Consider the following 72,089-nt stretch of genomic DNA (forward strand, 5'->3'; position numbering starts at 1 on the left):
GCAAGTTTACAGATTACTGTACATTGCCAAATAAGTCTGCAATGGAAAGAAAAAACAAAAAAACAAAAATTTAAACAAAACCAAAAAAGCATGCCAAGTCAGCAAACCTTCTACACCCTATAAAAAGCAGTCAGATTGTTTTTGGGGTTTTGTCTTTCATTTAAGGTTCATTGAAAGATGTTAAACAAGGGCCTTCTAAAACATATGTAGGCGCATATATATATATATATATAGGGCCATTTATATAGAGGTGGAATTTGTTAGCCAAGTTCTGCAAAGTACCATAGAGATACTATATGCAGTACTACATACTGAATTAGGGAAAGCAGTGCGTGAGACAACTTTTATTGAATAATTTGTTCTAGGTCTAAGAGAAAGGTTTCCTCACTTAAACTACGTATTCACCTCTATTAAAACAAAAAAAAAAGGCATCAAATCAAGCAATCCTCACCTTTAAAGTCTTACTATACAACAATATAAGTAATGTTTACTTACAAACTAAACAAATTTGGCAAGGTTTAAGGAAAAAACGAAAAGACAAAAACAAAAAGTGAGACCAGGCCAGGGCTGATGAAGTATTACTTAAGTCCACAATGTCTAGAAAGCTCATTGTGCTTGGGGTTCAAGTCATCCTGAATACAGATCTTCAGAATGACCTCTTTATTCCAAAATGTACACACAGTTGCCTATTTAAATTCTTGCTTATGTGCCAATTTTCATTAGTTCACAGAACAATTGCAACAACCCGTTAATAAAAAAAAAATTGCAACACTAGGAAAACAAGCTTAGTACTCATTTACTTCAAGCTTCATAGTGATGCTCTCCCGGGGGTTAGATTCAGATCCAGCACTAAACAGCAAAAGGAATGGGAGGGAGGAACTGAAACTAACGTTCTGTTTTTCTATTTCTGTTCTGCCTGAAAGTTTAGTCCAACAAAAAAGGACCATATTGAAATAATGACCGATGTGCTAGAGAGGCTTAGATTGGATCACCGACCTCCAGAAACTGGAAGAGGATGGAGATGACCAGCATAACTATATAGCATCAAATACCATATTGTATTCTCGCAATAAATGGAAATACATCAGTAATTTACACGTACCCATTTAAAAATTGTCCTTAAAGTATTCATTCTCAAATCGGAAAACCAAAAAAGCAGTTGTAAAATGCTAAACATTTGTTCATAAAAATTATTCTCTGTGAGATTAATCATGGCTATTTATTTTAATTTACCACCAAACTGTAGAGGTTAAACAGAAATCTAAAGGATTTCAAATGCTTAGCCTCATATGTTCCTACCATTAACAATCTATTTAATGGCTTTTGTAAACCATGTACCCTCCCACAACAAATTTGGCAATGCTACAAAAGGTTCACCAATAATAAATTTCACTTGGAGAGCTATTCAGCTGTTTAACCAGATTCTAAAACTGCATTCTTAAGTGTAAAAAACAGGTTTGGTTTTAAGGAAACTATACAAAGCAGTTTATTTTGCAGAACAGTCTGCAAAGAAAAAAAAATAAACACAAAAACAAAGTGAAAGCAATTTACAATAGTCTAATAAAAGTGGAATGGATGTAACTAAGCTATAACTTCTGTTTTAAATAGGACGTTAAAATATTTGGAGTGGCCTCTTCAGTAAAGGCAGCTGCTCTCGAATCCAGAAAAGCAGATGTGGTCTAATATACAGGTCTGACAGTTCTTTATCTAATAGCTAACATATGCTGTACAGAGGACCAAAAAGGGCATCGTTGGATCTGTTTTGGAAAGAAATAGAAAATAAGTTTGTTTAATCTTGGTCCAAGGCGAGTTCAAGTTACCCATCTTCTTTTGGAGGAGTGTACCAGCCTATAGAGAAAAGAGAAGTGATTGTTGTGCCATCCCACATTTGCCCTAAGCAAGTTACCATATACTTTATAAATACTGAAGACAGCCAGCGCAGTTATACAAAGCAGTACCGTTTTTCTCATGGATCTGTACTAGTGATTTGTAGGATTGCTGTGCTCGAGCAAGATTATACTGATTCTGCAAAATAAAAAAAAAAAAATTTAAAGATGAATATACATTATTCATTTGTGTTCACACACAGATGACTACAATTAAGTCTTACCTTGTTGGCTCCAAATTGCACACGTGCTTTCCCTTTAACCAGGGTAGCGTTGATTTGCATGATAACAGACTCTATTGAATAGGCACTGCTCCAGCCCTAAAACACCAAATTAGTATATTCACTTTAAAGAGTTCAAAGCACAAAACTTTCAAACAACTGTACATGCATACTCCGCAAACAAAGGAGGGACAGCCATCATACCACTCAGATATCATGAGAATATACAGCTGGATTTGTAAAGAGTTTGAACTTCAGAGCAAGGTTACCTATGAATGGTATTGTGATACAGGCTGATAAAGTAGTTTAAGCATAGCCCAGTGTGAATTAGAAGATGCTTCGTCACAGATTATGATTATCCTGTGTCTGAGGTATATATGATGCCAGCTGATTAATTGGTGGTTCACGACTGACTTACGTACCCCAAACGTAATTGCATGCTGACATATGACAGCATATTGTGCCCTTGTAATGCTTTGGTTTATTGTATATGTGCTGGAGGTGATTTTTCTGTTGTGAGAGTGATATTCGATGGGACAGAATATCTACATGCACTATATGTTAGTAGTTCTGTATTGGCACTTACCTACTAGTTCTGTATCACATACAGCATTTTTCATGATCATGTTATCTTGCATTTTTTCTATGGTTTATATTGTGAATCACAATTATACACTACTCAATGACCTACTTGTACAGTACATTCTTCAATATTATTGCAAAAGCTGCATATCTACTTTGTATAGTTTTTTTTTTTTTTTTTTTAGTGACAGGTGGGTAATGTCCTTGTTTCATGTGTTTTGTACTTTTGAAATATCAACAAAACAAAATATCTAGAAATTTGAAATAAGAGGCCACGGCTTATTAACTGGTAATGCAAAACCCTTTGTACTTAGTTAGCAGACCCAGTCTGTGCGATGCATATAATAAACTAACCCCTCCTTACAGAGGAAGCTAAAAGATTTGGCATTGCAGCATACAATAACCAATGTCTTCATTCTTCATGACATTTTTGATCAAGTCCAATACTGTAGATCAGAGTTTCTCAAAGTCCGTGCTCATGGAACCCTAACAGTGCGCGTTTTCAAGGCATCCTCAGGAATAATTAGTAACACCTGTATTGTTACTCAATTAGCACACCTGTGCTCCAGCAAGATGATCTGGAAAACATGCACTGTTATGTTTGAGAAACACTGCTGTAGATAAATATATATATTTTTTTATTACAACTTTGTCGATGTCAAAACTATTTTACTTATGCAATATATAGTCATTAAGCTTTATAATATATTCATGCTGGTTACGGAATAGCTACAAGAATACAAAACACTGGGTTTAGACATGTAACAAAATAGAAGGTGAAGAGTATACTTCTATTTTCTACCTGTTTAGTAAGCAGCTCCATGCACAGGGCACCCCCACCAAGCACATACCTGGAAGTAATTAAAAAATAAAAATAAATTTAAAAGTAAACATTGGTCACCCCTTCATGTTTAGCTATTAGAACTCCTAGCACATCCTAGTTTATAAAACAATAGAAACTGTTAAAATGACGTTGGTTTATTTCTTTTTATGTAAGCTATATACGAGACCTGCTTCCTCGCTGTGCAAAATTACATACCATGGATGTAGGCTAGATCCTTCTTCAGACGCAGAATAACCTATAGTGGTTGAAGGATATGCAATTGCTAATGTAGTTCTAGAATGTATGAATAGATTTTTTTTTTTTTTTTTTTTAATTCTACTCTTTTGTATAGGACATCACTAAGTTTGTAGTAAAGGCCCCCATACACGGTGAGATTCAAAGTTGGTAAGATCAGTTGTACGATTTCCCTTGAAATTCTTCATAAGATGTGGTCAAATGGTGTACGATTGATCATTAAGATCATAGGATAAGACGCATAGAAGTGTATCACATCATACACGATCAGTTGACATCTCTCTGCAAAACCATCTGATCTGCGATCCAACTAGACGACGGCGGGGATGCGCATCAGCAGGGGGGGGGGGGGGGGGTCGCAGAAGACTCAAAATACAACCATTTGCAAATTATTGGTCTGTACAACCTGTAGAAACTGCCAAAAATATGAGATATGGTAAGAACTTACCCTTGTTATCTCTATTTCTACGAAGTCCATAGGGTTCCACAGGATACCTTGGGGTATAGGTGTGACGTCAGTCGCAGGGCACCAAAGAGTTAAGCTTTCAGCCTCCCAGGATGCACTAGGTCCCCCTCCTATACCCCGCCCCCGGGCCAAGGCACCTCAGTTAGTTACCAAGCCATAGGCCGGAGGAGGAGAAGGAAGAGAGAGAACAAAGATCTGGACACATACAAGAATCACATTCTCACCAGAGGGAGACGGAAAACCGGTGACCAGAGCAAAGCCCATCTGCAGCACAGGTGCGACAGGGCGGGAGTCCTGTGGAACCCTATGGACTTCGTAGAAATAGAGATAACAAGGGTAAGTTCTTACCATATCTCATATTTTCTACTTCAGGGTCCATAGGGTATCCACAGGATACCTTGGGGATGTCCCAAAGCAGTATCCTTTAAGGGTGGGGACGCTCCTGTGAAGAAAGGAGAATCCGCCGCCCGAAGGAAGCATCCTGAGAGGCGAAGGTGTCAAACCTGTAATACCTCACGAAGGTATGGACAGAAGACCACGTAGCAGCCTTGCAGATCTGAACTGCCGAGGCACCACGTCGAGCTGCCCACGAAGGACCCACAGACCTAGTGGAATGAGCCTTCAGAGAAGGAGGGACCGGTAGGCCTTCATGAAGATAAGCTCCAGAAATAGCCATACGGATCCAGGCTGCCAAAGTTTGCTTTGAAGCAGGCCAACCCTTTTTACGGAAGCCAAAGAGGACAAACAAAGCGTCCGACTTCCTAAACGAAGAAGTGCGGTCAACATAAGTCCTTAAGGCCCGCACAACATCCAAAGAGGCCTCACCCACGGAAAGACCCGGTGAGTTAAAGGCCGGAACAACTATTTCCTCGTTAATATGAAACTGGGAAACAACTTTGGGAAGAAACTCGGGCCGAGTGCGGAGCACTGCCCTGTTCCCATAAAAAACCAAGAAAGGGGGTCTACAAGAAAGAGCCCCTAACTCAGAAACACGTCTGGCCGAAGCAATGGCCAGAAGGAAAACAGTCTTAGCTGTTAGCCATTTAAGATCCACTGAGCCCAGTGGTTCAAACGGCGGTCCTTGGAGAGCCCTCAGGACCACAGCCAAATCCCAAGGCGCCACAGGTGGAACAAAGGGCGGCTGAATGCGGAGAACACCCTGCATAAAGGTGCGCACATCCGGGATTGTAGCAATCCTACGGTGAAACCAGACAGATAGGGCCGAAACCTGTACCTTCAAAGAAGCAAGGCGAAGCCCATGATCTAGTCCCGCTTGCAGGAAGGCGAGAATCCGAGACAGACGAAACTCCCGCGGTGCATAACCTCTCGGTCGACACCACTGGAAGAACGTATGCCACACGCGATGGTATATCCTCGCGGAAGACGGTTTCCGAGCTCGCAACATGGTACGCACCACAGAGCTGGAAAACCCCCGGGACCTCAGCATGGCCGTCTCAACAGCCACGCCGTCAAAGACAGCCGAGTCAGGTCCGGGTGAAGGCAAGGACCCTGAGACAGAAGGTCCGGTCGTAGCGGCAACCGCAGAGGAATGTCCACGGACAGACCCTGAAGGTCTGAGAACCAGTGCCGTCTGGGCCACGCGGGAGCTATCAACAGGAGCGTCCCTCCTTCCTGTTTGAATTTCCGGATTACCCGTGGAAGAAGGGAGACCGGAGGGAACAGGTATGCGAACCGGAACGTCCACCGGACGGACAGAGCATCCACCAGAGACGCCCCTTCGTCTCTTGTGCGAGACCCGTACACCGGCAACTTGTTGTTGTGCCGGGACGCCATGAGGTCGATTTCTGGAAGACCCCACCTGTCCACCAGTAGTTGAAAAACGTCCGGGTGCAGGGACCATTCCCCCGGATGAACGTCCTGGCGACTTAGAAAGTCCGCCTCCCAATTGAGCACTCCCGGGATGAAGACCGCTGATATGGCCGGAAGATTGCGCTCCGCCCAAACCAGGATCCGAGAGACCTCTACGAGAGCCGCCCGACTGCGAGTTCCTCCTTGCCTGTTTATGTAGGCCACGGTGGTAGCGTTGTCCGACTGGACCTGCACCGGGCGACCCTGGAGAAACCGCTGTGCCTGCTGGAGAGCATTGAAGACCGCACGGAGTTCCAAGATATTTATTGGAAGCTCCGCTTCTGTCGGCGTCCACCTGCCCTGGAACAAGTGTGGACCCGAAACTGCTCCCCAGCCCCGAAGACTGGCGTCCGTTGTCAACAGGACCCAATTTGGAACCCAGAACGGACGTCCCTTGTTGAGGTGGTTCGTCTGTAACCACCACGTAAGGGACAGGCGAACCTCCTGGGTGAGCACAATCGTCTGGGACTTCAGAGACTGAGTCAGCCCGTTCCACTTGGACAGGATCAGGTGCTGCAGAGGTCTGGAGTGAAACTGGGCGTATTCCACCATGTCGAACACCGACCCCATGGAGCCCAGTAACCTCATCGCCGAGTGTAAGGACACCCGGCGGCTGTGCAGACAACTGCGCACCCTTGACTGTAAAGCAGAGATCTTGTCCTCCGTCACGAAGATCCTTTGCTGTCCCGAGTCCAATAAGGCTCCAAGATGCAGAATCCTCCGAGACGGGATTAGAGTGGACTTCTGCCAGTTGATTAGCCAGCCGTGCCGTTGCAGCAGTGCAATGGTCAGGTCCAAGTGGCGTAACAGGAGCTCTGGAGATCCTGCCACCAATAACAGGTCGTCCAAATACGGCAACATGCGGACTCCCTGCAGCCGCAGAGAAGCCGCCATGACCGCCATCACCTTGGTGAAAACACGTGGTGCTGTTGCCAGGCCAAAAGGTAACGCCCGAAACTGGAAGTGGTCGCTGCTGATTGCGAACCTGAGGAACTGTTGATGGCGCCAAAGAATAGGGACATGCAGGTAAGCGTCCTGTATGTCCAATGACACCAAGTAGTCCCCAGGTTCCAGCGCCAGAATGATGGACCGTAGGGTCTCCATCCGAAACTTCGGGACCCGCAAAGACTTGTTGAGTGCTTTGAGGTTGAGAATCGGACGATATGACCCATTGGGTTTCTGTACCAAAAATAGATTTGAATAGAAACCCTGGCCCCTCTGGGAGAATGGAACCGCCACTATAACTCCAGCCTGGAGCATAGTGTGCAATACCTTCCGCAGCTCCGTAGCCTTGTTCCGGTCTGATGGGAGACCCGTGGTGAAGAAGCGAGCCGGGGGTCTGTGCCGGAAGGAGAGGGCGTATCCGTGAGAAACCACCTCCAGAACCCAAGTGTCTGTCGTAGTGGTCGACCAACACTGGGCGAACTGTAGCAGGCGGCCTCCCACCCTGGGATCCCCCAAAGGGAGGCCCGGACCGTCAGGCCGCAGGCTTGTCATCTGGCTTGGGGGCCGGACGTCTGGTACTCCATGCCTGCTTCCGGGGCTTGACCGATTTCTTAGGGCCAGCCTGTCGAGGAAACGACTGTGGTTTGGGCCTGCCCTGGGCCCTAGATGACCGAAAGGACGATGGTCCCGAACCAGAAGGAGCAGCGGCCGACGGGAGACAGGCAGATTTGGCTGCCGCCAGCGTGGCCACAATCTTATCCAGATCCGGACCGAAGAGAACTTCTCCGGTAAACGGCAACGCTTCCAGACCTTTCTTGGAATCTGCGTCCGCCTTCCAGGATCGCAGCCACAAGGTGCGACGAGCAGCTACCGCTGCTGAAGAAATTCTAGACACCAGAGTACTAATGTCTAGAGCCGCCTCGTTGATGTAGGTGGCCGAATCACGGAGATTGCCAATCAACTCCGCCTGATCGGCCGGACAGTCGGATTCAAAAGAAGCCTCTAATGAATCCGCCCAGCGCTCCATCGCTCTGGCAACCCAGCAAATGGCCATAGCCGGCCGTGCTGCCCCCCCTGCAAGGGAATAAGCGGACTTCAGGCAGATTTCTACCTTGCGGTCCGTAGCATCCTTAAGGGAGGACATGGATGGCATCGGCAATGTGGCACTACGGACAAGACGGGTCACGTGAGAATCCACCTGTGGAGGGGATTCCCACTTCGCAAAATAATTATCCGCGAACGGATAAGCCACCGCCAGGCGTCTCTGCGGCTGGTATCTTTTGCCAGGTTGTTTCCACGCCTCCTCTAAATGGTCCACCAACTGACCCGAAAGAGGAAAGACTGTGGCATCGCCCTTCACATCTTTGAAAAAGGCATACTTAGATTTAGCCGCTGGGGGAACTTCGTCCTCAATCACCAAGGCTGTGCGGACCGCCCGAATAAGTCCAGGAATATATACTTTGGACTTAGCATCAGCGTCCTTAGTATGGAGAGGTTCCTGATCGTAAGGATCTAGAATCTCCCCATCATCAGACGTCCCTTCGTCATCCTCATAAGGAGCGGACAGAGACGCCACCGGCCGTTTATGAGGCCGCATCACAGACTCCCCTTGCAACACATCCGACAAGTGCTGTACAGAACTCGTCAGGGAGTTAACCCACGCTGGCTCCTGAGAACCCGGAAGCGGGGAAATAGGGAGACTGTGGGGTACCACCAATTGTCGTGGGAACCCCTGCATGGGTGACGACACCACAGACTGCTGGGACAAACCCATCGGAGTAAACGCGGGCTGCGGAGCTAACTGGCCCACTAAAGCTGTTAACGCCTGAGCGAAACAAGCCCAGGGCGGCTCCTGTACCGGTGCTGTAACCGTAATAGGCCGCGCCATGGACAAACACTGCCGGCAAAGGCCCTCCGCGCTACCCTCCCCCTCCGCTAACGGTACTTTGCACGTGGTACACTGTAGCCGGAGGGGAAAATCACTTTCAGACATGATGGCACCACGTATGTGACCTCTCTCACCAATTAAGTATTAAATAGGCGAGAGACCACCCTGCAGCACCGCACCGCAAGGGCTTTAGCAGAAAGAACAGGGACAGTAATAAAGCTGACAGTTTAGATGAAGAAAAGATTACAGGCAGCAGCGCTAGCACAGTCACATACAATGCAGAGAAATAACAATTCCTGCACTATCAGCGCTGATCACTCAACTACACAGACACAGGGCCTGGTAGGACACAGCGCTGCATACACAGACCTGACCACAGCGGAGGAGAGGTATGCGGGGGGACCCAGACCACGATGCTTCCGTCCAGCGCTTCCAGCAGCGTTCACCATGCGTTCTGGAGAAGATGGCCGCCGAGGAGCAGAGAGGAGGCTGGCCTGGGGGAGGAGCGCTGCCACAGGACCAGTCGGCAGCATGCAGAGAGGGCTGTGTGCAGCGGGGGAGGCGCCGGCTGTGAGACAGGGAAGGCGCGCTCCCCTGGCATGCATTTAACCCCTGGGACGCCGCAGTGCTACCGCTCTGCTGCGGTCCGCTGTCCCAGGGGGTAGTGGAAGCGCAGGTTGGTCGCCTGGCTCCACGCTGCAGCCAGTCCCCAGGGAGCCCCCTGCCTGGGGACTTAGGACCATGTGATCAGCGGGGACCCACCGCGGGACCCCGCTGCTTACCTCTGTCCCCCTTGAATCCGGCCATGGTCCGGAGCATCTGGGGTCACCGCTAGCTGTGACCCCAGACGCCCACCAGCATCCCCGGATCAGTACCGGCGTTCTGGTACCGGCGGGGTGTAGGGAAGACAGCATGGACGTCAGGACTGACTGTCCATGCTGTACATCCAGTTGTGCAGCCACAGCTGCATGAAGAATAAGCTTCAGGGGCTCTTCTAGCCCCCACTCCAACAGGTGCACCCGACTCCGGCCGGGCACCAAACTAAACTGAGGTGCCTTGGCCCGGGGGCGGGGTATAGGAGGGGGACCTAGTGCATCCTGGGAGGCTGAAAGCTTAACTCTTTGGTGCCCTGCGACTGACGTCACACCTATACCCCAAGGTATCCTGTGGATACCCTATGGACCCTGAAGTAGAAATAGTGTTAATAGTCATCCCGTGTATGGCCACCTTAACAGCAGCTTGTAGTCAGTCACCACAGATCATAATCCAGAAGCATGACTGAGTAAATAACACTCCGATTTTAGGTTTTTTTGGCAATTCTCACTTGTGCCAGGCTCAAGCCTTACACTGTAAAAGCTCCTGAAGATGCACAATGGGGTAGAATACTGATCTGTATAGTTCTGCCCATATATTTGGCACACTAAAATCCTACGATTTGTCCATATCTTGCTACTCAACATTTCAAATAATGAGTGATGTAAACCAAGTATAAACTAAACAGTATGGGATAGACAGCACCATTTATCTAAATCCTGGCTTATCCAAAACTCACCCTCCAGAAAGTACAGGAGACACCACTCTCACAAATGGAGGGTCAAATGGAAAGTTGTCCTATAGTGGAGAAGTGAAAGAAAAAAACAAAACAAAAATCACAACATTGTATAAGTTACACAAACAGTTCTTGGGCCAGAGCACAGGATTCTCCATTAAAGACCGATTAAGTTATAAAAGTTACACAGTAAAGAGCACAGAGTAAAATAATGTATTATTCATAAAGGTATGACCCTTTCCACAGGTATACAGGTTGTGTGACTAGCAAGATATTTGCTGTAGGTGGCCACTAATCATTAAGGGGAAGTAGCATCTAAAAGCAGACATCCTCTAAGATAAAAAGAGAGAGTCTCACTTACTAGCATCACTGACACCTACAACAGTCCAGTGGTGTCCTGTATACTTCCTAAGCTTGACCAAACCAGACAGACTGCGTTATACTCTCTACCTTTTCTCTGAGGATATTTATAGGTTAATCAGAAAGGACACTTGTCACAGTGTATCGACAACATTGCTGCCAGTTTGACTCATCGAAGCATGGGAATTACACAGAACACTGGAAGGTTGACAATAGTAGACTTTCAAGTAGATAACCCCCAGTGCAGGAGTTTTACATCTGGATAAAGTAGTTATTAAGATTTTACATTAGTTGTCTGATTTTTTTTTTTATTGTGGTAAAAATAAAGTTATCTAATGCCATACCATTGAAAGAACACAACTGGAGTGGTCGCATGGGATGTGACAGCAGCCAGCTGGGATTTAGCTGGCAGTCACATCCTATGTGACTGTTCCCACCCCGCTAAGTTCTTTTAATAAGGAAATCCTTGTGACATGTGCAGAACGAATTCTCTCTGGCTCCTCATCTTTGAGCAGTGATGTAGGGGTCCGGGGCCACTGACATCACAACCCAGAACGCAATGTGAATAGCATTCTATAATGTATACGCCGGGGACAAAAGGTGCAAGGAGGGAAACTGTTATATTACACCAGGGGTGGTGAGAGGATTGCACAACAGGATATCTTTTAGCACTATAAAGGGGTGGGAATAAGGTTAATGGGATCTTTGACCACAGAAGAGGGGGCTATTGCCAGTGGGGAATGGGAGGTAATTTTACAATGGAAACCAAATGACATGAATGGGTGGAGCAGTGTGTGTGTGTGTGTGTGTGTGTGTGTGTGTGTGTGTGTGTGTGTGTGTGTGTGTGTGTAGGAAATTTACAGAATGTTGGGAAAGCAGTCTCTTAAAATACGTACAATCTCGAAGAAGTTATCGCTTTACAGTTCTGTTAGAATATAATGGGCAGCTACATTTTTACAAAACAGTCTAATTTAATAGAAGAACAAATGCAGCTTACGTATGCACTGTATCAATTTCAACAGGTGTAATTAAGATATGTTTTATTGGAGAGGTAAATGCATGAAAAATAAAAAAAATAAAAACCCACAAGAAATTTTTTTTACAAGAACAATACACCCACCTGACATCTACACATGCTTTACCTTAAAGGAAAAATTCAGTAAAATGGAGTCTATGCCCTCCTTTTCTTTTAGGACCAGAAGGTCACTATGTAATGGGCTGTCTGGATCAACCCTAAAAGAAAGATTATATTATGCAAAATTCTTATGTCAGAAACTTTAGATGTATAAGATGGAGCTCAACGTGTCCCCTCTTCAGCGTCCCTTTCAATATTTACTAATCTCTTCTGTCCCACATGTCTGCTTTCTAGGAGTTGTCCTCAACTGTGCACTCTACTTTAAATCCCACATTCAGACCCTTTCAATTCTCATCACTTCCACCTTTGTAATAGCTAAAGGATTAGACCCTTTCATGATTAGACTCTTACCCTAGAGGAAATGAAGACCCTCAATCACTTCCTGGTCATCCCTTGACTGAACTACAACTTCCTCTTATGTCGTTCCCAACCCCCACCACTCTACTGCAATCCAATCAATTCTTAATGCTGTGGGCTCAGCTCATCTTTCTCTTACCACTCTGCTAGACGCTATACTGGCTCCCCCTACAGGGTTCATTTGAAGCTCCTCAATCTTACTATAAAGCCCTCACTTAATCCTCTATGTTCCATATATGTCCTGAACTCCCTGGACACTTCCATTTGTCCAAAGCGCTCTGCCAACAATTACCACCTCTCTTCCCAACAGATAACCTCAAAACACTCACGCTTCCAGGATTTTACCTGTGCTGCTCCCAACCTCTGAAGCTTTATATAGAGGTGGAGAGTATGAAGGAGAAAAGTTCCAAACGGGCTCTCAAAACCCACTTATTTACCAAAGCCTATCAGATCGCAACCTAAGCCACCCTTTATGCACCAGCACATTAACTAAAAGTTATTAAAAATTAAATTGTACACTTCTAGTAGCACCTTATTAGACAGCATAACAGGGGAAAAAAAAAATATACATATAAATTAAGTACTGAGCTTTGTGTGGGAATGTACATGACAATTTTAGATATCTGGGCCAAATTTAATAGGGTGAGTTTAGAAAATGTGAGAGTTGACACTTTTTAAACTCGGCCAATGTAATAGAGTCCGAGAACAAAGCAACAGAGGAAACTCGTATGTTTTTCAGACTCAAAAAAAAACCCCCCCAAAAAACCACTCAGATTTAAAATCTTACCAAGATATTTTCCCATTTTGAAGATAAAACTTGACCAGTGTGAGTTTACTGTTAAACTATCACATTTACTAAACTCTCACCCTATTACATTTGGCCCCTGATGTTTTCCCTAATTATGAGTTATGAATTCCATCAAACTAATATATTTAAATATTTAAAAATTTGGCTTGCTATAACCTTGTATAAAATACCAAAGTTTTTAGCATTCAGTTTATATTTACCATCACGTAATTGAGTGCTTGTACAATTTGTATAAACATGGAAAAAAAAAAAAAAAAAGTATATTACTGGCAGATGTCTGCCTATGAAATAATGATCTTACTTTAGCAGCTTAACATGCCACTCATACAGACTGTCATTTACAAGCTCCACTGAATAAATTCCTACAGAAAATAGAATAGAAGGTTAGATTAGTCAACAATGTTTAGAAAATGTATCACCACCAAAATTGTTAAAGAAATTAATTTTGAACTCTGCCAATTTGTAGGGTATTCCCAGCCTAAGAGGTGCCTACACTGGCAGATTCAGGTACTTAACAACATCTGGTCAATGTACAATTTTCTAAAAACCAGCAGTACTCATGATCAAAGGATTGAGCTATGGTGTTGGAAGACAACAAACATGCACACTTTCAAGTGTAATCAAACTCATTGATAAGGAATAGCAAAAGCTGCAAAGTTTCCAACCATATGTCAATCTGGATTTGTGGTGGTTTTAGACATAAGCACTGAACTATGAATAATTACGTTTGCCTGCATATACAGTGTTGCAGGTGCATCTAAAGTAAAAGTGTTCCTATGGGCCATGAAGGAGCAGTGTTCTATTCTTTACCATGCAGTGACCTTACATAAAAGCTTTTGTAATGACAACATTGATGTAGTTATCACTCCCCAGTGCCTAAAGAGGGGGGGTGGCAGGGGTAGAATCAAGACGAACTGGATTAACAGACCTGTTTTATAACTCTGTGACCTGTATATATCCCTGAGCTCTTTCATAAGACGATCAGAAGCTTGTACAGATCCGGAAACTGCACCCTAACAAAAGAATAGAAAAGACAGTTATGTACTTCTACTGCCAACACATCTACCAGCCCCAGAGATTCTGTTGCAACTTATTTCATGTAGCAAATTGATTTTGGACCTAGAAGAGCCTCAATTCCTATCACAAAGCTAGTGCATTTGTTATAGAAAGGGGCACATTTAGCACCATGGCTCTTTTGCACCAGTTTAATGGAGTCCCACATTAATAATTAATGTAGAGATGCTCCAATAGGCTACATGTAGTCCTACCTCTTCCCACTTCAGACCTTCTTACACAAGGTCACCTGGGAGATGGCAGAGATGAAGTACATTCCTGTAGTTAAGCTAATGTTTAAATTGGCCTGATCAGCAGGAGGTAATAGGAGGAGTACATAGAGTGAACTACCTACAAACTGATTGTTTGGACCAACCTTGTAATGCTCAAATTTTCAGTTATGAATTATAACCTGTAACTCTGGTATTCCATTGCTCCTAATGTTCTGTCTATACAATTATAGTTTATTTATATGGTGCCAAAAGGGTTCAGCAGCGCCTAACAAGGTACATAAACAGTTGAGCAGAACAAAAACAGTGACTTAAGCTGGCCATACACTACAACAACTTGCATCCAACCAGCCAACTAGTTGATTGGTTGGAATGAAAATCTGGTAACGTATGAAAGCAAATGACAATCAGCAAGTTGCTCCCAAATGCCGGAAAATGGACCAAAACTGTTGTTTGAACAAATTGTTTAGATCATACATATAACAAACTTGTCTGAACGACCATTTTTATCTGTTTTCTGGCATTTAGGAGCAAATTGCTAATCATCAGTTACTCCCATACGTTACCAGATTTTCATTCCAACCAATCAACTAGTTGGCTGGTTGGATGCAAGTTGTTCTAGTGTATGTCCAGCTTTACAGTACGAGACATTGCAGGACAAGTACATGGTATATAAACATTGCTGCAACAGAACTCACATCACTCAAATAAGTAGCAAGTTGGCAGAAGTCAAAGTAAAGGAAAGAAAAGCCCATAAGAGATTTAAGTGACATTCTACTTTATAGTAAGAGTTTTTGTAGGCATCTTGTTACTTTGGAATGTCAGAGTTGACATCTCCGCATACTAGCCGGTTTTCCACAGTAGGCTGGTGGTGACAGTATACAGATTTTACTCCCCTTAAAAACACAAGGTTGTCACTTACATTAAGGTGGTCCTGCCTCTGATTTTTACGGATCTTCTCTAAGATGGCAAGGTTTTCTTTTTCAATGCCTTCATCCTCTGATTTCTTGCCATCAACTGGCTCCTCTTCCTTCATATCATAATGGTCCAGATCTTCAATATCCTTAATAATTGTATAGAAATAGGTTAGGCTGATTCAGTGCGCCACTGGTTACCTGAAATTTAACCTACTAGTTCACACTACAGCAGCGTTCCCCTAATGTTAGTCAGATTAAACTGTATTGTATGTGGCTGAAAAGTCAGCTATTAAAACTATCCTTATAGCTTGGTCAGGATGCAGGTGATCAGGTGTAGTAGTGAGCATCAACTCTATCAGGATCGCACCTAAATCAGACTTCATGGACAGTGTTGGTGCATTGCCATACTGTTAATGATCATCTATCTGTACGAAAAAACCCAGAACTTCAGAATTACTCTACATTTTTTAAGAGCATTAAATGACCAAATCAATCTGGTCACATTGCTTAGCTCCCTTTCACCTACAGTGCTACAGGGAATCTGCTGCTCTTTCAAAGAATACCTGTAACCTTTGAGCAAGAGCACTGCATGGAATCCTAATTCTTAAACTACTAACATTGTATTTTCTCTTACCTCACCCATGTCTTCCTCCTCCTCTTCCTCAGATGTAACTTCCTCTGTTGTGCCATTCTGCAAAAAAAAAAAATAAATAAATAAAAAATCAAAATATTGTAAAGGCGAGTTAAAGACAGACAAGAATTTCTATAGGATGCTTAAGTGATAAATTAGGGGTTCACACGGTCAGCTAATTTCTAAACCAATAGGAATATGCAGACAAAGGTTGAGATTCACCCAACACCATTTTCGACCATGGGTGCACAGCCCTTCCCTACTATATTCCTTGCATTTAAAATGATAAACTTTAAATCACTACAGATTGAGAACATCAAAATTTAAATTGTTTGCCATTGTTTCAATATGCTGTTTATCCACTGGATGTCTCACAAGTTAATATTCGTACTGTACATTCATTCAGCCACTACATAATCAACTGGTAGGATTCCAGCCCAACTCCATTGCCTGAAAGCTTTGTTCAAAACCAAGGGTTATCATTTGTAGACAAATACAGACAATATGGTAAGGAGAACATAAACATAATATATAGAATGCAGTTGGCCACAAGTTTTTTAATATAAGCTTTAGAAAAGACTAATTAAACCAGAGAACACAGCAATTTTCCAATCATAAGTTTTCATTGAAATGTTGCATGGCAGCCATAGTCTAGGTTAGACTGAAAAGCTAGGTACAAATGACCCCAGACAGTATATAAATCAGATCCTCTCCCCCTGTGTCCAAGTAACTTCGCAGGATGAAAAAAAAAATAATAATAATTAATTATATATATATATATATATATATATATATATATATATATATATATATATATATATATATATATATATATATATATATAATCGGATCTCAAAACGGCATTTTATTGGCTATCACATATTTTGGATAGCCAATAAAATAAATCCGAACTTGCGGTAAAATGGCGATAAGAACAGAGTAAATCCAAACCCGCACATCTCATTATATATATATATATATATATATATATATATATACATACATACACACAATCTGGGCTGCCATAAAGTAGGTAGTGGATGAAGGAAAGAAAGGAATCTGTAAATATAAATTCGATGCATATACTGGGATGTATCCAAGCAATATAGAAAGGAGGACAGCAAAGATAACCAAAGCCGCATATGCTGCACAATACAGATTTGAAGGGTCTTTGAGGAGGACATTACACCCACAGAGTCAGTACAGGATAATACATCCCTATTATAATGACTAGAGAAAGCATGCATAGAGGTCTTGTCTGAGCCCTTTTTGCCAAGGATGTTGCCATCGCTCATGTTGAGTGGACTTTTAGTGTCTCCGGCACCATACACCTATTCCTAGTGTACCTCTATGAAATGGTTTGCTTTATTTAAAAAAAACAAAAAAAAACCCACGGTAACCTTTCCGCAGTCCTGCTGTAATCATGTTATGCATTCCCAAAGCCCTCCATTCTGGATTCACATAGAACAATTGCTCTCACCAAACCTAGTGAATACAGGTTTCCTCTCCTTTTCACCAACCAGTTCTAGTAACCAGGATGGTTATACAACCTCCTGTTTGAAAATGATAGAACACGTTTGGCAAGAAAGTTAGATTAGCTTTAAGAACCCTTAGTCTCAAATAAATGGTGAGACCATTTGGGGTTCTTAAAATAGGATATTGCAGGTCTTCCCTTTTGTGGAGCAAAGCAATCCCTCCTGGGGATTTTTTTTTAATCATTAAAGTGATACAAGTATTTTAGAATTCAACTGATGTTTTTTTTCACCTGTGCCCATTCCTTATGGATTAAAATGTTTACCACCTTGTGTTTCTGGAAGATTGTTTAACAACTGTATTCCACACAATAATTCTGCACTGTCATGGATGTTGTTGCCTCATTCGTTCCTATGGACTTGTATAGATGTCTGAGCAAGATATCCATATTATCCAGATTAAACATCCTAAAAGTTTATTTAACAAGATCACTACTAGGAGTCTAAAAGCAGAGAATCTCATTCTGACTGGGAACAGGTTTTCCATACACATACTTGTTACTCCTTGCTTAGCACAGAGATCCTTCATCATAACAAAATACTCAAAGCTGTATGCTCTCTAACCACTTAACTGGTGTCGCATCACTCGGTACACACATCGGTAAGTGTGTACCCAGCTTAAGTCCGAAAACGGCACGCTGTACAAAAAACACCCGTTTAAATTAAAGCTGTGTGGACTTTTTACTACAGTCTGGTTCTTCTTCCATTCTACATGCTCATCAAGAGTAGTGAAGAAAGGTGTAGGGTCACAAAACAAAAACATGCATACAAAAGCAGCCCAAATTTGTTCTGAGTGGGTGCTTTTCGGCTGTTTGGGGTTGAACTCAGGCTCAAAGTTCCAGTACTGTAGTCTAGTAACAGGGAATACTATAAGTTGTTCTGAGTGCTCTCTTGGCTGTCTAGTTCCTCGTATCTGGTGCTTTCCTGCGACATGGTGCATGCACACAAAGAACATGATCACTGATCCATGTACATGCCTTTTGAATTGCAATACTCCAAAAGGTGGCAGACTGGTGTTCCCAGGTATCCAGCCCTATACATAGCTTTCCTGCGCAGAAGGCATGTCACAAGGGCCAGCAAGCGGGTAAATCCTACACTAAAGGGGAAAAAAAAAAAAAACCCTTGCAATGCCTGACCTACTTATTTAGAGAAGGAAACCACACAGAAGAGGAAGAGCTGCATTATATATAGTTTAAGGCAGAGGCTCAAACTCCACCATTACAGTCCATGTATTAAAGGTGATCCATGCTTGAGCACAGGTGATTTAATTAGTACCTTAGGCAATTTACTTTACTCATCTGGACTCAAGCATGGATATCCTTAAAACCTGGCCTGTAATGGCAGAGTTTGGGAACCTCCGGTCTAAGATATCCCTGGCCTTAATGACGGTGGTGCCGAGTCATTAAGGCCCGTGACCCTTTGCTCATTCAGCACTTGCCCACCGCAGCACCTTGTTTGGGTGAGAAATTATTGTATGGAACCCTTGTCCCCTCCGTGTCATACCCTATGATATTTTATGATTTTGTATTTCCTTGTATGTTATGTATAAATATGAATAAAGTGACATCATTTTATACCCAGGGATATCCTATTCATGTATCCCGATTTTAATTAGGTTTATTTCCAATCAGCGCTATCAGGGTACTTACATCTTTAGATACCTTCAGATGCTTGAAAAGACAATAGCCATTATAAATGGAGTTTGAATTTAAAAATAAATTAACTGATCAGCTGTGTCTCGTCAAGCAACATTCCTTCAAAGATTCATCAAGCAATTGTAGTAGAGGCAGCAGCTTAGCCCCATGAAACATTGGGCTGCATTTACTAGTTCATGCAAGAATGGATTTTAAAGAAAACATTTTTTTACTTCAGTTACAGTTTAATACAGTTACATTTACGGCACAATTTAAAGCCTATCTGCCGAGTTCAATATGTGCCGAGTTCAATTTACAATTGCGCAGGTATTGGGAGCTGGCATTATAAAAATATCATGAAATGCGCATTAATACAATGCGGAACTTCACATTATAGAACTTGCGGCTAAATAAATTACTGCACTTAAGCAGCTCATAGCCAGTATGTAAGGACATAAGGCCTGATTTAAATGATCAGCGCATGCACAGAATCTGTACTGTTTATTTGCTGATTACTGACTGCGACACCAGTCACAGTCCTCAAGCTGCAGCATGATTGATGTGCTTTGGCCCCGCGTTCCCAGAAAGTGGGGGCATTGGCAGTTTTCTGGAAGTGCCAACAAGGATTTTACTGGCCTCTGAGTAAGCTTAGCCTTACTCCGATGGACGATGTCGCATTGTTGGTCCAATCATGCATGCATTGGATCTGTGATGTTGCCTGAGGTGTCTTTATCCTTCAGCATCATCCTATATGGACAGAGCAGCTGGGTCCAAAGTCATAGCTGCTGTGTGTATAAGGGTACAACTATGAATCAGGCCCATAGTAAGCAAACAGTTTCTGGGAGAAAATACTTTGTTGTAATACAAAGCAGCTAGCTGCAATTCACCTACGTTGCAGGGGGATGCAAATCGGGAAGCCGGCTGACATTATACCGACAGCCGGCTTCCCGACTGGCATATCCCGGCGAGGGTGAAATGACCGGCGTCTAGATGTAGACGCCACTCATGTCACCAACGCCGGGAGATCGGCATCCCGATCAAAGGGTTGCCGGGCGCCGAGAGCAGACAGCCGTGGGGCGGGGGGGTGGGAGGGTTAGGTTTAGGGCTCCGGGGGGGGGGGGGACAGTGTTAGGCACCCCCCCGGGTGGTTAGGGTTAGGCTAGGTAGGGGTTAAGCACCCCCGGGGGGAGGTTAGGGTTAGGCACCCCCCCCGGGAGACTTCGGTTTAGGCAGCGGGGAATGGGATTAGGGTTAAGCAACCCTAAGGGAGGGTTAGGGTAGTTCATACTTACCTGGGGACGATCGGGATTCCCAACGGTGTCGGCCTGACACTGCCGGGAATCAAACTGCCGGCCATGTGCCCGGGGGTATTACATACCGATTCCTCTGCAGGTCCCATTTCTTCTGGTTGCATTACCATTTCCTAAAATTGAGGTGCTGAGGCCTTTTAATACTAGATACCCAATTTCATTGTAGTATATCTTTACATCAAAGTGTGTTCAGGACTGTAAGAGGTCATTAGGAAAGAATATTGAATACCTGTCCTGTAGGCAGAGGCTGATCCAGCATTTCAACGTCAGGATGCTGTGGGAGATTATACAATCTGCACAGGTCACAAATCAAACGCTTCAGCTGCTGCAGGAGCTACAGAGAAAAAAAACAAAAACTACTAATTAAATCGCAGGAAAGAAAAACTAAGCAGAGACATGGGGCCTGATGCACTACAGATCGCTATTGCAATCGCAGCTGTGATTATGCAAGCAGGTCTGCTTCGAAAATATGCTAATGAATGCAATCGCAAAGCCATCGCACAGCCAGCATAGAGACCCCCACTACAGCTATCTCACATCCGTAATACCTTGCATTCCTGAATCGAGTAACATTGGCCCCTGACGCACAATTACAACAGGTCTGCCCTTACTCAGAAATTGCTAACCTCGTCGCACGTAGTATGTACACAAGCTGCGTATACAGACGCAGTGTGTAATTTATGCATACCCATGCAAAGGCGTTCAAATAGACAGGCACGCCAGCGTTTCTCCAACCACTTCCGTCACCATCCCCAAACGCTGACCTCCCCTGAGACGGCTTTGCATCGGCGTAGGTGATCGCAATGCTTACTCACGCACGGGCACTGCGGTGCATACACATGCGAAGCACGCACTATCGGCCTATTTGCGTACACTATTGCGATCAGTGATGAATCAGGCCCATGGTGAGTACAAGCTTTTATACAGAAATCACATATGCTAACTTAAAATAAATGGTAGGCTATTCCGCACAAATAGTCTTTAAATAATGGTCCAAGATGTCACTAGTATTTGATCAAGGCTGAAGCAGCTGCAAATAAAATTAATCTTTACCTTTCCAGTAATTTAAGATTTATAAATTGAAACAAGACACCATTCCCAAACTTTCATTTTTTTACCACACCAGTTTTAATGAGGTGATTACTAATGAAAGTAAGAAATCAAAACAAATTCTTGTGACATATGTATCTTAGCAATGACAAGGTTCCTCAGAACATGAGAATTACTGATACAACTAGTATTTTATAAAAACTGAAAAAAAAAGGACAGCAAGCTATTAAGTGGGTCAAAAGGAAATGTCCGGACAAGAGCTTTCCATGCATTCTCAATCTGCTTGTTGGATTGAACAAGATAAGAAAAGCACTCTGAAAACAAACTGCCAGGAAAAAGCAATCCATGTAATTTCTGGAACCAGGGTCTGACATGAATTATAACAAAGATTCCAGTGACCTAAATATTTTACAATCACTAGTCAAAGGGTGTGCACGTGTGTAAAAAAAAAAAAATTAGCAAACAGTACTTTAATAGTAAAACTTAATCATAACTGGGCCCGATTCTGAGCCACAAGCAAACGAGTCACAAATGTTGACAGACCGCGGGTTTCAGATTTTTTAAATCAAGTGGGCTTTATTGCTTTTACAAAAAGCAAAAATGTAGAATGAGATCACAGCAAAACAGGTTACGATTACATGTAGTAGTGGAAAGTTAAGCAGATGAATACAAAAAGTCTCCCCAAATAAACAGAACAAGGCAGCTAAAGACCACATACAAAGCATGCAGGGGAAGGCATCCCAGAGGGCCAAAGACAAAACATTTAAAGCTGGCCATACACCAGACCAACTTTCCTCCATCAAACTAGTTGGCTAGAATGAAAATCCAGTAATGCATGGGAGCAAATGACAATCAGCCATTTGCTTCCAAACAACGGAAAACGGACAAAAGCTGTCGTTCACATAAGTGGTTTAAATCAAAACAGATTTAACCAACTTGCCTGTACGACCTCTCGTTTTCTGGTGTTTGGAAGCAAATGGCTTCACTATCCACTTTTTCCGTATCTAGCATTGGCACTTACATCATGTTATGTGCAAAAGGTCAGTCAGAAAAAAGGCGTCCCAAGTTGACACCCAGACACGTCCATTTCACAGACGCAGAATCAGCTGCACATGTAGCCACTTTCAAGGTGCTCATGCATTGTGTAGCGCATGTGCAGTTTGCTAAAAGCAGATACGTACACTTTTGGATATGCATGTGATTCAGAATCAGGCCCATTACCTGTAAATAGTCACAGTAGCATTTGGTATCGGACACAGGTGTTACTCCTTGAAGAGAAACAAACATCATAGTAGGGAGGAAAAAAAAACAAAATCGAAGGAAAAAAAAAAATACAAAAAATCATGAGCCTATTACGGTGCCAATTAATTTAGTTTGCTTTATGTTAGGGTAGTACATCTCTTAATGCTCCTGCCACAAAGAAGTTTGGTCAAAAAATAGGATTTTGGTACTTGCCGATAAATCCCTTTCTCAGATTCCATAGGGGACACTGGAGGATATACAACAGGGTAAAGACAAGTGGAGCCTGGCACTTTAAATTTCTTCAGAAGTGTAGTTGGCTCCTCCCTCTCTATACCCCACCCGAACTCTGTTAAGATTAACCAGCCGAGCGGAGACATATAGCACACCAATAGATGAGGATAGACAAGGAGAAATCAACTAAGAAGGTCCAGGACCGAGAAAGCTATATTTGAAAAAAAAAAAAAAAAGGCAACAAACACCTGACATGCTGCAGAAATCAAGATGCAGATGAAAAAAAAAAGAAAAAGAAAAACTCCAAGAACACACAGGGAGAAAAACAAAGGGAGAAGAAGAAGAGCACTGGGAGGAAATCCAGTGCCCTCTATGGAATCGGGGAGAGGGATTTATCTGCAAGTACCAAAATCATATTTTCTTCTTCTTCTTCATCAGCTAGGGGATACTGGAAGATATACAATGGGGACATCCCAAAGCAGACCACCTGGGTGGGAAGGTACTGAGAAACTTGCAGAACCCTGTGTCCAACAGTAAATAGGGGTCATGAGAGAATAAATGATAGAACATAACAGGTATGAACTGTGAACCAAACAGCCATATGGCGAGCAGAAGCACGTTGCCTGACCGTCCTTGAGAACCCGACTGACACAGTGTAGCAGAGAGCACCAACAAGAATCTGCTGTAGCATGCAAGTAATAGGAGAATAAGACTCCAGAAAACCAGAAGGTGCAGCCGCAGCCGACCGATGAGAACCACAAAAATGAGCCACGTGGAAGGCCTATCTAGTTACAAGAGAGGCCGGCTTCATGCCAAGCACATAAAAAATAAAAAGTAGGGAGAATGACTGGATAGAGCAGCAAACTCTGACACTGCCGAGCGGAGCGAAAGCAAGAGCCAACCGCAGAACTGTTTAGTTACACTTGTCTTGTCATTTCTATAAGACTTCAAGCGCAGATCATATAAAGTTTATATTGTCTGGACTTAAGAACTTCCTGCAGAAGGCTTGTAGATTAGGTAGCAGGGCAACTGATGTTGAAAACACAGAAGGCAGAATCTGCACCCTCAGCGAGCCCAGGCGAAGACCAGCATCTACTCCCGCCTTGGGGAAACGACCAAACAGGGACAGCCGACACAAGAGTTGAGATAAACACACCGTATACAGCAAGCTAAAGCAGACTTCCAAATGTGATGGAAGGGTGCTGGAAACGCCGGCTTCCTGGCCCAAGACCAAGCTGGAAAAAACGAATTCCCGGGACATCCTAGCGCCTCAGGACCACGGCTGCAACAGCCATGCCGTTAATGAAGATGTAGCAGGGCGTGGATTATGAACGAAAACTGAAGAATATCTAGCCAACGTGGTACTGGACATGGGACTCTTGCAAGAACTATGAAAATCCAAGTACAATCTCAAGGAGGCCAACCCAGGGTCACCAGGAGGACTGACAAAGAAGTGCTAGATAGGTCAGAGAGCCTGTGCCACCAGACCTCTGGGGGAGGACATGGACCGATTGGAACACACCAACTAGGATCACATTTGCACCAATAAAAGGATTGACACCTGTCAACTAGAAATCAAATATGCACCATTAAAAAGGATTAATAACCCCTGTCCCCAGAGGGAACCAAGAAGTGAATAAAGGAACCTACAAGGCTAAACAACCACCAGGCCAGGAGACAATAAGACATGCCCCAAAGGTGTGTGTATATAACGCAGAGCAGGTCAGATAGCAGGAAACCTCCATCCCATCTGGAAAGCAAACCAGAGGGCAAACAAAACAGGATATATTTCACTAATTTACTAAGTGAGAAACTGTACGGCCAAGAATGTAATACAATATATACCGATCCAGGAGAGGCGAGCCAGGGAAAAAAAAACAAAACACACCCCACCACAAAAGAAAACCAAATCGCAGCAACTTAGAAGTAACACTGCAAGATCACTTCGGTGAGAAGAGAGAACTACTGTCCTGCCACAAGGTGGAGTAATAATGCTTCCAGAAGGAGATGTGGCTATGCAAGGATACAATTACATGAGACTGGAATTGCCAGCATGGCTGACACAGCCTCCATGCACCATAGCAGTGAGCCTTTCACTGATAATTATGGCAGAATTATCTAAAACACACCGTGTACATCAGACAATTTATTCCGCTCCAGGAAGAAGGGATAACAGCCAGAGTAGTACCCTGGACACATATGTACACTAGACAAGGTATATAAGCCAAAAGAAGAGCTAAGAAGGGATATAGTCTACAGGAGATAAGGATAATGAAGTTCTACCTGATAATGGACATAACCCCTCTAGGAGATAGAGTAGATATAGGAGATGAAAATCCCTGGATTGTCTGACCAAGTCTATCAGAAATAGGGGGATAGAAACTAGTGAAATGATCTACCAATAAAACCTGAAGCAGAAATATCTGTACACCAGATAAGGGTGAAGGAACAATGTATAGGAGGTTTCCTACATTCAAAATTCCTTAGAGTGTAGAGCCAAACTGGCGAGAAAGAGGTACCCTATAGAGCCATATCTGCTAGTACAGCTGTTAAGGTGCTATGTCAAGTGTGTGCTTTTGCACTGTGAGCTTGTTTCCCTTGTAAAAGGATCTGTGACGAGTGTTTGCCTAGGAATGTGGTTAAAGCCCCTTACCTGCGAGCGACCAGGAGCCACTTGGACATTTTATGGATTCTTACTGATCCCTATTCAACAAAGCAGACACCAGCACCATCCTGCACTGAATAAGTACCAATACTAATCGTAGGTGACTACGCTCTACAGCTTGGTCTTGGAAACTGGAGCTGCTTCTGTAGAAGATATTCCGTGTGTGAAGACACTAGCACAGTTGTTAGGAAACCCATGATAGACCATACATGTTTCCACTGAGAAACTAACAAGCACAGGGAGAGAATAAGCCACCACATATAAAAGTCAAATGAGAACTGAATACCTATGCTGCGAGGCAGAAATGTAAATTACAACATTTTGTGCGATACATGACATATATAGAGAAAATATTAAAAATAATATATATAATTGTATGCTTCAAGTTATGCCTAGAGCATCTGTAGATATGGAATAGATATGAATTCGAAACATAGTAAGTGAACAGCAGTAGGTTGTCCACAAATGTGTATATAATGCTCGCCTGATTTATTCAAGCCAGACCTGACCCCATTCGACTTCCTAGCTCCTATATTGTAGGCAACTATGTTGCTCCTTTATAGTATTAGACTAAGGGAGCTACATACACATGTGCCAGCTCTCCATGTAAGAGGTCCAAACACCGGCCTTCCTAGTCATATACAGACAGGATGAGTACCCAGAATTGCCCACACAATGTGAGCTACCGAGCAATATGGATGCCAAGTCAGGCTGAGCGCAGTTAGTCAGGGCTGTGGGGCGCGTAGTTAAAAATATGGAACACATCACAAATTTGCATGACATCCTTGTTCTAAATTTAGTATATGTGATGCCGAAGCGAGAACTAAACGCACCACCACTGGAGAAGGTGATTCTAGCAGTCCAAAACCATACATTATAACAATGACCCTAAGCTCTTTAGCGGATAGAGAAGGTTACAACCTGTTCAGCCTCCTGTACCATAGAGACTGTCTGGAGATGCTGCTGGGTGGGCTGTGCTGCAGGGTTTTTATGGCTACCAGATAGGGGGCGCATCAGTTTTATAAAGGTCCATGCAATTGCAGATGAGGCTCAATGTAATTACAGTTCCCGGTGTTCTGAACGGGAATCTGAGGGTGGCGGGCATCTGTGACAGCATCCGGTCGCTCTCCCTACTACTGTGTGGGGGGCTACCCCGGTCCGTGCCTCACAGAAACAGCGCACCCGCTCAGAACAAAGAGGCAGGCACGCTCCGAGCAGAGGTGGGGAGAATCAGACATCTTTGTGTGAGGAGCGCAGAGCATCCGATGCCAGCCACGCCCCCTCCTGGTTGCCTGAAGAGGAAGTCAAGCCTCTTGCTGGGCTAAGGGCTTCTCCCTTGCTTAAAGAAAATCAGGCTGAGCAGGGTTGCCCGAGCTATGGTGAGCTCCAATGCTTCAGCGTGAAGCCCCCACTCCGGTCCATTTGAGCAGGGGTACCAGAAGTTACCACGCTACTGCTAAGCCCTGCCACTGTATAAGCTGCAAGCACTGGTACCAACCCTGAGACTATAGTAGGCTGTATAAAAGATGAGCGGTATCATGGTGCGATACAGAGCCAGAAGGACTCAGCGGGCAGTACACAGTCAAAACTGTGGTGACAGCATATATTAACTATTGTCCTGCACTATGGCCAGGGAGCTGTAATGAAAAGCTTCCTGCTGTGCCGCCACTACCTGAGAGCTGCGCTGGGGGATCCGTGACTTTAGAGCCTCTCCACTACTCAAGGGGGGGGGGGTGTTGGGATATACTTACCACTGCCTAGCCAGCGCGCAGTAGCCATGTGGAGACCGGGACACAAGCCGCAGTAAGCGGTGGCATGTCCCCTTTTCAAGTCTGTTGACCCTATGGCCCGGGACCCTGACACTAACAGCAGTAAGCTGTGGTAAGTCCACATTGCAAGCAGACTATTGCAGCAGGCAATCTGCCTGTTGGAGAAATAACATAATAAATGAAGAAAAAATGAGGACAGCCCAGGAAATGCATACGGCTCCCTCGGCACTGATCTAAAACAGAGTTCGGGTGGGGTATAGAGGGAGGGAAAGAGCCAACTAAACTTAAGAAATTTAAAGTGCCATGCTCCACTCATCACCCGTCTATATCCCGTTGTATATCCTCCACAGTGTCCCCTAGTGGATGAAGGAGAAACAAACAAATGTTTTACCCAAAGTGCTCACAGCCACATGTCGCTGCCACAGGAGATTCAGATTTCTGCAATTTGCCCCCTATGAGAAATTGCGGGTGGTGATCAGAGTATATTTACTATATGTACATACCAGGAAACAGCCACCCGAATGGTCATTGTGACTTTAATATAAAATGACCAGCACTTTGTATCCTTTCAGTATCCAAGACCCTTGGTATTGGAAGATAATGTAATTGTTATTCGGAGCTTACAAATCGTGAACACTCATATGGATTAGTAAATCATGTCTTGACATCTGACAGACTAAATTTAACTCACCAGCGTGTTGCTTTTTTTGATTTCTTCTAAACGTTCCAACACGGATGTCAGATTTGGGTCATCTGAATCCACAAACCATATTGGTGCAGAAGAAGGGTAGGATTCCTAAAAGGAACAGAAATTAAAGTTTTCCATACACATGTAAAAATATACCAAGTAAAATCATTAAGGGGGCGATTCAATTAACACAGAAAATGTAGCTCCTGGGTAGTACTTGGAGCTATTCAATTGACTGCATTATGTCTGGCACTTAACTGTGACCAATGCCCAGGGCTTAGTCGCAGTAAACTTCAACACCCAAGTGCAAGACAGGATGCAGTTACCACACTCAGTAAGCTTGTGACTAGCCCCAAGGTACTAGTTGACGTGGACATCTCTTTACATCCTCAGGAGGGTGTGAGCAGAAACACTAGTCAAATGCTTATAGTTGGAGTAACTGAATAGCTCAGAGCACTTAACCCAGAAACTACATCCCTGTAGTCTAAATTGAATCGCTCCCTCATAGTACAACCAGTGGAAAGGCCTATTTGCAGTTTACTAATACATATACAACTGTATCATGGATTTCCTTAAGTGCGATTTCAAATATTTTTTTTTTTGTGGGCAGACGTTCCGGTGATGCTAAGCAACATTTAAAGCGGATCTACTGAAAGCTACAGCTTGAAGTCATCATAGCACGTTTCTCAGTAGCATAATATGCATGTGCCCGACACTAAGCGGGGTGTTCAACCCTTCACTAATAATGAATAGTCTAATATTTTCCAGCAGCAATCTCCAATTTCAATCCTATAATCCCCTTCACAAAAATAGGTACGTCCAACAATATGGCAGGCTTTTATTTTTAAAGTACAGTATTAGTTTACCTTTTATAAGTATAATTGTTCTAAATCGCTCTCCTCTCGGGTTCATTCAAACCTGACTGATGCAGTGAGGAAACTGGCAGATTACGCCCACCCTGTGAAAAGACACAGGTTGCCCTAGACTGCTACAGGTTTCAGCAGATTTAGGTACCTTTTAGATAGTTTACTAGGGATATTCAGGTTTGCAGGTGTGGCATTTCGGCGAAAAAAAAAAAAGGAACGTTTTGTTGAATATTGAATCAAATATACAACATATGAGCAAAAGCAGCCATTGTCCCAGCACTATTTAATAATTAAAATGTGAATTTAGAAATACTGCAATATGCCAGTAAGCCGTAAACTAAAGTTGATTACCACCAGTACTCAAGAGCTTTGAAATTAATGTTCCACTGCCAAACACCATTTGTTTAGATATTCACCCAACTTTGCTAATCATCGCCAAGGTTCAAAAGCCTAGACACCATCATTATTGTGCTAGGACCATGGCAACTGTAGCCTGAAGCTACACTATCATAACAGTTAAACATGCAGCCTAATTCAAATCCTTTGGGGCCTGATTTCTTCAAGAGCATAAACTATGCAGAGTATGTGGGTCCCATACAGGAGGCGCTCCCACATTAATGAGATAGCATAGCAAGCCTGTGGGGTTGATTTTTTTAAAAGGTTCTTAATGTTAAAAAAAAAAAAAAAAAAAAAAAAGAGATAACCCCCACTAACCTCAAGTTAAAAACAGACTGAGGTTCTCTCTAAAAACAGATGAAGTAGATTGTAGGCAAATAGTGATCATACTTTTAGGTGCTCAATCCAATTAACTAACCCTAGCACACAAGAGGGGAGAGTTGCCGTTGCAACAGCATGCAAATGGCGACATTGGTAATTGTCACCCCATCTCGTCTCAGATTTGTCAGTTTCTATACGCAATCCTATGGGGCTTCGAACGCGAACCTGCAAGTTTGGCAATACCACAAGTGTGGCATATAGCCGCCCTTACTCACTGGGGCGAGATCATCAAGGCAATTAGGAGATAGTTTGGAAAAGTGTTTGTTTCATGAAACACGCATACATCACATAAATGTGCAGACCCGAGAAACGCGAGGTCCAATTAGAAATGTAAAGGTTGCGTTGCTTTTCTACAAAAAAGTGCAGTGGCAGAAGTGCATTAAAAAGTGGAGAAACCATCCTGAACACCAAAAAAGTGACAAGAGAGACAGCAGGACTATATAGAAGACTGTTAGTGGTCATAAGAAAGTATCGGATGTTTTTAAAAAGGTATCAAACGTGTGATGTTTGCACTGTTTATTAATAGTGGAAAAATTATAGCAAAATAGCCTCTTTCTAGCATTTTGGGGTACAGAAACATTTCTGTATAGCACTTTTTCAGTGTTTTTATACAAGTGTGTAAAAAGTTCAAATAAACACTTTCCTCTAATCTGCAAGTTCAAAACCCCCTCGTCCATCAACACAAGTATCCACTTACATGTCCAACATCAGTAAACCCATTAATGAGCTTTTTAGAGAAATTCACCTGAAAACGGGTCAGGTCTTTAGTGGACAAATTATGCTATCTAAACACCTCCAAGTGCATGATTATTCATTGGGAGGGGTGCACCCGACATTCTGAACTGTATCTCAACATTTAACCTTTTCACCTGCTCAGGGGGGTGCCCACAAATAAACAAAAAAAGTTTCCTTTATGAAATAAATGCAAGTTTGGAATTGGATCAAAGTGTAATTCACAGTGCAAGCTTGTTGTGTGAGTTGGGTCCTGCGAGCCCTTCTCACATCATTAGGATGACCCCATATACCCCTTTTATACCAGAGCAAAAACCTGGGTTTTCGCTGGATCTACCAGTGTCACAGCTCAGTGTAAAAGGGTCCCTGAAAAATAACCCGTGTCAAGTGACCCAGCAATCCAACACAGGTAGCTACCATGGTCGGACCCAGGATGGACCTGGGTAATGGTGCAGTGTAAATGGCGGGACCCTGGTCATCCAACCTGGGTTATGCCTAAAATGTGCTGATTGGTGGTTGTGGAGCAGTCACCTCCCACTTTTTATGACCTCACAAGTTTAGCAGGGCAGACCCAGGTTCAGTGTGAATGGGGCTGACCTGAGAATAACCCAGATCAATGGTGCTGTGTAAACGATGTCTGACCTGGGTTGGAACCATGTCTGAAAACCCAGTTCGGACCCGGGTTTTTGGTGGAAAAGAGGTATTACTTTAGGTTTGCTTTTAATGCATCCACCTTTAAAATTTTGGAATTAGGACTTCATTGTGGAAACTTTCAATTCTAAAGTGCCTTTTATAAAAAAAAAAAAAAAAAGCATTAAAAACAAAGCACTTTAATGTTAAAACAAATTTTAACATTCTTATTTGGGTACAAATTCTAAATTGGAACGTTATTTCTTCATTTGACAGGAACTTGTACCTTTTCGAAACAGTTTTGCATGATAGCTTTAAGGTGGGTACACATTAGACATTGGCAAGTTTGTACGCACTATGGCCCTGATTCAGAGCCGGACGCTCTGACCAGAGCCCTCGCTCTGAATCAGGGCCCACCTCCATTAATATGGAGCGTCCTCCTGGACGCTCGTATAGCTGTGGGTCACCACCCACAGCATATACGAGCGTGCAGGATGATGGTCGCGATGGTCTTGACCATCGCCACTGCGAGCAGAAGCCTGCAGTTGAGTTTCTCAACCGCAAGGCCAGGAGTGATTTTGGCTCTATCAGAGCCAAAATCACTCCCACTGACATCACTAGTGATGTCAGTGGGGCCGGCTTCTGACGGTAGGCGTTCCCTTGGGAACGCCTCCGTCTCGCAGGCACGCCCACCAAAGGGGGCGTGCTGTCAATCAACATCGACAGCACGCCCCCTTTGATCAGACACTACGAGCGAAGGAAAGTCCTTCGCTCGTCGCGTCTCACGCATGCGCACGACGGAGCTCCCTCCGTCGTGCGCATGCGCAGTGCAGACCATCGACCCACTTGCGAGTGGACAGCCGCTCACGAGTGGGTCTGAATCAGGCCCTATGTCGGCCCTTACACGCTCCCGCTGAGTTGTTAATCGCATCGACAGATCTGCAGTACATGCTGCTCAATCGGTCAATGTGATGAACAACTCCATGCATTTGGATGCGGCTAGAGAACGACATATCGTGCAGTCATTCACCAGATCGTGCAGTGAGTACGGACCATCGTGGGTGGGCTGGGTACAACGGTAGTCTATTGTGCACCCAGCTTTAGATTTAAGGTCTCAGGAGCTAGGCCCTCTTTTCCTTCTGTTTATCTGCCTGTTCCCACCTCATCAAGATCTATGGCCCTCATTCAGAGCCGTTCGCTATTTGCGGTCATTCGTTTAAAAACAAGGGGTGGCTATTCAAATGATCCGTACGCACATTGTAGTCTGTTCACACCTCTAAGTCTGAACGAGCGAGCAAAACATACGCTCGTTTATTTGTTAAAAACGCCCCCTGGCCGCTCGCATCCTACGTCATGTCCGCTATTTATTAGATTAATCGAGTACATCGACCAGCGTATGAACTGCTCGCTATTCTTGTGGTTGGTGTTTGTTACCACAAATTTGCAAGCAGTTCTGGCTATAAAATAACCCAGTGACGTGAACAATGACGCTGCTGTTTTAAATATACACACCCATAAAACGCCCGTTTTGACCTTTAAGCACGCCTGCGTTCGGATCTCCACTCCCCATTTTCAAGCACCTTCCCCTGTTACCACCCACATACGCCTCATTCTGTCATTCAAAATAGCAGGCACTCGCTATATTGCGTACCAACGATTTTTGGCCGCACTGACTGGTTCGCGCATGCGTACTAAAAACCGTACGCATGCGCAGATGTGCAAACATCGCTCGGAACGAGCGTACTGCCGCTAACGAGCGGCTCTGAATGAGGGCCTATGTCTTTGTATTTGATTATTGCATGTTCCATATTCAATTATGTCAGTATAATTAAACTAGATTGGTTGATTCAAAATTTTTTTTAATGAAAAATAGCTAATTTCCATTGTTATGTAAAAAAACAAAAAACAAAACAGACCACATATATATGTAAGGGCCAAGACAAAACATCTATTTTAGACTTTGTTAATACGGTTTTGGACCACCAGTGCTTCTATTCCTGAGTTGAACGCTAACTGGAATTGTGCTGGAGGAATAGTGCACGACGATTCCTACAAGAGATAAACAGGCTCATGCCGGTGAAAACGCTGTTTTAGCCATTGTTCCAGGCTAGCCCATCAATGCTCGATCTGATTCAACCATGGTGACAGACAAGAATGTAACATATGAATAGCATCAATATCATATAAAACCCATTGGGCAACCACTTGCGCTCAGTTCATCGTTGGGTATTTTCATCCTAAAGACATCAAGAAAAGAAATACTGCAGCATGGGGTGAAGATGATACTAGTGTTCATGCACAATGGTAATCATTGGGGGGAGATTAAATTTAGCGCGATGCTGAATAGCCCTGGCAAGGAGTTCCCGGAGCTATTCAATCAACCACGCCGTTAAGTCAGACTACAGGTATTCTTCTCGCATCGTCCTGAGGTGCAAGTAGAAATCAGCCTTAAGTTCCGACCACAATGCTGTTTTCCAGCTTAGCCCGGCGAAAACCGCCTCGCTGCCGGCACATTAGTCTGAGAATACCAGTTATGTGATAAAACACCCAGCTTTAGGTGTGGTAACTGCCATTCTCCAATTTAAGTGGTTTTAGTCAGGCTTAACAGCGCAGTGAGTTGAATCGCTTCGGGAACTCCTTCCCAGGGCTAATCAGCATTATGCTGAATTGAATCACCCCCATTGTGTAGTAATCTAAGGGAATGACTGCACTCAAACCATACCTGGAAAGTTCACCCCAAAACATATCACAATGAAGAGAACCCTTCACTGCTGGAAATAAGCACTTGGGACCGAAGTTCTTTAAGTTGGAACCAAATATTTATTAACATATTTGTCAAAAACATAGCAAAGGATGACTCATTTGACCAAAATCACCTTACAATTCTCAGAGAGTCCATTGTCTGTTCTCTCTGCACCACTGATGTATTGCCAGGCATGATGAAGAGTATGTATTGCAACCGAACTACGATTTACTGCCAGGGAGCTATTTAAAAGCTTTTGATGAAACTGGCTGAATTGCAGTGTAGAAATGTATTTCATAAGGGACGATTTTTTTTTTTTTTTTTATACCAATGCAAATTTTAACCAAGTAAAAAACATGTACCAATTTAATTTAGTATTCCTTATTTTATTTGCATGCACATTTTATGGGTTCAGCATACAGTACACAAAATTGGCAAGTTTTAGTGAGCAAGTCAATTTGTAGATGTAACTAATGGGAGTTTTATTTTGCTTATTTACTAGAGCCTATTTTACAGTGCAGAATTTGTCAGAGTATATATTCTATGATTAGCAGCTAATAAATATGGAACGATTTTTGTATTAATATGATTGTGCACAACTTCAGCTTTAATGGCAAATCAAGATGGATATACTAGAGGGCCTCACAGTCCATACACATTTGGCCGCCAAAAAAAAAAAAAAAAAAAAGGGATTGTACCGGTGGAGCTAAAGGTGAACCCAAATGCTTTTGTTTCGGTTGTCGAATTTTATTTTTTTATTTTTATTTTTTTTAAAAAAAGACAGCTCTAGGGCCATATATTTAATCAAAACGTGCATTTGGAATTGGTTACTAATTTTTAAGTGCATTTATGGTCTCGTTACTACAGTGGTACAGTGGACAATAAATGGCAGACTGCTGCCTCTACATCTTGGTGCTGAAGCAGGCTGCATTGGCAGATAACAAGTGTAGAACATTAGAACAACAAAGTAGAAGTAATCGTTTGCACAAATAGCAAAATTAGAAACAGGTCACTGAAACTATAATGGGGTTGTGGTACCAGGGATCACCACAGAACAGTTAAGACATCAAAATGATTATACCAAATGAATTCTGAATAAACAACCCATTCTTACAAAAAAAATTAAAAATTAAATATAGACTTTAAGCCCTCATGGCCAGGGCCCTTGCCATCTACTCCGAGCACCATCACTTGTCTCCAATTTCCCCACAGAAGACCCTAACCCTGTTTGTCCACTAGCAGGGTACTGTTTCTCTCCCCACACCCCCAAAATCATTTCTTGCTTCTACAAGCCATAGCGAGTTACTCTATCCTACCCTCTTAAGCTGGGTACACACCTGGCCAACCTAACGATTGATAAGTGCATAAACACTTAAAAATCGTCCGCCCAATTTGTTTGGCCAACATAGCTATTTAAATATGCCCGACCACTTGTGACATCATATTCAATGACTGCTGTGCCTGACATATTGCGTGATCACCCATACAGACAGCCAGTTGAAACAATATATAGTCATCATTAGTGCTTCAGGGCCTATCATATGTCTTAACGACATCGTTCACAGACATATCGGGTATACACACCCGCTGATACCATCAGTCACTCGAAAGAACAATATATATCATTCAGGTGTGTACCCAGCTTATCTCTCCCTAACCCTTCATTGTCTTAATGTGTTTAGTTATCCAATGTTTATGTAATACTCATGTAACTGTATAATCACTGTACAGAACTGTGAACATTTTGTGGTGACTTAATAAATAACTTTAATAATGAAGAAAGCGTGAATGGTTTTTTGTAAACTCCTACCACACTACAGAAAAGATACAGCAAAAGAGATGCATGCATCAAAGTACCCCACTAGCTTCTGTTAAGTGATATTTAAAATAAAAGGACAATTTGAACATGCAAATATAATATTTACAAATAGGGACAGTGTTCTTTTGTCATACTGGCTTTATTAGACTATACCTAGGACAGGAAAGAAAACCTAAGCAGTCATAAGTCTCTCCGTATCAACTAATTCCTTGTATACTACAGGTCTTACTATAATAATAAAAAAAAAGAAAAAAAAAAGAAATGTTGTACTGCTGATTACTTTCACATTAACAGGGAGATTATTTACCCTGCAGCTAATTGTCAGCCCTGAGCGATTCAATTGACTGCCGCATCCCCGCACGTTAAGTCCCTGAAGGTGCGCTAAGCTCCTGAGAGGTAATATCTGCATTAAATTCACCTTCAGGAACTTAACATGCAGGGAACGCCATAGGTTCCAGCACTTAACATAGAATCTATAGGTTAACACTCAGGGATATGGACTAATAGTTTAATAGCTCCAGGCATTAAAGCTAGAGCTAACACCATGGGTAATTGAATCTGCCCCTTAGCCTCAGAGGCATGAAAATAGAGTGAAGGCAATAAGGTGGTCGTGTACGTTCACAAAACTTTTTAATAAATGTGCACTTGGCCTGGCTGAAAACATACCATGTAACTCAGATTACATACAGAATACCCCAGGCCAACTGAGTGCAAATTCTGAGTACCTAGACCACGATAGAGCAGCTCATACACTGTTAGGAGAGTTGGATAAGAGAATAATTGATATGGCTAAAGTTTACAGTGAGAAGGTGATAGCACAGCCTTCAGCTGACAATACACTGGCAGCAAGACATAATAATCCGGGTGTGTATATACTGAGGGCACTGGGATAACGCAGGCCCGAGAGCCAGGGGATACATGTACTGCGCACACATCTATAGTATGGGGTATACGGGGCATCAGAGCCACTCTCCAGCTGGCAGGGGTACGGTGTGAGCACTGTGAGCAGGCAGGACGTGCCCATTGTGTAGATACACACCGTGATATTGCAGTGGATGGTCAGGGCCCCCCCGCTGCTCTGGATGAACACACAGTGCAGCTCGTCCAGTCTCCAGCTGATGATCCGGAACCTCTCGTGCTCTTTCCCGAAGATAGACTCAAGGAGCCGCAGCTCGGCCTTCAGCCCAGACACCGACATCTTGGCCTCATTTCCGCCCGGCGGAGGCCCGAGGAGACAGCGGTGTCATTCCCGGGGCCCGAGCTCTCCGCCCGGCTGTACGGAAGATGGTAGTGGCCTGTCTTTGTATGCGGAGCGACGCCACCGAGAGACACGGAACGGGAGGCTTCCGGCGCAGTGACGTCAGACACGGGGTCTTTACCGATGGAAGACGCGCCTGCGCACTGGTGATAAAGCGGCGCTGCCATTGGCGCATGCGTAGTGCGTGCTGGTCGGTTGCTAGCAGTCTGCTCGGCTGCAGCGGGAGTATGCGGGCTTGCTGGTCTCGTCATGTGGACAGAAAACGCTCATCCTGACGTGCGTAAATTATAGATATGTCATTTGTTAGTTTTCTGTTACATTAACCGTAATTATATGGCACATGTTTTTTTGGTATAATTTTATTGTTGGTAACTGTCCCTACTTTTCACTAGCTGTCGGGTTGGATTGAGAGTTTAAGGTGGCTACACGGAAATCCCGACAGTGGAAGTCCGACAGAAGGAGATCCCGACGCCGGGTGGTAAGTATCCTAACCCTCCCCTGCCTCCCCCCCTAATCCTCCTTGGTGGTGCCTAACCCTAAAACTCCTGGGGTGGTGCCTAACTCTAAATCCCTTAGGGGGGCATCTAAACCTAACCCCCCCCCCTTCCCGCACCCTAAACCTAATCCTCCCAGGGGGGTGCCTATCCCTAACCTCCCCCCAGTGGCTCTCAAAACTCCCCCCCCCCAGCACGGCTTACACTCACCTGGGTCCCGTCTCTTAAGATCGGGATGCCGGCTGTCGGTATTCTGATGCCGGTATCTAGATTGTAAGAGAGTTAGCGGCGTCAGCATTTTGCCCGACGACAGGATGCTGGCGTCGGTATATCGTCCACCGGGATATTGACTACATGCCAGCCACACACAGTACAATATTTTAAACGATATTGCTGTTTTCAATCGATTGGAACGACATCGTTTAAAATCTGCCGTGTGTAGGCACGACAACGATGCCGATGCGCACTCCCGCTAGTCGTTGGTCTTGACCATCGCGACCATCAACCTGACCGCTCGCAATAGCTGTGGGGTGGTCACCTACAGCTATGCGAGCGGCCAGGAGGCCACTCCAAAAAAAAACCCAAAAAACGCCCTGATTCAGAGCGAGCGCTCTTTCAGAGCGTCCATCTCTGAATCAGGGCCAGTGTGTGTTGGATAGGGATGAACGTTGAAAGCCGATGGTGAAAAATCATCAATGTTCTCGATTCAAAAGACGTACCTTTCCAATCGACATGCGGTTATTCGATGGTTGGCAGCCATCGGATGCAACTTTTCGATCGCTAGCTGCTTCTGTGCAGCGCATCTCAGCTAATGTGCAAAGCTTTGAATGCTTTTGCACATCATACTTGCCTACTTTCCCGGAACCTGTGGAAGGCTCCCGATTTATTTTTATTTTTTTTTTTCAAGTAGCCCCCCCCTGTATACCTGGAAGAGTAGGCACTCCTCCCTCATCCCGCCCACTTACCAGAGAAATGAGCAGAATGGTTAGAAACTTACCTGGAATCGGCGAGGAGGGGGTGGGGGCTTAATGTTGCAATTCTATGATAATTGCGTCTTTTGGCCACGTACCCTATTTAAGGGCCTTATTTATCAACGAGCATAATCATTCACAATGAGTGATAAAACTCGTTGCGTATGACAGTGATGCTCCAGCCAATCAGCTCCTAACTGTCATCTGTTTGAAAAATGACAGTTGGGAGCTGTCTGGCTGGAGCACCATTTATCATAATCATACGCAACGAGTTTTATCACTCATTGTGAATGATAAAACTTGTTGATAAATGAGGCCCTAAATATGCATGAATCACAGGGTTATGTTGTGTGGGGGTCGGACCTAATGACACCAGTAGCCCAGCCCCATCCCCACCCCCATCACCTTTCACCTGCTTCTCTCTGGGCTTCTCCCGGAGAGGAAAATATCAAGGTAGGTAAGTATGGTGCACATGCTCCCAGTAAAATCAGTAATGGTTATACAATCCATCACATCGCTAGATTTGATGTCGGAAACCCAGCATTCTTGTGATCGCCATACGATTAATGGTAATGATTGCCGCACAGTCAGGCCGTACCAGGGATGTGGGGGCTAGGTGGGAAATTTCCCCGGGCCTCTGACTGGCAGGGGGCCTCAACATTTTCCGACATGTTGTTTTTGTTTGCCAACTTTTTTTTATTCATTTTTTTAGAATTATCTATTTGCTAATTTGGCAATTTCCAAATAATAAAAGTGCAAACCTAGTGCCTAAACATGTTAATTGGCATAACATGCAGTGGCGCATGTGCTTATTACTGTCTCTGTGCATGATGCATCTATCCACACAGACACATGAGAACGTCACTTGTCCTTGAGATTTGCAGGGGTGAGTGACTCGCAACTTCGCAAGGTAATAGTTTGTTTATAATTAGTGGACTGGACTGTTTGATATTTGTTTACTCAAAGATGTGCAAAATTGGCGTATTAGGTAAGTTAAGGTTAATCATTTTTTTTTATTTTTACAATGCTCATGCTTGTATAGATTCAATAGGTTTTACTTTTATTAATACATATTAAAATATCACTTTTTTTTACGTGAACAACTGAATGCTTTTAAAGGTAAATAGCATAAATAAGGTAAAAGGGCCATAACTAGGGCGGTGCGAGGCAGAATGTAGGCTGCCCTGGGGGCGGAACCAGCGGGCCGCTGCAAAGTTAATTTGCCGGGTGTCCGCTGCAATGTTTTTAGAAGCGTTGCGCCAAGCTCATTCTCTGCAGTCCTCTTTCGCAGAGACGTCTGAGCATGGGGGCTACATGGAATGAGCAGCAGCTGTCAGACTCACAGGGAGGAGGAGTTGCAGCCAGAAAGACTCACTCCTGAAGTCTGATGTTCAGATTGCTTTACCTTCACCTGGGACTTCGCATGATTGGCGGTACACATTACTCAATTTTAATGAACGACGGAATGATCACTCGTTCCGTCCTTCATTAATATGTATGGTGCCACATGCGATATCATGTGCTTGGCCACGCAGTATGGACAATCATACGATAACGCATGCGACCGTGGGAGCACGCAAATTGGTCATACACAGTGCACAATATGCCTGATTTGACATTCCGATTTGGCCAAATTCGGCCAATATCGCTCTTGTGTGTACCCGGCTTTAGTGTGTGTGTGATATTGCTGGGGTAGTGTCGAAGCCGGATAATTGGCTGAGACAGAATCTGTTAAAAACTAAAATCTGCACGACGCCATTTTGCGAATGGCTCAAGACGCCATTTTGCGATTGGCTGCCCAGTGCCATTTTTGCGATTCACACATTAGTACATATGGTGATGCTATTATTTAGCGTCGTGTGATTCCCACGCAATAGAACAATGTTAAAAGTCCCCATTATATAAATGCATACATTGATATAAACATATAATATGATCAACCCTGCAGAACACGTACCACGATGTACTTCACAAACACGTAAACGCACAACACTAATCAGCGTCTTTGCTTAATATTCCAATACCTACACTCTGCACACTTACATAAAAAGGTTCCCTAGCATTAAAGTTAATATTTAAGGTTTTATTCATTATCAGTAATGTTGTGAAATACATGTTTTCTACTTCAGGGTCCATAGGGTATCCACAGGATACCTTGGGGTATAGGTGTGACGTCAGTCGCAGGGCACCAAAGAGTTAAGCTTTCAGCCTCCCAGGATGCACTAGGTCCCCCTCCTATACCCCGCCCCCGGGCCAAGGCACCTCAGTTTAGTTTGGTGCCCGGCCGGCGTCGGGTGCACCTGTTGGAGTGGGGGCTAGAAGAGCCCCTGAAGCTTTCTTCAGTGCAGCTGTGGCTGCACATCTGGATGTACAGCATGGACAGTCAGTCCTGACGTCCATGCTGTCTTCCCTACACCCCCGCCGGTACCAGAACGCCGGTACCGATCCGGGGATGCTGGTGAGCATCTGGGGTCACAGCTAGCGGTGACCCCAGATGTTCCGGACCATGGCCGGATCCAAGGGGGACAAAGGTAAGCAGCGGGGTCCCGCGGTGGGTCCCCGCTGGTCACATGGTCCTAAGTCCCCAGGCAGGGGGCTCCCTGGGGACTGGCTGCAGCGTGGAGCCAGGTACTGAACCTGCGCTTTCCACTACCCCCTGGGACAGCGGACCGCAGCAGAGCGGTAGCGCTGCGGCGTCCCAGGGGTTAAATGCATGCCAGGGGAGCGCGCCTTCCCTGTCTCACAGCCGGCGCCTCCCCCGCTGCACACAGCCCTCTCTGCACTGTGCTGACTGGCCCTGTGTCAGCGCTCCTCCCCCAGGCCAGCTTCTCTCTGCTCCTCGGCGGCCATCTTCTCTGCAACGCATGGTGAACGCTGCTGGAAGTCTGGAAGGAAGCATCGTAGTCTGGGTCCCCCCGCATACCTCTCCTCCGCTGTGGCTCAGGTCTGTGTTTGCAGCGCTGTGTCCTACCAGGCCCTGTGTCTGTGTAGTTGAGTGATCAGCGCTGTTAGTGCAGGAATTGTTATTTCTCTGCATTGTATGTGACTGTGCTAGCGCTGCCTGTAACTTTTCTTCTCTAAACTGTCAGCTTTATTACTGTCCCTGTTCTTTCTGCTAAAGCCCTTGCGGTGCGGTGCTGCAGGGTGGTCTCTCGTCTATTTAATACTTAATTGGTGAGAGAGGTCACATACGTGGTGCCATCATGTCTGAAAGTGATTTTCCCCTCCGGCTACAGTGTACCACGTGCAAAGTACCGTTAGCGGAGGGGGAGGGTAGCGCGGAGGGCCTTTGCCGGCAGTGTTTGTCCATGGCGCGGCCTATTACAGTTACAGCACCGGTACAGGAGCCGCCCTGGGCTTGTTTCGCTCAGGCGTTAACAGCTTTAGTGGGCCAGTTAGCTCCGCAGCCCGCGTTTACTCCGATGGGTTTGTCCCAGCAGTCTGTGGTGTCGTCACCCATGCAGGGGTTCCCACGACAATTGGTGGTACCCCACAGTCTCCCTATTTCCCCGCTCCCGGGTTCTCAGGAGCCAGCGTGGGTTAACTCCCTGACGAGTTCTGTACAGCACTTATCGGATGTGTTGCAAGGGGAGTCTGTGATGCGGCCTCATAAAAGGCCGGTGGCGTCTCTGTCCGCTCCTTATGAGGATGACGAAGGGACGTCTGATGATGGGGAGATTCTGGATCCTTACGATCAGGAACCTCTCCATACTAAGGACGCTGATGCTAAGTCCAAAGTATATATTCCTGGACTTATTCGGGCGGTCCGCACAGCCTTGGTGATTGAGGACGAAGTTCCCCCAGCGGCTAAATCTAAGTATGCCTTTTTCAAAGATGTGAAGGGCGATGCCACAGTCTTTCCTCTTTCGGGTCAGTTGGTGGACCATTTAGAGGAGGCGTGGAAACAACCTGGCAAAAGATACCAGCCGCAGAGACGCCTGGCGGTGGCTTATCCGTTCGCGGATAATTATTTTGCTAAGTGGGAATCCCCTCCACAGGTGGATTCTCACGTGACCCGTCTTGTCCGTAGTGCCACATTGCCGATGCCATCCATGTCCTCCCTTAAGGATGCTACGGACCGCAAGGTAGAAATCTGCCTGAAGTCCGCTTATTCCCTTGCAGGGGGGCAGCACGGCCGGCTATGGCCATTTGCTGGGTTGCCAGAGCGATGGAGCGCTGGGCGGATTCATTAGAGGCTTCTTTTGAATCCGACTGTCCGGCCGAACAGGCGGAGTTGATTGGCAATCTCCGTGATTCGGCCACCTACATCAACGAGGCGGCTCTAGACATTAGTACTCTGGTGTCTAGAATTTCTTCAGCAGCGGTAGCTGCTCGTCGCACCTTGTGGCTGCGATCCTGGAAGGCGGACGCAGATTCCAAGAAAGGTCTGGAAGCGTTGCCGTTTACCGGAGAAGTTCTCTTCGGTCCGGATCTGGATAAGATTGTGGCCACGCTGGCGGCAGCCAAATCTGCTTGTCTTCCGTCGGCCGCTGCTCCTTCTGGTTCTGGACCATCGTCCTTTCGGTCATCTAGGGCCCAGGGCAGGCCCAAACCACAGTCGTTTCCTCGATAGGCTGGCCCTAAGAAAGCCCCGGAAATAGGCATGGAGTACCAGACGTCCGGCCCCCAAGCCAGATGACAAGCCTGCGGCCTGATGGTCCGGGTCTCCCCTTGGGGGATCCCAGGGTGGGAGGCCGCCTGCTGCAGTTCTCCCGGTGTTGGTCGTTCACTACGACAGACACTTGGGTTCTGGAGGTGGTCTCCCACGGGTACGCTCTCTCCTTCCGGCACAGACCCCCGGCTCGATTCTTCACCACGGGTCTACCATCAAACCGGAACAAGGCTACGGAGCTGCGGAAGGTATTGCACACTATGCTCCAGGCTGGAGTTATAGTGTCTGTTCCATTCTCCCAGAGGGGCCAGGGTTTCTATTTAAATCTATTTTTGGTACAGAAACCCAATGGGTCATATCGTCCGATTCTCAACCTCAAAGCACTCAACAAGTCTTTGCGGGTCCCGAAGTTTCGGATGGAGACCCTACGGTCCATCATTCTGGCGCTGGAACCTGGGGACTACATGGTGTCATTGGACATACAGGACGCTTACCTGCATGTCCCTATTCTTTTGCGCCATCAAGAGTTCCTTCGGTTTGCAATCCGCAGCGACCACTTCCAGTTTCGGGCGTTACCTTTTGGCCTGGCGACAGCACCACGTGTTTTCACCAAGGTGATGGCGGTCATGGCGGCTTCTCTGCGGCTGCAAGGAGTCCGCATATTGCCGTACTTGGACGACCTGTTATTGGTGGCAGGATCTCCAGAGCTCCTGTTACACCACTTGGACCTGACCATTGCACGGCTGCAACGGCACGGCTGGCTAATCAACTGGCAGAAGTCCACTCTAATCCCGTCTCGGAGGATTCTGCATCTTGGAGCCTTATTGGACTCGGGACAGCAAAGGATCTTCGTGACGGAGGACAAGATCTCTGCTTTACAGTCAAGGGTGCGCAGTTGTCTGCACAGCCGCCGGGTGTCCTTACACTCGGCGATGAGGTTACTGGGATCCATGGTGTCGGTGTTCGACATGGTGGAATACGCCCAGTTTCACTCCAGACCTCTGCAGCACCTGATCCTGTCCAAGTGGAACGGGCTGCCTCAGTCTCTGAAGTTCCAGACGATTGTGCTCACCCCGGAGGTTCGCCTGTCCCTTGCGTGGTGGTTAAAGACGGCCCACCTCAACAAGGGATGTCCGTTCTGGGTTCCAAATTGGGTCCTGTTGACAACGGACGCCAGTCTTCGGGGCTGGGGAGCAGTTTCGGGTCCACACTTGTTCCAGGGCAGGTGGACGCCGACAGAAGCGGAGTTTCCAATAAATATCTTGGAACTCCGTGCGGTCTTCAATGCTCTCCTGCAGGCACAGCGGTTTCTCCAGGGTCACCCGGTGCAGATCCAGTCGGACAATGCTACCACAGTGGCCTACATAAACAGGCAAGGAGGAACTCGCAGTCGGGCGGCTCTCGTAGAGGTCTCTCGGATCCTGGTTTGGGCGGAGCACAATCTTCCGGCCATATCAGCGGTCTTCATCCCGGGAGTGCTAAATTGGGAGGCGGACTTTCTAAGTCGCCAGGACGTTCATCCAGGGGAATGGTCCCTGCACCCGGACGTTTTTCAACTACTGGTGGACAGGTGGGGTCTTCCAGAAATCGACCTCATGGCGTCCCGGCACAACAACAAGTTGCCGGTGTACGGGTCTCGCACAAGAGACGAAGGGGCGTCTCTGGTGGATGCTCTGTTAGTCCGGTGGACGTTCAGGTTCGCATACCTGTTCCCTCCGGTCTCCCTTCTTCCATGGGTAATCCGGAAATTCAAACAGGAAGGAGGGACGCTCCTGTTGATAGCTCCCGCGTGGCCCAGACGGCACTGGTTCTCAGACCTTCAGGGTCTGTCCGTGGACAGTCCTCTGCGGTTGCCGCTACGACCGGACCTTCTGTCTCAGGGTCCTTGTCTTCACCCGGACCTGACTCGGCTGTCTTTGACGGCGTGGCTGTTGAGACGGCCATGCTGAGGTCCCGGGGGTTTTCCAGCTCTGTGGTGCGTACCATGTTACGAGCTCGGAAACCGTCTTCCGCGAGGATATACCATCGCGTGTGGCATACGTTCTTCCAGTGGTGTCGACCGAGAGGTTATGCACCGCGGGAGTTTCGTCTGTCTCGGATTCTCGCCTTCCTGCAAGCGGGACTAGATCATGGGCTTCGCCTTGCTTCTTTGAAGGTACAGGTTTCGGCCCTATCTGTCTGGTTTCACCGTAGGATTGCTACAATCCCGGATGTGCGCACCTTTATGCAAGGTGTTGTCCGCATTCAGTCGCCCTTTGTTCCACCTGTGGCGCCTTGGGATTTGGCTGTGGTCCTGAGGGCTCTCCAAGGACCGCCGTTTGAACCACTGGGCTCAGTGGATATTAAATGGCTAACAGCTAAAACTGTTTTCCTTCTGGCCATTGCTTCGGCCAGACGTGTTTCTGAGTTAGGGGCTCTTTTTTGTAGTCCCCCTTTCTTGGTTTTTCATGGGAACAGGGCAGTGCTCCGCACTCGGCCCGAGTTTCTTCCCAAAGTTGTTTCCCAGTTTCATGTTAACGAGGAAATAGTTGTTCCGGCCTGTAACTCACCGGGTCTTTCTGTGGGTGAGGCCTCTTTGGATGTTGTGCGGGCCTTAAGGACTTATGTTGACCGCACTTCTTCGTTTAGGAAGTCGGACGCTTTGTTTGTCCTCTATGGCTTCCGTAAAAAGGGTTGGCCTGCTTCAAAGCAAACTTTGGCAGCCTGGATCCGTATGGCTATTTCTGAAGCTTATCTTCATGAAGGCCTACCGGTCCCTCCTTCTCTGAAGGCTCATTCCACTAGGTCTGTGGGTCCTTTGTGGGCAGCTCGACGTGGTGCCTCGGCAGTTCAGATCTGCAAGGCTGCTACGTGGTCTTCTGTCCATACCTTCGTGAGGTATTACAGGTTTGACACCTTCGCCTCTCAGGATGCTTCCTTCGGGCGGCGGATTCTCCTTTCTGCACAGGAGCGTCCCCACCCTTAAAGGATACTGCTTTGGGACATCCCCAAGGTATCCTGTGGATACCCTATGGACCCTGAAGTAGAAAATATGAGATATGGTAAGAACTTACCCTTGTTATCTCTATTTCTACGAAGTCCATAGGGTTCCACAGGACTCCCGCCCTGTCGCACCTGTGCTGCAGATGGGCTTTGCTCTGGTCACCGGTTTTCCGTCTCCCTCTGGTGAGAATGTGATTCTTGTATGTGTCCAGATCTTTGTTCTCTCTCTTCCTTCTCCTCCGGCCTATGGCTTGGTAACTAACTGAGGTGCCTTGGCCCGGGGGCGGGGTATAGGAGGGGGACCTAGTGCATCCTGGGAGGCTGAAAGCTTAACTCTTTGGTGCCCTGCGACTGACGTCACACCTATACCCCAAGGTATCCTGTGGAACCCTATGGACTTCGTAGAAATAGAGATAACAAGGGTAAGTTCTTACCATATCTCATATTATTTGATATCTAAGGTTTAGTGCATGATAAGCAGACCGTGTTTGGTGTCATTCTAAACCACTGTGTCTTCGCAGATTTCCGGTTCCATCGGGGAAGAAATCGCAACATGTGTCTGCAAATTATGGATCATAGAGAATTAGGCAGTAAAATGTACTATGTAATGCAGCCAGTTTAGATTTGTTATGCAGCTGGAAAATTGACACAAAGAGCTGTTGGAGGCTGGACTGTGACCATACGAACTGACCTATGGACTGTACTATAACAGAAGAACCAGGAAGAACAACCAATGGAATCATGCCAACCTGTTCTATTGTATTGCCTTATCTCTGTAAGGGTACATATGCAGACTCTCTAAAACTAGATAGCAGTCACCTTTTCTTTGCTGTTGACGGAAGTCTCATGTTTGATGCAGGGATCTGCATCCAGAGCGAATGCGTATGTAATGACTGTACCTTGTGACTGTATAATTTGTTTGCGCTAATTGCATTTAGATCACAGCGTGTAACCATCTGCTTTTTCTTGAATAATATCTTTTTGTGCTTTGGAACCACAATCAAAGTCTGAAAACAATTATTTCTTGTGCGACTCCTAACGCTAAATAGCAAAATTTTTAGATTGTATAGATAGGTAGAAATCAATAGTAGAAATAGGATAAGTATGTGAGTTCTGGGGTAGAATTAGGTGTGTGTGGGGAAATTGAGGTGCTAGGATAGCATTCAGTGTGCTGAAGAACGTAAAAAATATCGCTCAACTATGGGTGTGGCACGAAAGGTGGATTTTTCCAAATTAATTGCTGCATTTGCAGAAAAATAAAAAGCTTGAAAAGGACTTCTAATTCGAAATCTCCAACAATCCAGTACATCAGTATATGTATACAGTATTTTATTGGTAAATTTTAATAAAGTTAAGCATTAAAGTCAATTTAAAATGCACTTTTAATGCTTTTTTTAGTAAGGGATGGGGGACCTTTTCATTTGTGTTTCCCCGGGCCACTTTGAACGTCAGAAAGGGCCTGTTTACAGTACAGAGAGAATTCTAAGCAGAGTCTTCTTTGACCGACACAATAGAGATAGCATACTAGTGACTGCCAAATCATTCAAGTGAGCATGTGTGACGCGATTTGCCAGGTACGCAGCAAAGATGCAAGAGGACATATCTGTACATGGAGATGGTTAATGTACCTTATCTGGACGGATGTATTTTTCATCTATATATAAAATCAGATGTCCTGACTGGCTCATCAAACCCCAGGACCAAGAAACCTGAAAATTAGGTAGTATATTCCTTCCATGATGTAGGTGTCCACTAAGAAATAATTTTTTGAAATTCGACGGAGTGAAAATGGCAAAAACGTTTTTCCCCCCTGTGCAATGTCCTGCCCAGGGACGGACTGAAGCTGTATATCAGCCCTCGCAGTCCGCCCTGCACTCGCGCGTGAAGGGGGGCGTGGTTAATGCAAGGAGGCGTGCTGCGAGTCACGGGGCTGGCCTTGTGGCACACCCCCGTCTCTCTTCATGGCCTAGCACAGCCGCCGCCGGCCCATACATACCTCCTCCCCTTCCGTTAATGTGGTATCTTAATGATTCTGGAGCTGTTGGGTGGAGGGCGGGGGACTCTTCCGTCCCTCTTCCACGAGACTGTCCCTAAGGCCATCGGCCCTTCTGGCATGTGCCAGAAGAGCCCGATGGCAAGTCCGGCCCTGGTCCTGCCTGACTAACTCATCGTGGATTTCTGCACAGTTCATATTCAAACACCAACTGTTGTTTAGATTGGGACAGAAAACCAGCCTGGGAAATTTATGGAAGCAGCCCTAATGGGGACGGGGGCTGTTAAGGAGGTGGGGTCTGTTGAGGAGGGCGGGTTCCCTTCTCATAGGGCCTGATTCTGAGTTGGACGCAGTTGCAGCCGTCCTTGCCTCTTGCTGCAGTTGAGTCTGTGACTTTAGGCTAATGACATTACATATGCAAGGACTAAAGCTGCATACACACGTTAAGATTTTCTGTCCAACCATCCAACTAGTTGATTGGTTGGAATGAAAATCTGGTAACGTATGGGAGTAACTGATGATCAGCAACTTGCTCCTAAATGCCAGAAAACAGATGAAAATGGTCGTTCAGACAAGTTTGTTAAATGTTTGATCTAAACAGTTTGTTCAAACAGTTTTTGTCCATTTTCCGGCGTTTTAGAGCAAATTGCTGATTATCATTCCAACCAATCAACTAGTTGGATGGTTGGACAGAAAATCTTTACATGTGTATGCTACTTAAGATGCCCATTGTCGGTGTCTAACTCTAGTTGCCACCTTTGGTTGCACCATTTGAACTTTCACCAGCCCTATGCTAGGTGCATATCATCTAAGTATGGCCTCCAATGTGAGCAATTCATCGTATCTATAGCTAATCCCCTGTAACCACCTAGGAACACCCAACACATTTCTAATACACTTGGTGCATACGTCTGAATCCGCACTGCAATTTAGACAAATGCCAGGAAAAAACACAATTTGGTCCCCACAGGAAAAAAACAAACACATTGAACCCCGACAGGAAAAAAAAAACACATTAGCCTCAACAGGATAAAAATAAAACATTGGCCCCCACAAGAAAAAAATAAAAACACATTAGCCTCAACAAGAAAAAAAATAGAACACACACCGGCTCCCACAGAAAAAAGCAAACACATTGGCCCCTACAGAAAACAATAAAACACATTGACCCCCACAAGAAAAAAAAACGCATTAACCCGCACAAAAAAAAACAAAATACATTGGTCCCCACTGGAAAAACAAACACATTGTCCCCTGCAGGATAAAATAAAAACACATTGTCCCCCACAAGAAAAGAATAGGGTGAGCAGTGTACATCCCTGGCCTGGGGGATACTGTATGTCTAGGGGGCCAGAGGGTAAAGTATGATCAGGAGGCCGGGGGATAGAGCGGGTTACAGATATTCACCAGAGGCGGGCATGGTAGTTAGGGTGGGTACTGTGATGCCAGGGAGTAGGGCTGGTGAACTAATTGCCCCCACCAGAAGTAGCACCAGGAGCACGAGCTTCATAAACTCGTCACCGCTGGGGTCAGGATGGGAGTAGCAGTAGTGGGAAGCAGGATGGGAGTAGTAATAGTAGTGGGAAGTGGGGGCAGGGTGGAAGTAGTAGTGGGAAGCAGGGAGTTGAATTGGAGTAGTAGTATTGTGGATTGGGCAGAATGGGAGTAGTAGTAAGAAGTGGGGGCAGGATGGGAGTAGTATTGGCAGGGCAGGCTTTTAGTAGTAGTAGTGTGGGGCAGGCTGGGAGTAGTAGTTGTTCAGAACAGGGGGCAGGATGGGAGTAATAGTGGAAAGCTGTGGCAGGCTGGGAGTAGTACTGTTGAGCAGGGTGGTTGTAATGGGAGGAATAAGTAGGCAGGATAGGAGTTCAAAGGACTTGCCGGGAAGAAGCTGAACAAGAATCACCTCCACTCCAGGGTCACCTCAGCTCACCGCAGCTCATGGGTTTCCTGGCCGCTGTCCCTCTCTGTGCTGACAGCAGCCTCACACAGTGAGTGTTTTGGGAAAGCCTCTGCCATCTGTGTCCCGCTCCTCCTGTTCCTACTCCGAGTTCATCCCAGGCACAGCTGCACACACCCCACCCCTGTGTGGTCCACCTCATCTCCAGCAGCCCCAGGGGACAGGGCGGGACGGCCCGGCTCCACCCATCCCACAGAGAAAGGGGGCTGGCTGATGGAGGGAGGGGACACTGCACATTGATAGTGGAGCTGGGAGCTTCTGGTTTGCATTCCATAGCGGAACGCAAATCTCGGAAGCTCGGCATCTGTCAGGCAGTTCATGGGGCTGGCTCAGCGGTAACTTTCCGGATTTCCTGGTGGCCCAATCTGCCCCTGCCAGCTGTCGCCCGTAGTGCTGCCAGGCATCACTGGCAGTTGATGTGACTCCCCTATTTGAATAGTGAGGGAAGGGAATGTGTTACTACAGAGGTGAGAGGAAAATGTGTTACTACACAGGTGAGGGAGAGGAATGTCCAATGTGTTACTACAGGGTGAAGGAAGGGAATGTGAATGTGTTACTACAGGGGTGAGCAGGGGTAATTTTTTACTACAGAGGTGTGGCAGAGGAATAAGTTACTACAGGGGTGAGCGGGGATAATGTGTTACTACAGAGGTAAAGAATTGATGAGCGCTCGCAACCAACTCGATGTTGCCCCACTGGGCATGCGCACGAAGGAGCCGGCTCCGTCGTGCGCATGCGCGAGACCCGGCTAGCGACGGACAGTCCGTTGCTAAGGGTCTCGCAGCAGACGGGGCGAGCTGTCGATGGTGAGTGACAGCTCGCCCCGTTTGGGAGGTGGGCAGGGGGCGTGCCTGCCCAAACAGGCGTTCCCGCCGGAACGCTTGCCTTTTGGGGGCGGCCCCACTGACATCATTGCTGATGTCAGTGGGGAGCTTCCTGCTCGATCAGAGCAGGAAGCTCCCTGGGGCTTACGAGTGCCCAGACCCATCCTTTGGGTCTGGTTGTAAGCCCCAATGGTCGCGATGGTCTTGACCATCGCCACTATCACCCATGTCGGTTGCTAGAGCTGTGGGTGTTAACCCACAGCTTAGCGATCGACAAGGAGGTGGTCTTTCAGGATGCAAGCGGCCGCCCTGATTCAGGGCGACTGCTTGCAACTAACGACCGCCTCTGAATGAGGTCCTGTATTTCTACACAGATGAGGGAGGGGAATGTCAGGGTGAAGGAAGGAAATTTGTTATAACATGGGTGAGGTAGGGAAATTTGTTACTACAGAGGTGAGTGAGCATAATGTGTTACTACAGAGGTGAGGGAGTTGAATGTGTTAGTACACAGGTGAGGGAAGGTAATGTCTTACTATAGCAGTGATGCATTACTATAGAGGTGAAGGATTAATGTGTTATTGGAGTGGTGAGATGGAAATGGAAACAGTAAATATTTAAGGTCTACCCGTATGAGACCAGGTACATCTGATGGTATAATATATGTTTTGATATTTTTAATTTAACAACTAACTGACATACAGTCAGGTGCATAAATATTGGGACATTGACAGAATTTGCATATTTTGGCCCTATTCACCACCACAATGGCTTTGAAATGAAACAAACAAGATGTGCTTTAACTGCAGACTTTCAGATTTAATTTGAGGGTAATTACATCCAAATCAGGTGAACGGTGTAGGAATTACAACGGTTTCTATATGTGCCTCCCACTTTTTAAGGGGCCAAAAGTAATGGGACTATCAACTCAAAAGCTATTTCATGGACAGGTGTGGGCTATTCCCTTGTTATTTCATTATCAATTAAGCAGGTAAAAGGTCTGGAGTTGATTCTAGGTGTGACATTTGCATTTGGAATCAGTTGCTGTCGACTCTCAATATGAGATCCAAAGAGCTGTCACTATCAGTGAAGCAAGCCATCATTAGGCTGAAAAATCAAAACAAACCCATCAGGGAGTTAGCAAAAACATTAGGTGTGGCCAAATCAACTGTTTGGAACATTCTTAAAAAGAAAGAATGCACCGGAGAGCTCAGCAACACCAAAAGACCCGGAAGACCACGGAAAACAACTGTGGTGGATGACAGAAGAATTATTTCCCTGGTGAAGAAAAACCCCTTCACAACAGTTGGCCAAATCAAGAACACTCTCCAGGAGGTAGGTGCATATGTGTCAAAGTCAACAATCAAGAGAAGACTTCACAAGAGTGAATATAGAGGGTTCACCACAAGATGTAAACCATTGGTGAGCCACAAAAACAGGATGACCAGATTAGAGTTTGCCAAACAACATCTAAAAAAGCCATTACAGTCCTGGAACAACATCCTATGGACAAATGAGACAAAGAACAACTTGTACCAGAGTGATGGGAAGAGAAGAGTATGGAGAAGGAAAGGAACTGCTCATGATCCAAAACATAACCACCTCATCAGTGAAGCATGGTGGTGGTAGTGTGATGGTGTAGGCATGTATGGCTGCCAATGGAACTGGTTCTGTTGTATTTATTGATGATGTGACTGCTGACAAAAGCAGCAGAATTAATTCTGAAGTGTTTCGGGCAATATTATATGCTCATATTGAGTCAAATGCTTCAGAACTCATTGGACGGTGCTTCACAGTGCAGATGGACAATGACCCGAAGCATACTGCAGAAGCAACCAAAGAGTTTTTTAAGGCTAAAAAGTGGAATGTTATGCAATGGCCAAGTCAATCCCAGGACCTGAATCCGATTGAGCATGCATTTCATTTGATGAAGACAAAACTGAAGGGAAAATGCCCCAAGAACTAGCAGGAACTGAAGACATTTGCAGTAGAGGCCTGGCAGAGCATCACCAGGGATGAAACCCAGCATCTGGTGATGTCTATGCGTTCCAGACTTCAGGCTGTAATTGCCTGCAAAGGATTTGCAACAAAGTATTAAAAAGTGAGATTTAGGATTGTTTAGTTTGTCCCATTACTTTTGGCCCCTTAAAAAGTGGGAGGCACATATTGAAATCGTTGTAATTCCTACACCATTCACATGATTTGGATGTAATTACCCTCAAATTAAATCTGAAAGTCTGCAGTTAAAGCACATCTTGTTTGTTTCATTTCAAAGCCATTGTGCTGGTGAATAGGGCCAAAATATGAAAATTCTGTCAATGTACCAATATTTATGCCCCTGACTGTATATAGAGAAACTTAGGGGCTGATTCAGACCCGCTCGCTAGGATGCGATCGCTTGTAGCTGGACGATATTTGCAAACAATGCGTATGCATCGCAATGCACGTACCAGTGCGAACGCTTAGGAAGCGATCGCTCGCTGTGCATAGACAGCCCAGCAGAGTGAGTGACGGGAGAAGCCTATTGTGGGTGGTGACAGGGGCAGTCCACTAGAAACGGGAGTGGAGGTGTGAACGTAGGTGTGCCTGAGTGTCTCAACGCCGTTTCATGCATGATTAAAAGACCGCGTCATAGTACACGTCACTTGGTTGTATTTCAAACGGAAGTGATCGCAGTGCTTGCGGCAGGGTATAGTCAACCTCAAGCGCTGCGATCGCAACCGATGGTGCTTGATGTACCAATGGTTTCATGCACTTACAGGAGATGACGTGCGCAAGTGGGCGTCTTATGAATGGCTGCTGGGTGTCTGCATACTTAAAGTGATCGCACGCCAAGACATAGTGGGCGTGCTAATGCCTTGCCGTGCGATCGCCTGCCTTGCTGGGCATGCACTGGATTTGCATATGCTGGGTGCCTGCGAACACATCTAGTGAGTGGGTGGCCTGAATGAGCTCCTTAATTTCTTCACACTTCCATTGGGGACACAGGCTAAAACATGGGTATAGGGTGGAGAAGGAGGAGTCCAGGCAGAAGGAGTTTGGGCACCAACTAGTTAAGCTCCCAGCAGTACCGGCTACTCCCTCCCATACCCAGCCTCAGGCTAGCCAGTTGAGTTTGGTGCTCTGCAGTCTCAGCTTCTTTTCTTTATTTTTCAATGAATGGGCAGCGCTAGGCGTCCCATAGGACGCCCGCACTGCCGCTCAACTAGCGGCCGCGGCACTGGTGAGCGGGTCAGTGACCTTGGACGGTCTCCCGGCACACTCTGGGGACCTGCAGCCAGACACCGGGGAAGGCAGCATGGACAATAGTCTAAGGTAAGAGCGGCTCCCTGCTTACAGGGAGCCGCTGTCAGGATTCAGCCTGGGTTCGGCTGTTACTTACTGCAGCACTATTGCTTTGTTCAAGGCTTCACATGCAATCTTCCAGTGATTCTTGCATCACATGAGTACTGAGTCCTAGTGGCTTATTCCAGTGTTCGTCCTGCATTGAATTTTTAGTCTGTTCTCAGAACGTCATCCAGTACAGATTCCTAGAGCACTACTCCGGTGTTCGCCCTACGTCATGCTCCCCAGTGAGTACTAAGTTCATCTGCTGTGTTCAAGTATCCAGTTCATCTCCTGAGTTCACGTATTCACTTCAACTCCTGTGTTCAAGTATCCAGTTTAACTCCTGTGTTCAAGAATTCAGTTTGACTCCTATGTTCAAGTATCCTGTTTAACTCCTGTGTAGAAGTTTTCAGTTTAACTCCTGTGTTCAAGCATCCAGTTCATCTACTGTGTTCAAGTATCCAGTTCATCTCCTGTGTTCAAGTATTCAATTTAACTCCTGTGTTCAAGTATTTAGTTCAACATTCCAAGTACAATACAAGTGTCACTCTCCTGTCCCAGTGGTGCATCTAGGTCCACAGTGGGCCTCATCCATCCCCACTGGTATACAAGTCCTAGAAGTTATTCTACTGTGCAATATAGTAGTAGCAGGGTACAGAGGGCCTGATTCAGAGCCTGATGTTCTGTATCAGGGTGTTTTTTTTTTTGTGGTTGCGGCCTCCTGGCCACTCGTTAAGCTGTGGGTGACCACCCACAGCTTTTGCGAGCAGCCAGGTGATGGTCGCGACCATCGGGGCTTGCGACGAGACCCTTGTGGTAGAGTCTCGTCTGTCGCAAGCCCCAGAGAACTTCATGCGCCTCCGCTGGACCACCAGGACACAGGCAATGGGGCGCTTAATTCATTCTGGGGGATCTGGTTCAGCTAGGGGGAGGTAGTCTCTCCCCATTCAGCTCCGCCCCCTTGACGTGCTCCCTCACTGCGACAGCCATGCCACAGGGATTCTCCCAACTGAGACACCAAGCAGCCATTTTACCCTGTGCCTGCTTCAGTCAATCTCTGGAGAGCAGTAAAGGGCTCCTGTCTCCCTGTATACCTATTCCCCTGGGGTCAGGTTATACACTAAGGACCTGATTCAGACCCTCTTGCTAGATGTGTTTGCACGCAGCCAAAGTATGCAAATCCCGCGATCGCACGGCAAAGCATTAGCACGCCAACTATGTCTTGGCGTGCGATCACAGTGTGTATTTAGACACCCACCAGCCTGTCTCAAGACGCCCACTTTCCCTTAGTGATACACGTCATCTCCAGGAAGTGTATGCAACAATTGGTAACTGCGAGTGCTTCAGGTGTTATTCAGCCATGTGACGTGTATTATGATGCTGCGTCTTAATTATGCACGCCTCTCAAATGGCGTTAAGATGCTCAGAAACGCCTGCGATTGCACCACTACACCACGGTTTCCATCGACCATCCCCTGTCACCACCCACTTACGGCTCGTCCTGTCACTCATTCTAGCAAGGTGGCTATGCGCTGCGTGCGAATGCTTCCCAATCGCATGGACTAGTTCGCGCTCGTGTCTTATATGCCCTGGATTGCTTAACAGGTCAAAGCACCCAGAGATTGGGGTGCTTCAGTGTTGTGTAACTGTAGGACTTGTACCTGTGTACTTTCTCCTCAGGCTCCATACCACGAGGGGCTCTGGGCCTGATTCAGACCCAGTCGCCAGCGCTGAGCGCTCGCAACCGGGTCGATGGTGGCCCAGAGCACATGCGCACGACGGAGCCGGCTCCGTCGTGCGCATGCGCGAGACCCGGATAGTGACGGGCAATCCGTTGCTCCGGGTCTCGCACCAAAGGGGGTGTGCTGTTGATGTTGGGTGTCGGGGGGGTGGCTGCCCAGACAGAGGCGTTCCCATGGGAACGCCTACCATTTGGGGGCGGCCCCACTGACATCACAAGTGATGTCAGTGAGAGAGCTTTCGGCTCTGTTTGAGCCGAAAGCTCTCTGGGGCTTGTGGCCACGAGACCCTACCACAAGGATCTTGTCGCAAGCCCGATGGTCTTGACCATCGCAACCATCATCCTGGCCACTCGCATTAGCTGTGGGTGGCAACCCATAGCAATGCGAGCAGCCAGGAGGCCGCTCCATAAAAAAAAAAAAGAAGATGCCCTGATTCAGAGCGAGCGCTCTGTCAGAGCATCCCTTGGGATCCGACAGGATAATGGAACTTTGCTCAAAAAGGACAATATTTTGCATATGCTATGTCCAGTGTTTCGCAGATTCTCAGCCAAAGTGTCACCCATGTCTTCCACCTGGAACCGGTCTGGACTATCTCTTTTATAGGTAAGGTTGCAGTTGAATATCCTCTGCAGTGTCAGTGTGTCCATTACACAGGCTGGCAACCAGGCCTCCCCCCCACTAATATTCCTACTGGGGCCTAGCTGGGTACCTTATAGCATTCTGCCGTAGGATCCATGGATGCAGCCCTTCTCGCTTTAAGCGCAGGTGTTTGCTTCTTTCCAGGAATGGCACTTCAGGCGCCAGCCTAGATAATGCTGCGTTCCTGTCCTGTACTCTGAAGTTCCTCAGCTCACTGGGACACTATGTCTAATATTTCGGACCTTTGTCTATCCCATACTGCAGCTAGATGTAGCCGCCCTATTTAACGGGATAAGAGCTGTTCACCTCAAAGTTGCAATGCCTGCGGCCACACCTCCCTGTATACACCTGATATTATCTGATCTCGGAAGCTAAACAGGGTCAGGCCTTGGTTAGTACTTGGACCGCCTGGGAATACCTGGTGCGGTAGGCTACAGACCCCTAAGGCTAGTGCTTCAGTTTTCAAGATCCGGTAGACGGTTTCTGCAGAATTTCTGTCTTTTGCGCTTCGTGTGGACCTTCTACGGAGGGCTCGCCCTAATAGGCACCTCTAGGTTTATAAGCACATTGCCTCCTTCAATTCTCTACCTGCTGTGGACCAGGCATAATGAGCCTTTTCCTCCGTGGAGCCTCACTTGGCCCGCAAGTCCAAATACGGCATCCCTTGGGATCCGACAGGATAATGGAACTTTGCTCAAAAAGGACAATATTTTGCATATGCTATGGGTGTCATCATAGCATGTGGCTGTGTTAAAGGAGCTCTCTGGCTTAATTTTTGGCGTGCTGACTTACACTTTAGGAAGGCCACAGGGGCTCTTCTGCTTTCTGGTCATTCACTGGGATACTGTTTTGGACATGATTGTAGCCACAATAACAGCATCCAGGACGTACTTCCGCCCTTCTGTGACCTAGGTCACGATCTAATTTTTGCTCCTTCGGAGGGAAGGACCAAGGGCCAACCATTCTCAAGGCTTCGGGTACTCTTCCAGGCCCCGGGCTAAACAGCCCATGTCTACCAGATATCCTACCTCCAGGCATACTGACAGGCTTGTGCTTGACTAGGCAGATAACCACCTAGGGGGGTCCTAGCGTGGGATGCCGACTTTTGCTGTTTCCATCACCTGGATGGCTACCGCACAGGATGCCTGATTGTGAGGTTTTCTCTCCTGGGGCTTTGCTGTAGCCTTTCAGGAAAGGCCATAGATCCTATGTTTTCCAACTGGGGGACTCTGGTCTCGCTCTGCTGGCCTCCCGAGTGCGTGTTCCAGTTCCCCTTAGAGAGGCAAGGACTTTTTGCCAGTCTCCTCTTTGTTCACCTGGAATTCCTCAACAGGCTTTTTGGTATTGGCTCTGGAGGATCTCAGGTCCTCCTTGGATTTCCGGAAGGCCATTTGAAGTTTCCTATCCGGCCCAGTCACCAGAGTTTCCTCTGGCTTGCGTTCCAAGAGGAGCATTTTAATTTTTAGACATTGCCATTTATGTGCATGGGCATCCGGTTTCTACCTTCTCTAAACTTGCCCGGTCTCCGGATGTTCTCAAGGAACACATCGGTCTCTCAATAGGTCTCTCCATTCCCACAGAAAGCTCAATGCGATGTATTCTACCTGGACTCCGTCGCAGGAGATGTACCATCTGGGGCCCTGCTGGATTACAAGGTTCAGCAGGTCTTCCTATTACTAGAAAAGCTTGGGACCTATAGGCCAGGATTACACAGGTCCCCCCCTATAACTCACACCTTCCTGGGAGGTTCGGCTCTTCCTCTTGTGGTCCAGACATCCCGCTTAGACAGCGGTCGCCAACTTCAGGATTTTACACGGGTTCAACCTTCCAGGGTCAGTGAACAACTTCAGTGAGCCGGACGTCGTTCAACCTTGTGGATCTCCAAACAATCTTTAGAGATCTCTTCCTGGCTCAGCTGCACCTACATCATGGTCCAGTCCAGGTTCAATCCAACAACATGACTGCCATCGCCTACATAAACCATCAGGAGAGTCGCATTCTCATTTGGGCAGTGTTTCAACTTTCAGTTCTGTTAGTAGTATTCCTTCCCAGAGTCCAGGTTGGAGAAGAGAGCTTCCTTGGCCCCCTTTGCATCTACCCAGGTGAATGGTGGCTTTGTCCAGACACCTTTCGGATCCTACTTCTTCGATGATGTTAGCCAGACATTGCCTTAGTTGCCTCTCGGCACGAACACAAACTACTAAGGTATTGCTCCCATATCAGGGTTCCGGGAGCCTTTTGGGTGTACGTCTTAAACAAATAAAATGTATATATGTGTATCAAAAAATAGAACAAAAATTGCCTAAAAGTCAACTTGTAAGAACTCACTTATATAAAATGTGACAAGAATCACATCAACTGGGTAAAATCCATCAGTAGCTTTAATTGCTCACCACAGGCAGGTACACAGGATATGGCAGTTTCACAGGCGAGATGTCATACAAAGTCTTCCAATCCAGCAATATTTCTTCAGTGGACTCGCAGGTCCAGGAACCCTAACACTAGTCACCCCCAGGCCTATAAGTTGGGCGACTATTTCACCGTCATTTTCCCCAGTGTCTCTGCAGTTCTTAAACCATCTTCTCACAGGTGTCTGTAATCAGCTGCCTTTCCAGGCACTGATTGAGGCAATACCTGAACTGGACATTTACACAATCCTAATGCCTTTGCTCTACCAAACCTGGGAGATCTGGATATTCCACATTTACTTCATGTGGAATTATGCTGACCCTTGTCACACTCCTCTTCCCTTAGCTTCAACCACCCTGGTGAAAGTAAAACACTTTCAGACAGCTATCTAACTCGCCCACATCTATTTGTGCCATCCGTCCGGGTACACAGCTCTCCATTTTCCACAGTTCGCCATCCTCACCCTCTTCCTCTAGCTTCACCATAGGGTTGCTCGGAGGATCGGGCCCAACAAACTTCCTGGAAAGGGCATCGTCATTGAGGTGCTGTTTCCCTGGACGATGCTGCACCTCAAACTTAAATGGCTGCAAAGACAAAAACCAGCAGGTTACACGAGCATTCACTCCTTCGTTCGTGTACATCCATTGTAAAGGGGCATGATCTGTAACCAACTCAAACTCCCACCCCAACAAATTATATTTTAACTAGTCTACTGCCCACTTGGTTGCTAAGCACTCTTGCTCCACAGTGGAGTACTTGTGCTCCCTGGGCAGCAATTTCTGGCACCAATTTTCTTCCCCTTCTACCACTTGGAAAAGGACTGCTCCCGATCCTGTACCTGGGGAATCTGTTTGCAATATAAACTGCTTTTTAAAGTTAAGAGCCTTCAAAACAGGTTCTGCACACAAGGTGCGCCTTAAATCCTGCCATGCAGCTTCTGCTGCTCTAGACCACAGTATCTTGTCTGGGGACTGTTTTTTAAGACACTCAGTTGATGGTGCTGCCCTAGCGGCGAAATCATGAATGAATCTGCGGTAGTAACCTACTAGGCCAAGGATTGTTCTGAGCTGAAATTAACATTTGTGTTTAGGCCATGTGAGGACCGCCTCCACCTTACTAGGCTGAGGTTTTACCTGCCCTCTGCCTACAATTTATCCCAAATATTTTGCCTCCACCATCCCAATGGCACACTTCTCAGGATTAGCAGTGAACCCATGTGCCCGTAAAGATTGCAACACTGCTTCTACTCTTGGTAGGTGTGACTCCTAGTCGGGGCTAAAGATGACTATGTCATCTAGATATGCAGCTGCATATTCCATGTGAGGTTGCAGCAACCTGTTCATAGTCCTCTGGAAGGTTGCTGGAGCCCCATGCAGACCAAACGGCAGCATTTTATACTGAAACAAACCTTCTGGGGTAGATAAGGCTATTTCGGTCTTAGCAGTCTCAGTTAAAGGAATCTGCCAATACCCTTTTGTCAAACCTTGGGTGGTGAGATACTGACTGTTTGCTAAATTCTCCACCAGCTTGTCCATTCGGGGCATCGGATAGGAATCAAACTGTGAAACTTTAATTAATTTGCGAAATCTTAAAGCACCTGAAGGCTTAGGCACTAAAACTATGGGATTATTCCATTGCTATTTGATTCCTCTATGGCCCCTAGGCGCAGCATTTCCTTTACTTCCTGTTTAACTGCTGCCCGCTTTGCCTCAGGTATACGATATGGCTTCTGTTTTATTACCACCCCGAGAGGAGTAACTATATCATGCTGTATAACTTGGGTTTTTCCCAGAATGGCAGAGAACACATCTTGGTGCCGTGCTACTAAACACACCGCCTCCTGTTTATGGCGGGGATTAAGGGTAACTTCAATGGGTACCTGACATTCTGGGCTTTTCTTGGCAACCAAAAAGGGCTGACAGCGCTCTCTTTCCAGGGTTTTAACAGGTTTCCATGGTAGATTTGCACTTATTTCCTTCTACCCTCCTGTCGAAACCTTATAATTAACAGGTCCCACTGCTGCTATAACTTCATAAGAGCCTCGCCACTGGGCATACATTTTGCTTTCAGTGGTGGTCCGTACCAGAACCAGTAACTTGTCTCCCAGTTTAATTGACTGATTAACCACGGTCACGTCATATCAACGTTTTTGCCGCTGTTGTGCTCTATCCATGTGCTCGTTCAGGAGTGGCGTAATTTGCCTTAAACGGCCATACAATTGGGTCACAACCTGAATGATGTTAGGCTCTTGGCATGACTGTTGTTCCCACCCTTTCAACAGATCTAAAATCCCTCTAGGTTGCCTCCCATAGAGGAGTTCAAAGGGACTAAGGGCCTGATTAAGAGCCGCCCGCTAGTGCTGTGCGTTCGCAAGCGGCCCGATGGTCTGCGTACGTGCATGTGCACACCTCGTTCTGCGCATGCGCGTACTACACAGTGTGTTCGAAACCCTCTCGCTCGCCCAGCAAAGCTTGCCCAGTGTAATGAGTGACAGGAGAGGCCGTTTGTGGGTGGTAACAGGGGCAGTTCAGTAATAACGGGGGGTTGGAGATGTGAACGCAAGCGTGCCTAGGTGTTTCAACGCCGTTTCATAGGCATGCATAATTAACAGGCAGCGTCATAGTACACGTCACTTGCCATTTTTTTAAACTGATTTCCTTGCAAAGCTTGTGGTAGGGTAAAGCAACTGCAAGCCCTACATTTGCATCCGATGGTGCTCGATGTACCAATGTTTTATATTGACTTGACATGACGTGTGCTGGTGGGCAGCTCGGCCTGTGCGATTGGGCGTACGCTCAAACAAAGTGGCCGCTCGCTAAGACATGGTGGGCGTGCTTATGCCTTGGAGAGCGATTGCTTCCCGTGGTGTCACTTTGAAGAATTTGCATACGCATCTAGCGAGCGTACGCAGATAGCGATTGCTTCTGAATCAGGCCCTAAATCCCGTAGAAGATTGGGGCACCTCTCACATTGCAAACATTAAATAGGGTAGGAGTAAGTCCCAATCTCACTTTTTATCAGACACCGCCCCTTTTTATCATTTGTTTAAGGGTCTGGTTAAAGCGTTCAACAAGCCCATCTGTTTGCGGGTGGTAAACTGAGGTAGTAATCCTATCTGCCTTTAACAGTCGGCAAATATCTTTCATTAGTTTAGAGACAAAAGTAGTACCTTGGTCCATTAAGACCTCCTTTGGTAATCCCAAGCGGGTATATAGCATCAATTCCCAGGCAATAGTGCTAGGTTTCACGTTACGTAGCGGGATGGCCTCCAGGTACCTTGTGGCATAATCTACCACCACTAATATGTATTGATGCCCACAAGCAGATTTTTCCACCGGCCCTATCAGATCCATACCAATTCTCTGAAAAGTACAGAAATGATAGGGAGGGGAACCAAGGGTGCCCTAAACCCTGGCCCGGGGTACTGTCTTCTGACACACTGGACATTCCTGACAATACCTTTTTACTGCTGCATGAATGCCGGGCCAGAAGAATATTAATTGAATACGCTGGAGAGTTTTCTCCTCCCTCAAATGGCTACTCCACAGGTGTGTATGAGCCGCCTTTAACACCAACTGCTCATGTTTCCGGGAACCAACAATTGGTCTACTCTCTTACCCTGCAAATAGGTTACACAATATAACAAATAATTTTTCAATGCAAAGTATGGTACATCTGCTGGTAAAGCCATGATTACCATTTATCTCTAGAACATTTTCAAATACATTTATCAAGTTCCCATCATTCTGTTGATCCTGGCCAGTCCTGCAAGGACACTTTGCCAATGGGAACCCACTGTGTCACGGTCTCACTCCCCTCTGACTGCTCACTGGCCAAGGAGGGCGTTACTGCCACCAAACTTTGGGAAACAGCAGAGCTTGGTACCTGGGACACCTCTGATGTGGACCTTCTGCTGTCATCATGCCATGTAACCACCTCTTGTAACAACGGAAAGTTCCGACCTAGGATCAATAGGTAGGGTGGACTGGCGGCTACTGTGGCTACCACCTTCAGGGATCGCCCTTTGATCACTATTGGGAGGTGCACTCAGGGGCATTCTTCTACATCCCCATGTTCACATATAATCTTTACCAGGGGTAGCATCTGATCAGCCCCAGGTGGAACCATGTTGGCAGAGATGATTGTTAATTCGCTGCCAGTATCCAGTAAGGCCCAGACCTCCCAGTCTTCCACTCGCACCATCAAATGAAACAAGGTGGTTTGTGCCGGTGAAGTGCTTCCAGCAGCCATGCTGACCACTGGTCGAGTTGTATTTCCAGCACTACAGTGCATCGGCACACCCTGCTTTGGGCAGTTCTGGCACAAATGACCGGGCTCGCTGCAGTCAAAACACACAACTGGAGGTGGGTTGTTGGCTTTAACAACTGGGACCTGGATTCTAGGCTTGGGAGCTGTCTGGAATGCCTGTTTGGCTTTGTTTAACTTCCCAAAAGTCAGGTACCGTTCAATCACCACCGCTAACTCCTCAAACGTTTGAGGATCAGCCTGTAGAGCCCATTCTTGCACCACACGATCTAGTACCCACACATCATGGTCCAAAGCCACCACCTCTACTATATGCTGAGCAGAGTTCTTATCTGGCTGCAACAACTCCTTACTCAGCCTGACTAATTTGGCCAGCTGGACCCTTGGAGCTTCAGATGGGTTTAGCTGCCATTCCTGAAACTCCTGAGCTTTGCTCTTTTCAGTCACTCCAACTCTGCCTAATATGGCTTTTTCTTCGGGGTCCATGGGGTCCACAGCCAATACATTGGGGTATGAATCCCGGTCACCAAACAGTTAATACAAGCAAACTCTCTGCTCCCAGGATGCACTGGGTCCCTCCTCATATACCCCACCCCTTGCCTCAGGTAGCCAGTTCTTCCTGTTTGGTGTGTATACCGCAGACGAGTACAAAAAAAAAAAGAGTTTTACTCTCCATCTAGGCGGGTGGTCTGAGCTGTCCTGGAAACAGCCTCGCATCTGATTGGAGACGCACCGGCCACCTGCTACAACTACCTCCTCCAGCGCCTCACCGATGGCCTTGGCAGGTCCAAGGCTAGGGCTACGGCAGGGGCTCTCATGCCCTGGACACATCCGGATCAAAGGGGATGACAGGTAAGCGGGTGGTCGTGGCGGCCGCTGACGCTGGGACCACGTGGCGCTCTGGCCTCCAGTGGTGAGATTGGCCAGAGGCCAGCTGCAGTCAGGGGTAGAACAGCCTGTCGTATACACTAGACCGCCGGGATGTAATGTTCCTGACAAGCTGGGGCTTGTGGCGGCGGCTATGTCAGTTTACCGGGTAGGTCCAAGCAGCATAGGGGAGGTCTGCTTCCCCGGTGGCCCCTCCCCCAATCCACACGCTAGTCCAGTCTTTTGGCGTAGCGGGGTGGGTTGCTCCTCCAAGCCTCCACATAAGGCAGCCAGCGTGTATGTCAGTTGCTCTCTGATCGCTGCTCCTTCAGGATGCTGGGCAGTCTCTGTATACCTTTCCTACTGCTGGTTCAGGTTTTACAGGGCTCTAGCCTACTAAGCCTAGCGCTGATTATGGTAGTAAGAGCTTATATGCGTATGACTCATAGAAGTGTTTATGCATGACATGTGATTGTTGTCTGTGGATACTGTTTCTTTTGTAAAAGAACTGTAAACTGTCACTGTCTCTCCCCTTCCCTTACTGCAGGTGTGTGGGAAGCAGCACATATACACTCAGAACCATTGGCATAGTTAACATGTCTAAGGAGTCTGAGGGTCAGGTGGCAGGAGCCCCGTTCCTGAAATCCTGTATAGCTTGCAAGGCAGGCTTGTCCCCACAGGACTTTCTACAAAATGGGCTTTGTGGGAGCTGTTTTAGACAGCCACCACACCAATTAAGTTTGCCTGTTACAGGCCCTAAGCCCCCTTGGGCATCACTTTCTCAGGTTATGGCTCAGGTGGCGGAGCGGCTGGCTGCCCCGGTACCACCGGTTTGGGGTTTGCCTCAGCAGATGTATCATGATGCCCATGATGTGGCCGCCTTGGATGGACCCTGGTGCTGGTAAGGTTATGGCATCATCCTCGGGGGTTTGGCCCTTCAGAAAGCAATTCTTGCATTACTAGCATCGGAGGTAGTGGTTCCGGTGCCAGAGAATCTGTTCCGAGATGGGTTTTACTCCAATCTGTTCTTGGTTCAAAAACCGAATGGGTCGTACCGGCCCATTCTGAATCTGGGAGAACTCAACAAATTTGTTCGAGCCCCCGGGTTCAGTATGGAAACATTGCAATCGATTGTATTGGCAATGGAGCAGGGGGACTATATGGTATCCTTAGATATACAGGATGCCTACCTCCACATACCAATCACACAGGCTCATCAAAAATGTCTTTGTTTTATGGTAGGGGGAACATTTTCAGTTCCAAGCCCTACCTTTTGGCCTGTCCACAGCCCCTCGGGTATTCACCAAGGTGATGGTGGTGATGATGACATGCCTCAGACGCCAAGGCATCAGGATCTTGCCTTACTTGGATGACCTCCTGTTGCTGGGGCAGTCCCTCCAGCAGTTACAGGATCATTTGGGGCTGACAGTATCATGTCTGTACAGTCACGGCTGGATCATAAACTGGAAGAAGTCGTCACCCTGTCCGGTACAACAGATGTGTCACTTGGGAGCAAGAGTGGACTCCATGGTGCAGAAAATATATCTGCCGGAGGAGAAGATTCTTGCCTTACAATCGCCAATACGCAGATTGCTCCACAACAGGCAGATATCTGTTCTGGTGGCCATGCAGGTCCTGGGGTCGATGGTGGCCACCTTAATTCCACTCCAGACCACTGCAGCAATTAATTCTGTCTCGCTGGGACAAGGATCACCGCACAATCAGGTCTCAGTTGCTGCCTCTCTCTCCAGAGGTGCGGTTGTCCCTGTCCTGGTGGTTGCAGACAAAACATCTAAGGCAGGGTCGCCCCTTTTGGGTGTCGGATTGGACATTGCTCAAAACCGACGCCAGTCTTCAGGGTTGGGGGGCAATGATGGGGGTCACACACTTTCCAAGGAAAGTGGTCAGTGGTGGAAAGCCGACTACCGATAAACATCCTGGAACTAAGAGCTATATTCAAAGCTTTAGTGCAGGCTCAGGAAATCCTAAAGGGCAGGCCGGTGCAGATACAGTCAGACAATCGCACTGCTGTTGCCTACCTAAATCATCAAGGGGGCACAAGGAGTCGGGCAGCCTTGGCAGAGGTATCAAAAATCCTGGTGTGGGCAAAGAGTCATCTTTCCACCGTGTTTAATCCAGGGGTCCTGAATTGGGAGGCAGACTTTCTCAGTCGGCAGGAGATAAATGCAGGAGAGTGGGCCCTACATCCACAGGTTTTGCAGAACCTCGCGGACAGGTGGGGTCTACCAGAAATAGATCTTATGGCGTCAAGAAGGAACAACAAGGTGCGTTATGTGCAGTGTTTATGCATTTGAGTCTATGTGTGTGTATGTTTTATGCATGTAAGTCTATTTATGATGGATTTAATATATATATATATATATATATGTTTTATCCCTTATTAACATATTTTTAATACTATAATGCAAGGTGTTACAAGCAGCTAGGTTCACTTTCAAGCAGGGTGGGGACCCACAGCTGATTGTTGTTGCCACTGCGTCTAGTAAGCGAAACCTCTGACCATTGTTAATTCAGACAAATTCAATTGTGCATATCAATGTCTGGGTTATATTTCAATTGCCACAGCCATACTTGTCTATATGCAGGGCTTCCCAATTTACATGTAAAACACTCACAGTATCCTAGTGTATTGTTTTTTAATTAATTTTCTCAGACATGTATACAGAAGCTGTTTCTTGTTACTAACTAAACCCTGCATGAATATTGTTTGTCAGTATGAGAGTGTTGTATATTACTCACTATTTAGTGTTGTGCGAATGTGTGGATACGTGCGCACACTGGGTGCGTACGCACGCAATGTTACATCGTGGATTGTACCAACATAAATCGGGCAGCGGACGACCAAATTGGCCGATAACTGTTGAAATGCAGTCGCATGCAATTATTCAACTTAGACAGACTTTTCGCCCTCGTCGCCGTTTTTTTCAGGGATAAAGTTTCGGGCGTGTGCCCGATTATCCCCACATTCAATTAGTATCCGGCGAAAACGGGACCCAACGGAAAGGTATCGAAAAGGCCTGAGAATTTTTGGGAAATTATTCTGGCACCCCCCTAAAGATGGTCTGACATAGGGGATCACTATGGGTACCCCCTATTCGGCCTGCTGAAGGTAGTCGGGGTTTTTAAATAGCCGCGGCAGGTGCATAAATCTGGCTTTGGTAGAGATGATGAAGAATAGCACTTAGGTGTTTTTTTTAAAAAAAAATAACTATGCCCATCAAATTTGGGGTACATAAAAATAGGTGCAAGCATATTTTTAAGTCCCTAAAGTTAGTTTTTAAAATTCTTAAAAAATCCACCTGCCACTACCATCCGCATTCTGGAAAACATCTGCCGCATAATTGGGGACCCCTGTGAATCAATTTAGCTAGTTTACAACTTTGTTCCCCAATATATTTTTTTTCGCCCCCAAAATTAAAGGGTGTCCTGAGGATTTTTTTTCATTTTACGTAGATTACTTTTATGGGACCCTCCCAGGGCTGCTGGCTATTTTTTTTAAGCCTGCACCCCTAAACCCCAATTCTGCACTTTTTTTTGCCATGTATTACATGGAGAAAAGTTATTCCCGTTTATTAACAAAGACTTTTCGCACCGGCGAAAAGTCTTTGAAATTGAATACAGGGATAATTGAAATAGGTGAAAATTACGTCATCTGTGATAAATTATCACCGATAACGGACTTTTCGCCTCTAATTGAATATGGCCCTAGGTTAGGGAACTGGTCTGTTACTCTGCAATGTAACAACAATAACTAAAATCTAGGAAACAGGAATACAGATAATGCTCATAGAAGTAATGTCTCAATCACACGGTGGTGTAGAAGAGTCAATATAGAACGTGCACTCTGCAGATGGAGATATGAGTGCACACTGGAACTTGCTGGCTGTGATAGGTACTACACACTGGTAACAGCAGATACTGTAGTTGCTGATCTGCACACTGATATATGCAGTGGTAATAAATGATACAGCACATAAGTATATGTACAATTGCAGGATGTGAGACACACTGGTGAAATGAGGACTGAAGAAAACCAAACTGAATGCTGAAAGTGACAGGAGATTTGAAGATGAGCACTAAAGTAATGCAGGGAGTAACAGGTGAGTTGAAGTTGACTACACAAACATAATATAATGTGTGGTAATAGACTACTTGGAGCTGAATCATATTTGCCTACTTTTTTTTTCCTCTTCCTGGGAGAAGCCCGGGTAAGAGAGCAGGAGGGGGGTGGGTCCTGTCGAAGCACGTCATTAAGCCCCGCACAGAAAAGTGCCGCAATTGGCGTGAATTTAAATAGGGGCGGGGCCAAATGACAAGATTCATGAAGAATCTCGTCATTTAGCCCCACCCCCTACACGGAGACCCGCGATTACCGCGGAAATGCTCCTCATTCTGCCCATTTCACAATGAAGTGGGGAGAAATGCCTACCCTTCTGGGGGTGAAGGGGGTTACCCGAAAAATCAGGGGACTCCCGCAAATTCCGGGAGGGTAGGCATGTATGAGCTGAATACTGGACAGAATGCTGGAAGTAAATAGGAGACTTGGGGGTATACTTACTAAAGAGGGTTTTTTTAAGTGGAGATGTTGCCCATAGCAACCAATAAGATCGTAGCTATTCTAGAAGATTGTAGATAAATGTTAAGTAGAATCTAATTGGTTGCTACGGGTGACATCTCCACTTCTAAAAACCCGCAGATGTACACAGCTAGAACCTGGAGAACTCAGGAGTGTTGAAAAACAATGTAATAAGTACAGTTAATACACACTAAGAACTTGCGCTCTCTGCAGTTTGCAGTTTGAACGCTGGAAGCCTACAGGCTGACACAAGTATTGCATGATGGTAGCAGCAAGCAGTAGTGACAAGCATGCAGGAATATACTGGTAAAAACTCCTTGTTGTAGTACACAGAATCCGCAGACAGAAATGTGCAAGGTTAATACTGCATGCTGGAATATACAGGCTTAAGCAGAGAAGCACACTGGTGTAATAGAAATAGATGAGGACCAGACTGAATGTAGAAAGTCACAGGTGAGCAATAACACAGTTTGTGGAGATCAGCACAGGTGTGCTGAAGCACAATGTATGCGGCCGGCGGTACAAATCCCGACGCCGTAAAACCGGCAGCAGTGAAGATCCAGACGGGATTTAGGTAAGTAAAATTAACTCTGTTCCACCCCCTAACCCTCCCTTAGGGGTGCCTAACCCTAACCGCCCCCACAATGCCTAACCCCCTCTAAGTACCTAAACCTAACCCCCCCGTCCCCGCAGCCTAAACCTAAGTCTCCCGGGGGTGCCTAACCCTAACATCCCCCCCTGGGGGTGCCTAACCCTGACCCCTCCTTTCCCTAGCCTAACCCTCCTGGGGGGTGCCTAACCTTAAGTCCCTCCCGGGAGCTCCTAACCTAACCCTCCCCACCCACAGCTGTCGGTATGCTGGGCATCGGGCTCCCGGCGTAGGGCTAATGATAGGCGCCGGGATTTCAACGCCTATCATTAGACCCCTGCCAGGATTAAATATTCGGGAAGCCGGCGGTCGGCATTTTGACCGTTGGCTTCCTGACTGCATCCCCAATGATTGAAGCACTAGCAGAGTAACATAATAGAGCTGACCAGGAACAAGGGGAGTACAAGCTTCTGACACAGGAACTTCTTGAAGAAAAGTTGACCTGGCAATGTGCTAGTGCAAGTGAGGAATTTATATAGTATACTTAGAACAGTCATTGGTTGCACAGGTCATTTGGAAACAAACTCCTCACTGGTTGGACAAATGCAGAGTCAGCTGGTCAAAGCAAGATGGCGGCGCCAATGCAGACCGGGCCTCAGGAGAAACTCCGTACCCAGAGTACATGTTTGTCTCAACATTTGCAGCTTGGGTAAAACTGACCAGCAGGAACATGGAAGCTGAAGAACTTGCAGCGCTGGATATGGTAAGAGGGTCTAGGAGCCTACTGTGTGACAGGGGGTTTGTGCATCTTCAAGATTAAACCCATGATGCCCATTGATTTTACGCTGGCCTCCGCAATGTTATCATTAGTATCGCCATTTTCAGCATCCCCATGCTAGGTGTAAGAGAGAAACAGGCTTCCCTTCATATGTGTGATAGTGATTCTTACAGAGCTTTATGTATATGCTGATGAAACTCCCACAGGCTAGGGCGGTTCCTTGCACTCACTTTGTTGCCACCCTGAAACACTCAATTTCATGGAAAGTCAGGTATGTCTGAGTTTTGTATGACTCAGAAAAGTACAGAGATAAGAAAAAGTGTGTCAATTCGCATCTGGCTATGCACTATAAAAACTCGCCATTTGCATCAGTGCACAGAGATTTGTCTAACTCAGAATCAGCCCCATAGTTAGTAGGCAGTCGAGTGCAGGTGCTACTATGATAGTTTGGGGAGCCAAGAGAATGTGGAAGGCTTGGACCAAATGAGTATCCTGAGGGAACCCAGAGTAGGGTTGGTGCTAAGGCATGGGGGAGCAGGTCAGGGTCACAGTTCAAGAGCTAGTGGGGATCCTTGGTCACTTAAATCCTGCGCCTGTAAGGGGGTTGGACTGTGATAATGGTTATTGACTGAACTGCTTTTTGGAAACCAAACGACTTTCCTATTGTAAGAGTACAAGTTCGGGAACCCTTGTGGCTTAAGTCAGTATGGCCTGATACTAGGCTGCAGCACAATAATATTCGCTGGTGGCTTCACCTTTGGGCAATAATGGGCTAGAGTTTACCTTAGGGCAGTGGTTCCCAAACTGTGTGCCCTTAACTGTCAATAACTCTGTGAGTAAAGAGCCGCTGCTTGCAACTATGGTAATGGATTTTGACGTATGTGCAGTGTGACTCGGATGCATGAGCAAATGGCCGATAACTGCTCAACTGCGAACACATCAGCATAGCAGACAAATATGGATCAGACCCCATATTACTACTGCAATTTATAATACTCTACATCAGGGTTTCCCAAACTTGGTCCTCAAGGCACGCTAAGGGGTATATTTATTAAAGTGAGATTTTATAGAAGTAGAGATGTTTCCCATAGCAACCAATTGGATTCTAGCTATTATTTTCTAGAAGGTGCTACATATGTACCCCTAACAGTCATCATTTTAAGGATATCTATACTTAAGCATAGGTGACAATTTAGTGCATCAGTGCACAAGCATGGATATTCTTAAATCTGGACTGTTGGGAGTGCCTTGAGAACAGAAATTGGGGAACAGTGCTCTACATATTACTGGAGATGTTATACCATACTTTCTTAACCTCCCGGAAGGCCCATGGAGGCTCCCAATAATTGGGTGATGCTCCTGACCACCCAGAAAAGTGTGCAAGTGTCCCGGAGGATGGAGCCACCCGGCCCTAGTGAAATGGGCGGTACAGGCAGCCAAATACACAATTCATGTTGAATCGCATCACCGTGGCTCTACTCCCACTTCATAATGCTGGTAATCATGGCATTGTTTAGGAGGGCTACGATGACACTATTGTGTTATTGTTATTCCCCAGACCTATCCACCACACCCCCCCACAGTGCCGACTTGACTTCCCTCAAGTATGTGTTACAGACGTGTCCTCACTCATCTTTGCTGCAGTCGCACCACACAGCGCCCCTCAGACGCTGTTAGTGCCTGGCGTCTTTTTTTGCCCGAAATGCGTCTAAGTCGCAATGTGATGTGGCTAAGACACACCAGGAGACTGTGCTGATTAATTTTATATGCAGCACTTGTATATCTGTGTGCAAGTCTCTTAAACAGCTACAATGCAATGGCTGCAGCTTTTTTCCATGTTAAGTTCCATTTACAGACTCATGTGCACACATATCTACAAGTGTCACATATCAAATGAATCAGCACTGTCTCCTGATGCGTTGGCGAAAAAACACCAGACGCTAGCAGAGTTGCACGGGACCTGAAGGCTCACTGACGCCAGGCATATTGTGCTGCATGGCATATTGAGGCTAGATGAGCAAGGACACATCTGTATGCTGCATATTCTATGGATAGGGAAGACCTAACCAGGTTTATCGCTGGAGTAAGCAGTTTTGATGTTGACAGTGATATAAAAAGACT

The 72,089-nt window shown here is 46.1% G+C and overlaps 1 protein-coding gene across 1 annotated transcript; it reads right to left on the minus strand.

The window, feature by feature from the left end:
- Positions 1–1,732: 1,732 nt before the first annotated feature.
- On the minus strand, positions 1,733–37,051 carry UBE2Q2 (ubiquitin conjugating enzyme E2 Q2). Its single transcript, XM_088446919.1, has 13 exons — positions 36,703–37,051; positions 28,100–28,204; positions 20,681–20,785; positions 15,979–16,035; positions 15,350–15,490; positions 14,073–14,157; positions 13,446–13,506; positions 11,987–12,077; positions 10,488–10,546; positions 3,492–3,540; positions 2,111–2,206; positions 1,959–2,025; positions 1,733–1,848 (listed from the first exon to the last, which is right to left on the minus strand). The coding sequence occupies exons 1-13, from the start codon at positions 36,859–36,861 to the stop codon at positions 1,817–1,819; spliced, it is 1,107 nt and encodes a 368-aa protein (XP_088303045.1). The 5' UTR covers positions 36,862–37,051; the 3' UTR covers positions 1,733–1,816.
- Between the last annotated feature and the right edge of the window lie 35,038 nt (positions 37,052–72,089).

This window comes from Taudactylus pleione, unplaced genomic scaffold (assembly GCF_031769625.1).
Source record: "Taudactylus pleione unplaced genomic scaffold, aTauple2 ptg000019l, whole genome shotgun sequence".
Taxonomy (NCBI): Eukaryota; Metazoa; Chordata; class Amphibia; order Anura; family Myobatrachidae; genus Taudactylus; species Taudactylus pleione.

What these genes read in the sequence shown, in the direction of transcription:
- UBE2Q2 (XM_088446919.1), bottom strand. Translation starts at nt 36,861, where the DNA reads ATGTCGGTGTCTGGGCTGAAGGCCGAGCTGCGGCTCCTTGAGTCTATC. An exon ending in AGCCTCTGCCTACAGGACAG is followed by an intron (nt 16,036 to 20,680) that starts GTATTCAATATT and finishes TTTTTTTTGCAG; the next exon opens with AATGGCACAACAGAGGAAGT. An exon ending in AGGAGGAAGACATGGGTGAG is followed by an intron (nt 15,491 to 15,978) that starts GTAAGAGAAAAT and finishes ACAATTATTAAG; the next exon opens with GATATTGAAGATCTGGACCA.